The sequence below is a fragment of the Peromyscus leucopus genome, chromosome 3, assembly GCF_004664715.2.
Source record: "Peromyscus leucopus breed LL Stock chromosome 3, UCI_PerLeu_2.1, whole genome shotgun sequence".
NCBI lineage: Eukaryota > Metazoa > Chordata > Mammalia > Rodentia > Cricetidae > Peromyscus > Peromyscus leucopus.
This window is the reverse complement of record NC_051065.1, coordinates 143,947,843-144,019,931: the sequence shown is the minus strand read 5'-3', so window position 1 is coordinate 144,019,931 and position 72,089 is coordinate 143,947,843. Positions and strand designations below refer to the sequence as shown.

At 46.5% G+C, this 72,089-nt stretch overlaps 1 protein-coding gene across 1 annotated transcript; it reads right to left on the bottom strand.

The window, feature by feature from the left end:
* Positions 1-32,422: 32,422 nt before the first annotated feature.
* Positions 32,423-32,717, bottom strand: LOC114701406 (60S ribosomal protein L38-like). Its single transcript, XM_037203463.1, has one exon. The coding sequence runs from the start codon at positions 32,674-32,676 to the stop codon at positions 32,464-32,466; it is 213 nt and encodes a 70-aa protein (XP_037059358.1). The 5' UTR covers positions 32,677-32,717; the 3' UTR covers positions 32,423-32,463.
* Positions 32,718-72,089: the final 39,372 nt, after the last annotated feature.

Here is a 72,089-nt window from a genome sequence, read left to right as displayed (position 1 = left end):
AATACCAAGAAATGCGACTGAAATCTGGAATATAGATAGGGCAGCAGCATGCCATCATCATCATCATAGTCATCATCATCATCATCATCATCATCATCATCATTGATTAAGGCAGAGTCTCTCTATGTCACCCTGGCTGGCCTAGGACTTTCTATGTAGACCAGGCTGGCCTCAAACTCACAGAGATCTGACTGCCCCTGCCTCTTGAGTGCTGGGATTAAAGGACTAGCCTGGATGTAACAGTACATTAACACACTGCCAAACTCTTTCTCAAAACGACTATGTCGGCTTGCACCCAGACCAGTGGTGAGCAGACTTCCAGTTTCCCCACAGCTTCTCCAGCACTTGCTGCTGTTACCTTGACTTTTCATTGGGTGTGTGTTAGCATCTCTTACTTGAATTTGCGCTTCCCTAGGGCCTTGCTGTGGAGTATCTTTAACTGCCTCGAGTAGATTGTTGGCCAAGTGAAATTGAGTTGTTTTGTCTTATTTAATTAACTTCTTATTTTAGTTTTGGACAGTTTCATACACGTATACTTTTTTCTTTACAATAGCCCTTTGCAGTTACTATGAGGTAAAAATATCATTCTAATTTCATTCCTAGGTGGGAGGGGGCAGCAGAGCCTCGGGATGGCTGGCCTGAAGTCACACACAAGTAGACCAGGTGGCCAATAGCTCTTGCTTCCTGTTGCTGCTTCCGGGCTCTTTCCATGGATCCCCAGGTGGTCTGTCCCCCAACCCTCCCACTCTAGTTTTGCAGAACACAGCTGAGGATATGATACCACGTTTCTGATAATCCCAGCGAGGCTTCCTCGAATCAAGGTGGGGAGCCGAGGACAGCTCAGAATAGCCCAGGGGCCTGGCTCGAGACTCCACCCACAGGAAATCCCCTGGTCTGTGGCCCCTTGAGTGACAGTTTTGAAGGCTGCCCAGACAGGCAGACATGTAGTAGAACCTGCTCAGGACTTTTCTGGACCTTTCTCTTAGGTTGGTAGTAAGTTGGCCATGAGTGGAAGTGGGTTGTAAATTCTCTTGACGGCCATGGCTTTTGCTTCCGGGGAATTCCACTCTCATCTCAGGCCCCGACAACCATCAGAATGTGCTTTCTTTCTTTAAAACTGAGAAGTTCTTCACCACTGTCAGAGTACTGAGTGTCCTGTTTCCCTTATGACTCCATTTTCCCCCTTCGCTGCCCCCCTCAGCCCACTCCCTGTAAGCCGTAACGAGAGTTACCATTAAAGTGTTGTGAGTTTCAATTTCTGGAGGCGAACACCGACTTCTTTTTCATTGTTTTAATTAGTTGCTAAGCATGTGAACGATGCAAAAATAGGTCTTCCTGTAAAGGGGAATGAAGTAGGCGAAGTCCTGTGGTACTCACAGAATCACCTCTCTGTCAGGCAGGGCCCATCCTGCCTCTGTATTTTGTGGATCACTGAGCATTGCACTCTCTATCCTTCATTCCCACGCCTACTCACCCAACCTGCAAGTGTGCAAAATGGTTCACCTGCTGGGAGAATGGATCCAGAGAATTCCACCCCCACTCCCACAGGCAGGGAAGTGGACTCTGGGGTCTTCACCCAAGAACTCTGGCTCCCAACTTTCAGAGTATGATCTAGAATAGCCTAGAATGTGCCTTTAAGTGGAGGACTCTAGCTAAGGAAGGAGTCAAGTCAGAGGGCCAGAGCAGGTACCGTCTACCTAGATTTAAGGGTCACAGTGCTGGGGTCACCTCTCCTCCCCCACCTAGAGAGAACCAGTCATCAGGTTCCCTTGAACTTACAGACATATGGAATATATGAACCCCAGAGAACAAAGGTGTTGTTTTGAAGGTTATTTCCCCTCCCCCACTCAGTGAATAATATCATATTGTATGCATCGTTCTGCAACTGGCTGGTGTTCACTTAGACTGAGGTGGGGGTTTTTCCACACAGTTCTGTGTTTTTAACTGCCACCTGGTACCCTGTAGGTATGACTATACTGCAGTTTCACTAAAGACAAATGGCCTTGCTTTAGAATGGGGTTTACACTGTCATCTACATGTAGATACCTTTAAAAAAAAATGCTATGTGCTGTAAAATTGCCCACTAAAAATAGCAGCATAAAAAATCCTAGACTCAGGCCTGTAAAACCCACATGGCTTTGGTTATAGAGCTACAGGACCAGTAGTAATTGGTCCTTCAGGCAAGCAGCTCTGGATGGGAGGCTGCCTCGGGGGACATTAGAACCCGTATAGACTGGGCACTACTCAGCAGGTGTGGGGCTGCACAGGTGGCCTGAGCCAGGTGGGCACAGGAGGAAGCACAGGCTGCTTCCTAGGATGGGTCTCTCTGGGGAGCGTAGCCCAGGTGCAAGGCAGCCTTTGAGATGATCTTAAAATAGAGCAAAGGGGTTCTTCCTGAGCAGGGAGCCAAGCTGACGGCCTTTCCTTCTCTGCTGTTCCATCATGCCCCCACCCCACCCCAGTCCCCATGCCCGCCTCACTTTGTAAACACACCATCTCCTTCGAGGCCAAGATGGACAAGCTCTTTTTCCAGAAATACGTTACACAAGAGACAAGAGCGTAGTACACACCGGGAGAGTGTTTGAGAAATGGGAAAAGGGGAGAGAAATAAACAATAAGTAGGTAAGTAAGTAAGTAAATAAATAAATAAATATTTTGGGTGGGGTTTGCTGATGTACAATTTGCCAAAGTTTGGAAACGGCGGAACTCCAGGCTGCTCAGATCTTCAAGTAAAAGATGCTCTGAGCCACGTGGGAAGGTGATGCCTCAGCTGCCCTCGGATTCTGGGCTCCCGCATGGGTTCCGTAGGGGAGGGCTACCATCCTACCTTGTCCGAGCTGAAATTCATATCAGGTGTTTCCCCCATGTGGACTTCCCTCCCTTTAAGGAAGAAAGATTTTAAATCTTGTTTGAATGTTGTGCTGTGGAAATTCCCCTCCGTGTAACTTCTCACTTTGCACAATTTGAGAGGGTGTGTTTGGAAGACTGAGACTCAGAGCATAGAGTGGACCTCAGGATCCTTGAGGGCCCAGCTCATTCTTTGGGCTTCTCTTCCCGTCTCCTTGGGAAGACCTTCAGATTGCTTTAGCTATAGGAAAGTTATATAGGAAGCCATATATATATATGGGGGGGGCTGGGGGGGAAGGCTGTAGCCCTGGTACTGCTGCAGAGTTTGAGACCATCCTCCAACTTGAATCCACAAGCACCATTTCCTTCATTCAGTCTCTTCTACATCTGATCTCCGGAGGTTTCTCAGGGAGTTTGCTTGTTTATAACAAGCCCAGGCCCCTGAGCATGCCTGGCAAGTCTTTTGGAGCTCTATCTTCAGCCCCTAAAGTTGGCTCAGAGGTGGAAGGTGTCTTAGGAGGCTTGTGTCCTGCTGGGCTGCTGGGCAAGTGCCTATACCACTAAGTTCAAGTGAGATTTGAGCCCAGATCTTCTGCTCTAGGACAAGTGGAGAGAGGTTAGCAAGCGTTTCCACTTCAGAACAAAATGACGGTGTCTTCGGTGTCTTGCGTACTCAGAGGGAGTTGGGTAAATCAAGGCATGGTGTTAATAGTCCTCCAGGCAAGTTGCCAAATACAAGTCCTTCAAATCCCAGGGAGACTTGGATAGACCAACAACGCTGTCCCATTCTACAATCTAGAAAACAGGTTCAGTCGGAGAATTTGAGGAAACTGCTCAGTGTCACAGCTAGTAGGAGCTCATCTCAGGATTTGAACCTATGTCCATCCACTTGGAAATATCCCATGTTTTACATGGCATAAAGTGTAGAGTTAGAAGTGGATCATGAAGTTGTCCACTGATCCCTCCTCTCAGACTTTATAAATGAAGTCACCGTGTGTGGTGAGTCAAGTGAAACCAGTCCCTTTTTGGTCTGACCAAGACATCATGATTCTGTCTATGAAAACCTGGGGACTACCAGCAAAATTCCCCTTGAAAGCAGATGCATAGAGTCCCTGGACTGGTGGAAGGCAAAAGCAACAGCCAGTTCCCAGAACTGAATATAGGAACGTGTGGTCTTGGATGGTCTCAGAACTTGGCACAGCAGCCAATGGTCATGTCTGGTTGTCAAGACTTTTGTCATTCTTGTCCCAGAAACTTGGCATGGAATAATAAGTGCCCAACCCGGAGGTCTGGTTACTGAGGGGCAGCTTGGCCAAAGACTTTCCCAGAAGTGGTCTTCCCCATGTCATAATTATATGGTGATGCTACTAGATCCTTTCTCTTGAAAAGTGTGAATATAAGATGTGCGGTAAGGAGTCTACAACATTGGGCTATACGTCCTGAGTTACTAAACTACACAGGGCCTAGAACCACTCAGCACAGTCGTTGATTTCCTACAAGAAGTCATTATAAATCCTGCTGTGACCTAGGCTTCTGAGTCTCCATCCTTGAAGGAACACACTTTGCTTTTATGTTCCCAAGCTCCGAGAGGCAGCGGGGATGTTTGCACATTGCCATTGGGCTCCTGACACCTCTGCCACATGCCTTCTGCCTCCTAGCTCCTTCTCTCTTCCTTCACTAAAGCAAAAGAGGAGAAGGAACTAAGGATGTCTACAAGGGGGAGATCATGACCGACATGGAGTGAAAGGTGAGTAAGATAGGGAAAGGGTAGGTAAAACAGGATTTGGTGATATTGCTGGAATTGAGGATCTAGAGAGGAAGACTAGAAAGACAGAAGGTGAAGTTTGATCGTTGACAGGAAATTGAGACTATGCTGGGGGTAAATTTACTAGTAGCAAAAAAGTCTACTGTACAGCTGATCATGGGAACAGATAGCTAGGAAAGTCAGAAGACAGGGGCATTGGAAAGAGTTGTCCAAGCAACCATACTTACTGCATTTGAAAACCTTAAAGAATGAAGAGATACAGTAAGGACCAGAGCACACAAGTGAGCAAGGAACTGGAATTAGAAATAACAGAGTGTGCACCTGCCAGACAAGAAGGTAGAAAGAAAGATATGGTCACATGTGGGCAAGAACATGAGCTCTTTCTTGATTTGAGGGTAGCTAGAAAGGAAAGCCTTACACCTGCCTGCTGTGAGTTTTTTACCACATACCTGGCAAAAAGTAATGTGAAGGAGGAAGGGGTTGTTTTGGTTCACAGTTCAAAGGAGCACACTCCCTCCTGGTGGGGAAAGCATGGTGGTGGGGTGGTTTGGTCCACAGCTTCAACCAGGAAGCAGAGGAGGGGAATACCAGTGTTCAGATGGCTGTCTCTTTGTCTCCGTTATTAAAAAGGAGATCAGTGCTGGTCCCCAGTCCACTGGATGCTGCTGCCCACATTCAGTTAACACTTTGGTAAGGAGGGTAAGTTCACCGTTTGTGCCTCTCCAGCATTCCCAGTTTGTTGAAGACCCTGTATTACCCCTTCCCTCAATGTGGTTTTGACACCCTTGACAAAGACTAGGAGGCCATAGTGCTTAGTTCTGGGTCCTTCACATCACTCCACTGGGCTCCTTGTCTGTCTCTGTTCCAACGCCAAATTGCTGTTTTGTTCCAATGGCCTTGTTCTTTCTGTGGAAGACCACTTTGTTTATATGGAGTCTTCTCTGTTTCTGTGTGAACTTTAGGATTGTTTTCACTAGTCCTGCAAATAACGTCATTGGAATTCTGATGGGCATTGTTTTGAATCTGTGGTTTGCTTTTGGTAACATGGCCATTTCAATAATCTTAATGCTATTGATGAATGAGCACAAGTGACCTTTCCACTTTCTATTGTTTCCTTCAATATCTTCTTTTAACATTTTCAGTTTTCGGCATGGGGACCTTTGACTTCCTTTGTTAAGTTTGTTCCTAGATAGTTTTTTAAAAGTTCGTTTGAAGGGTTAGAGAGATGTTTAAATGCCAACTGACTGTTCTTTCCAGAGGGCCTGGGTTTTATTTCTGGCACCCATAGTGGAGCCTATAACCTAGTAACTCTAGTAGTAATACCTGTAACTCTAGTACCAAGGGACCCGATGATCTCTCCTGGTCTCCTTGGGCACTGTATGAACACGGTGCATAGACATGCATGTAGGCAAAACAGCCACATACATAGAAAATGGAATTTTTCTTCCCCCTTTCTCTTTTCTCTTTATTTCTTTTCTTATTGCTTTAGTTTTGAGACAAAGTCTCACTATGTAGACCAGGCTAGCCTCAAACTCACAGAGATCCACCTGCCTCTACCTCTCTACTGCTGGGATCAAAGGTGTGCACCACCACACCTGGTCATACCTGGTTTTTGGTTGACATATATTTCTCATGTGTGATGCTAGGTGCGAAATCTAGGGCTTCAAGCCTACTAGGCAAGTATGCTCCCACTGAGCCATCTCTCCTTAGTTCCCCCCCCCCCCCGTGTGTGTGTGTGTGTGTGTGTGTGTGTGTGTGTGTGTGTTCTGTTTCCATGTTTTTTTACTTGGAGGGTACTAACTCATTATAGAACTGAATAATATGCACTCAGATATTATTTAGTCATTATATATGTCTTGGATCAATTTTCCAAACAGAAGAATTGTTTCTTATTTAATCAGTCGAGTTAGCATAGTAAGAACAGTGAGTGTTGAGTAGCTAGCTGGAAGTCATCTTTTCCAAAAGGGAATATCTCCTTCAGGGACTTCAAGGCAGGGGTCTCAGCCCAGGCTTCAGAGGAGTTCTCAGATGGGCTGGGAAGGGTAATGCTCTGGCAGGAGCAGCCAAGCCTTGGGCTTATTGGGGGAGGAAGGTGTGGACGGAAGTGGGCTGGTGTTTCACTTTCAGTTTTCACTCTCAGTCATCTCAAGATGAAACCCAGGCAACAGTCAGATCTGCCCATCAACAGTGTTTCTCAGCCACAGCCCAGGCCTCCAGGAGGAGCATCAGGGTGGGGTGGTCAGCTGAGCACTGGGCAAGAGGATCTGTATGTCAACAGAACTATTCCAAACGGGCAAGGTGGATCTACTTTGACAGCAAACCTGGATAGCCTTGGGCCTGCCTCCAAGACCCTCTACTCCATATATGCCAGTCTGAAAAGGATCTGTACAACCATCATTTGGGTCTTAGACACTGGCTGACTGCACTGTATACCAGGCTGGTACTGGGTCTTTGGAGGTGAGTGAGGCCCAGCTTGGTCCTAAAGAAGTGAGGAGAGGGGGGAGGAAAGGACATCCTGTGGGATGAGAATGAGCAGGAATTCTGTGCCCAGCACTTGACCCACGAGATTCTGACGGGATTCACCATGATCCAAAGACAAGGTTGCCAGCTGCTTGATCTGTGGACCACTTGTCTGAATCTTCAGGGTGACTCACACAGATCACTGGTCCAGTGTCTCCAGGGCTTGGTGGGCTTCTTATTTTGAGCCACTGCCCTCAATCCCTCCCGTGTTCTTAGAAGCTAAGATCTTTTACATTCCAAGTGGAAATTTGATCTTGGTAGCCTTTTTATTTTTAATGAAAAAAAAAAAAAAGAATAGAAAAGAAATTTGAACTCAAAACAAAGAACTAAATTACTCTGGTTTGACCAAGGAAGAAGTTGTAGAAACCTGATTCAAACTCAGCGCCAGGGTGGTCAGTATGCCCCTTTGCCTGGGAAAATCCTGGTTTATGCCTGCTGTCTACATAATTAATGGCTGACCCTTTCACTCTAGAGAACCTTGGATGGGATAATAAATTACATGGCTTCCTATTCAGAGTCCCTAGCCATAGATCTGACCCAGTCTTCTGCCTTTCACAAAGGTCAGTGAGCTGCTGATGGGACAGACACACGGATGGCAGGGTCAGGGGAGAAGCCCAGAGAGGACCTTGAGCGAAGTCTCCCTTCGGCCTTTGGGACAGTGCTGGAGACCCCTGGTAGCCCAAGAAGGAGACAATAATGGTGGCAGTTACAGCACCGTTGAATGCCTGACACAGGGTTCCCTGTGTATCCAAGCACTTGCCACAGCCCACCCAGTTAGACCCCTACCCTAAGGCAGCCACCAGAGGCCTCAGGTAGAACAGGAAGAGCTCTCATGCCTGGGAGACTTGAGGTCATCAAACAACACACAGGGGCCCCAGGAATCCAGCCAGCAAGCCAGACTGGTCTGGTCACACAGCATTATCAAGGTAGCGTTTGAGACTCGAGATGTCTCTGAATGACCCTGGAAAAGCCAACACCAGGATGCCCAGCCTAATCTGCCGTGTCAAGGAACTTGCCTGTCTCCTCTGAGGACCTGTAGGGACAGAAAGGCCTGTATGTCTTGACTGGTTTGGATACAGCCCACGTGGAAGCAGGAGGCTGGAGGGATGGCCTCGGAGGTCCCTGGGAGCCTGAGGAATCTGATCATTGCAACCACATGTCAGGAGTTGGAGACAGCCTCATTTCCTCTTTCTCCTAGGGGGCCCTTTCTCTTGTGTGTTTAGTAGGTCATGACCTTTTCCTCGGCCTCCCGAGCTTCTCTCTGGGAGTCACTCCTTCCCACCCACTAGCAAAGCCTTTCTTTTCCTGGGCTAAGTGGAAGGAGCTGTGGGTGGGTGCAGTATACTGTTGTAGTAGGCTGTGGGTGGGTGCAGTAATAGAGCTGTGGGTGGGTGCAGTGTAGGGCTGTGGGTGGGTGCAGTATAGGGCTGTGGGTGGGTGCAGTGTAGGGCTGTGGGTGGGTGCAGTGTAGGGTGTGGTGGGTGCAAGTATAGAGTTAGGGCTGTGGGTGGGGGGGGGTGGGTTGCAGTATAGGTGCTGTGGGTGTGGTGGGTGCAGTATATTGTGGTGTTTGTGTGTTGCAGTATAAGGCTGTTGTGCAGTGTAGCTGTAGTGTCAGTATATAGAGCTGATGGGTGGATGTGCAATATAGGGCTGTGGGTGGGTGCAGTATAGGTGTTCTGAATGTGTACAATATAAGAGCTATGGGTGGATTCAATATAGGGCCCGTGGGTGGGTAGAGTAAGAGGCTCCTTTCTCTATATTCTGCATCCTCAACACAAATCTGGGCACTCCAAGCCAAGCTGGGACTGTTTGCTGAGTGCTTTTCTGAACAGGGAGCAGAGGACTGTTTCTAACTAGAGCTCAGATCCTTTCTAAAGCCCACCCCATGCGAACGTCCCTCCCCTCCCCGTAAGCCCGTGAGTGGAGGATGCAGTCACAGGCACGGCCACCAGGCACATGCAAATGTTTCTCCATAGCAGAAAACTGGACAAGGCTGGCCCTCGAAGACAGTCATCCAGACACACACTTCTTACGCAGAGTCATCAGAATCGTGAAGCCGGGGATTGTCTAGGGCCCAGCCAACCAAGGTTCCGAGAGTCTGCTGGAGCAAAGCCCATCGTTCAATGGATGGAAAGACAGCTCTGGTTAACAGAGAGGCGAAAAGGGGTGACAGGAGATACTGGGGAGTGGGAGGGAAGAAGAAAGCATAGCTGTGCCAAGGACAGGGGGAGAGAAGGGGGTGGCAGTGTGGGTGCCAGCCCAGGAGACTCTGGGAGAGCTCCTTGTTGGTCCCACAGTAGACTGAAGGGTGGGAGCCAGGAGAGGGTGGGGAGGAAGGGATGTAAAAAGTATGTTTCACTTAAAAAAACAAAACCTGCTAAATCTGGACAAGTGTCCTGCATGGTAAACACAGTCTCCACCCTTGGGCTGTATCCCCAGCTCACCATCAGCATTCTTGATTCTTGAAGGAATCTCAACTTCTCCACAGCCTAGCTTGTTGAGAGAGTCCAGACACAGCCCCCAGAAAGGCGATGGTCGGATAAATACAGAAAAGAGTGCTAAAATAGCCCACAAGGGTCTGGGGAGACCACTTGGTGAGTGAAGCAAGTACAAAGACCTGAGTTCAAATCCCCAGAACCCGTGTAAAGCTGGGCATGGTGGTGCACATTTATAATTTCTGTTCCCACCAGGAGCTGAGAGGTGGATATTGGTGAGGACCTTGAAGCTCGTAGTTCAGCTAGCCCCATGTACGTGGTGGTACACAACAAAGAGAGCCTAATTCAAACTTGGAAGGCAAAGGCAGACAGCTGAGCTTATCTTCTGACATGCCTGTACACACACACACACACACACACACACACACACACACACACACACACACACACACACACACACACACAGCATAGACATTCAGACAAGGAAGAATATATTTAAGAAATAACCCACAGGGTTGTGCATCCAGTTTAGCTCACACAGTCCACATTATCATCATCATCATCATCATCATACATTAATGCATTAAATTTGTGGTGCTGAGAGCAGAAACAGCCTCTTGTATGTTGAGCGCACACTGCTCTGATGATCTACATGCCAGCTCTTACCTACCATTGTATATGCTCTGGACGAAGCACCCAGTATAACTAGGGTGAATGAGGTGCAGGGTTAGGCAGCCCTTGGGGACATGTTGAGTGTGTTCAATAGGCGTGCATGAGTGTGTGTGTGTGTGTGTGTGTGTGTGTATGTATGTGTGTGTGTATGTGTGTGTGTATGTGTGTGTGTGTATGTGTGTGTATGTGTGTGTATGTGTGCGTGTGTGTGTGTGTGTGTGTGTGTGTGTGTGTGTGTGTGTGTGTGAAGAACTGGGAGTCCTGACATTCTTTCTAGAAAGAAATATAAAATTCATATTTAAAGATTTATTTTTATTATTTTAAATTATGTGTGTGTGTGTAATGCAAGTACAGATGCTGGTAGAAGCTGGAGGCATCAGTGGAGGCCAGAGGTGCTGATTTCCCTGGAACTGGAGTAACAGGAAGTTGTGAGCTGCTGATGTGGGTCCTGGGAAGTGAACTCAGGTCCTCTGCAAGGCTTGAGTACCCCTAATTGCTGAGCCATCTTTCCAGTTCAGTGGAGATTTGTTCTGAAATGTCACCTGGGAGGTCTAGAGAGCTGGAGGATCCTTGGCAAGTCAGCATGAGATGGTGCTTAGACCATCTCAGGCCAAAACATTCCCATCAGGCCACCCCTGGGGCGGGGGTGAGGGATTGGCTCCACTAGCAAAATATAAACTGGAATTATCAAGACGCCTCTGTCCCCATCCTCCGCACAGCCGCCCTCTGTCACTCAGCACCCAATCTGTGCTTGCCACAACAGTCTCAGCAGCAAAACCCTTGCTCTGCTGTTGGAAGACTTGAGGCTTTGTTTTCCAAAATATGCTCCCCAGAATACTTTGTTCCTGGTGCTTACATCACTCCTGGATCGCCCTTCCTCCCATTTTTGAGGAGAATTTTCCTACTTTGGGTGCTTTGGTTTTGGCTGCAGGACTTCTCAGAACCTTTAATATGTAAATTTCTGAGACTCGGAGAGGAAGGATGTAGGAAGCTGTGTACTTGCTTACCCTGGTGGGTCTTCTTACATTTTCTATTACCTCGGGTTATTTTGCTCCCATGTTGGAGTAGGAAAAGGCTAGGATGTGAGCACGGTTCTCCAGGACCCTCCTGGGAGGTCTGGTTCTCCAGACAGCCATCCCACCTGCTCCCCAAAGTTCTTTGAAAACCCTTCAACTGGATTAAGGATTTGATTAACTCGCCTTTGTCCTCTGGGATTTGACCTGGGGTGAATGGCTCCATTTCTTTTTGGTGCTTCCATTTTCTCCTCATTGAACTGGGATAATGGGCCCCGATGCATTCCTGTCTTGGGGGCTCTCTGACCTCAAGCATTTCAGGGCTGTGTTATAAGCACCCATTTCCTGAATGGCAGGACTAGCTGGAAAGCACTGTGGGCAGTGCCCTCCACGGGCACAGGCTCTAGGTCCCCTCAGCTTCTTGCAGAGATGGAAACACCATGGAGTCCCAAGTCAGGGGATGTAGCTCCTTTTCTCCCTCTCTCTCTGCCATTTTCTGGTGGCCTGACCAGTCACTGAAGCTCACGGAGCTATGTCCTTTTTATTTAAAACAATAGGGTTAACAGGCCGAAGGAAAGTAGCTTTAAAAGACGTTTTCATGGACTCTCAATTTTCTGCCTTGACCCCCCCTCCAACACACACACACACACACACACACACACACACACACACACACACACACACACTGGCTGAGCTCAACATGGCAGAGAGGACACAAGTCCCAGGCTTGGCTTTCCATCTAGTGGCATCAGTGTGAGTATAAGAGGTCCTGAATGCATACCTACACTGTGTAAGACAGCCTCGGCATTCGGAATACTGACATGGACCATTTGAAATGTTGAAAAAAAAGGGGGGGAGCATTTTATGAGCTAACAAACTCATATATCACACAGAGCAAGCTCATGGGACTGCCCCCTTTGGATTCTCAATGGATGGCTTAGAAACATTCATTTTTGATAAACTGGAAGGGTGGGGGAGGGGTGCATCTAGGCTGAAGGAAGCTGGTTGCCGCAGACAGACAGACCCTCAACACAGTGCTGGGCAGGAAGCAGGAATGCTGTTAAGTGAGGGTCCAGCCGGTGGCTGTCTCCATCCCAGCAGCAGGACCACCCTGAGAAGGTCTAGAGAGCCCCCATCCATCATGGACAATAGTTGGCTTTCTTTCCTCCTCCTTCATATCCATAGCACAAAAATGCGCTCTGCTAATGGAAACCTGGTGCAGGTCCTCAGATGGTCTTGGCAGTGAGCAGCAGGGGACTTTGCCGGTGTGTGAGAAAAAAAAACAGAGAGGGATGGGGGAGAGGGAGGGGGAAAAGACACGGAAAGCCTGATCCATCCATCTCGTGTCCAGGGACCTTTATTAATGAGAGCCGAAGTCCCGGCCTATGTGTGGTCCAGTGCCTGCTGAAGTCACCCAGGTCCCTTGCTCTCCCCTGGTCCTCATTGATTTCAGGATGCTGGTGTGTCTAGCTGATTTTTCAGTTGGTTCTTTGTTGGAGAGAGAAAATGACAGAATATCAGTCTCTTCAGCTGCCCTGGGCTGTGCAAGGAAGCTGCCAACTTTGGGGATACTTGGAGCAATCAGTGCGTTTTTCCTGTTGTAAAGGAGAGCTGTCCATCAAAGGTCCCCATCCTTGACTCTGGTGGCCAATTTAGACTGTCAGGCTGACTGAAGAGACAGCCAGCAGCACTCGTGTGTATCTGGATAAAAACCAAGTATGGGGTATGTGGCGAGCTCAGGCCCGAGGCTCAAGACATCTGCCAGGAGCTGGCTGTTTGACCTTAGGAAGGTCACTGTACTTCTCTGGTTCTCGACTTGGCTGGCCGAAGACAAATCTGGAGGCCTCCATCTCTGACCTGGGTGGCAATTTCATCCGTTGTCCTTAGCCTCATGAAGGGCTGAAGAGCAGGGCCACTGCATCTTAACTCTTTCTATTTTGTCTTTGTTGTTTGTCTTAGTACACCTTTAAACACTCACAACCTCCACTCTTTCCCAGACCTTTCTTTGCTCCTACCCCCTTTCTGGTCAGGAGTGAAGGCTGAAGAAATATGTGAGGGCAGGAGATGGGGGGGTGGGGAGGATGCAAGGAGAAGATGTCTTGGCTGGGGGTTGGGAGGGGAGGGGAAGGAGGGCTGTAGGTTTGATGCCTCTTACGTCTTTCCAACCCCTTCCTCCACCCTCAAAGGTAGATCTGAATAGCCGGCTTCTTACACCGGGTACCGTATTTGCTGGCATAGGCAAAGCCATTGGAGCAGCAGAGGTGTGTTGTTAAACAATGAGCCTCAGGGGAAGCGTCAGGGTGGCCCCTGCTCCCTCTTCTCATTAATGACACACTAGCCTTCTGTTCGAGTTAGCTGGGGGTCCTGGGATGGCTAGGTGGTCGTGCATGTGGGGTGGAAGGGACATGGGACTTTCTCTGTCACCAGTTTGACTCCAGCGCGGCTTGGAGAATGCGAATCTTATATGGCAGCATATACGGTAACTGAGGCATTCCAGAGGCCCTGCTTTCTGCTTTTTTTTCCCTTTAAGAGAAAGTCTGGGTTCTCCGGGGAACTGCAAATCAGCCACAGTCCCTCCAGCAGCCTTCCCCTTCCCCACCCTCCACCCGCGCGGCCTTGGGGGTAAGTTAGGTTGACCTGGGTCCTCATCCTGCCAGAGTCGCCCAAGGAGTTGGGTGCTGAGCAGCTCAGACCACTTCAGGATGAGAGTGGTTGAATGAGGGAGGGAGTGGAGAGGGGAGAGGGAGGAGAGGACTTGGACTAATGCAGTGGAGAGAGGAGAGGGAGAAACCTGTCTCAGTGTCTCCCTTTGAGGAGGACAGTGGGAGGGAAATGGAGTACAGGTCTTTGAGGTAAGAAGGGAGAAGCAGACAAAGAGGACCAGACCGGGTGTCCCCTCCTGCTCAGGCTTCCAGGGTCCCGCACAGCGTTCCCCAGTTTTTTTTTTCTTGCTTTGCTGTTACTTTTTAATGCATGTCTATGCAGTTGCATGAACGGAGTGGGGGTGCCATGTTCATGTGGAAGCCAGAGGACAGCCTTAGGTATCATCCTCAGGAACGGGTGTTCTCCTTTGAGATAGGGTCACTCACTGTCTAGAGAGCCAAGGATCCTCCTGTCTGTGCCTCCCCAGTGTCGGGATTACGGATAGACACTCCGCCTGGCATTTTCATGTGAGATCTGGAAAGGGAACTCAAGTCCTCACACAAGCAAGACAAACACCTTACTGTGACCAAAGTGCCCTGCGGCCCCATCTCCTGCTTTTGAGCCCTGGGTCTAACTTTCCACTCTTCCACCTCTGCCTCCTGGTATGGGCAAGGTTCTTTTCCCCTTAAAGACTTCCAGTGCTGGCAACTTGTGGTGATGTTTTATTTGTGTTCTAACAAATAAAACTTATCTGGGGACCAGAGAACAAAACAGCCACTAGATTAGACATAGAGGCCAGACAGTGGTGGCACTCACGCACTATATACCTTTCTGCTCCCTGCCATCACTTCCTGGGTGTCCTTCCCAAGCAAAGACCTGAGATCTCAAGTGCTAGAATTAAAGGTGTGTGCCACCATGCCTGGCTCTGTTCCCAGTGTGGCCTTGAACTCACAGAGATCCAGATGGATCTGTGCCTCCCAAGTGATAGGATTAAAGGTGTGTGTGCCACCATGGTCTTGCTTCTACATCTAATCTAGTGGCTGGATCTGTCCTCTGATTCCCAAATAAGTTTATTAGGGTACACAATATATTGGGGTACACAATATATCACTACAGCAACTCCCTGCTTCCTCTAGCTCCCTTGTTTCTTCCTTCTCTTTTTATTTAATGCTAGATTTTCCTAAAAGGCAGTGGGAGAATCAGGCAGGAGCCTGGAAGTAAGGTCTTCATCTTTGGAGGACATTTCTTGATTGGAGTCCTGGAAATATTCCCTGGCATCCCTTGGTGGTGGAGTCTAGTCTCGATGTGGACAGAGATGGGGAGAGGTAGAATAAAGTAGCTCCCAGCTCAAGCCCTTACAGGGTACTCACCAAGCACCCGGTGGAGGCAGGCAGGGATCAGGTGCTCTGAAGGTAAGCATGGCTGTTGAGCTGCATCTCCAATCCACAGCAGCATTACATAAGCACTTCTTAGAAAGGCAAGTTCTCAGGTCCTGCCTTAGGCTTGCTCAGTTAGGAAGGCTGGTGTGGAGCCCAGGGACTTGGGTCACCCCTGCTCCAGTTTCTGAGAAGCCATGGCAGACATGAGTGATGTTAACATTGGACAAAATTTACCCAATGTTAACATCAAGAAGAAAGTGTTATTAGACAAAGAATCATAAAGACACTGAGTAGTGGGCTGGAGAGACGACTCAGCAGTTCAGAGCAGTGGCTGCTCTTTCAGAGGACCTGGGTTCGGTTCCCAGCACCCACTTCAGGCAGCTCTCAACTGTCTATAACTGGTTCCAGGAGACCTAATGCCCTCTTCTGGTCTTTGTGAGCACTCCATTCACATACCTGTAGGTGGGCACTCACACACATAAAATAAAAGTAAATCTTTATAAACAAAAGATCCTGCACGAAGAACAACATTTAACTTACCAGGATTTAACAATATTAATCTTTCATGTAACCATTAACACAACTTCAAAAATATATAACAATAAAGTAAATGAAGAACCATGAAGAGACACTAAAAATTCTGTATTGTGGTGGGAAACCTTAATGCAGTCTTTCAATATTTGATAGAGCAAGCATCAGAAGAACGACAAGATGTGGACTGTTTGAACAGTTGCAGCTAATGAGCTTGAGCTAATGGAGGTGTACTGAATTCTGAGCCTAAGAAATGGAGACACGTCTGTTCAGGTACATTTGGCACTTAAGACATGCTGTCTACATGATCTACCTGAAAGCAAGTCTCTGCAGCTTTTAATTGGTCTCCAGCAAATGACATACTTTGACTATGAAGAAATTAAATAAGGGATCAGTAACACAAATGGCGTTTCCATCCTGGGAAATTTAAAGGCACTTTAAACAACGCCTGTAACTCCAACCGATGCAATGGGGAAGAGAAAATGAGTGTTGGTGACTGAAGAGGATAATGGTGAAGGCTAAATTTTAGGAAATGCAGGTACAACCAGGGTCAGAAGAACATGCACAGCTTCTGAAGACAAGCAAAGCATTTTATGAGCATTCTGAGTGAACAAAAGAAAAGCAGAAGGCCTAGATGACTGTAGGTCAGAATAAATGAAGTAAAGAAGAAATAGAATGGAGAAGACTAACGAAGCCCAAAGATGCTTCTGAATGATAAATGTGGGCTGGCGAGATGGTTCTCCAGGTTAAGGCGCTTGCCACCAAGCCTAATGACCTGAGTTCGATCCCTGAGACCCGCATGGGGGAAGGAGAGAGCAGATCCCTGGAAACTGCCCTCTGACCTCCTCCACATGTGCACTGTGACATACATGTACATGCACATACACACAAATGAAATAAATAAATGTAAAACAGTGTAAATGGTGAATATGGTTGGTAGTGGGCAGCAACTGTAACTATGAGATAAAGAAACAGGGCAAAAAATAACCACACAAGAAAGGAGGAAAAAGACGTCACTATTCATTTTGAGTTGAACTGTGTCACCCAGGCATATGTTGAGGTCTTGACCCGAGTTCCTGTGCAGGAACCTTCTAAGAGGTGAAGAGACCAGATGTAGACCCAGGAGGTCACCACATGGGGTTGCAGGGAGGGTTTAGGGGGATGCTTTTGTAAGTCACTGAACACCAAAGACTGCCAGATCTCCTCGGGACACAGAGCAGACAGAGCCCAAGGAAGGCCGGGACAACACTGGTCATTTGTTTTGAGATTTCTAGTCCCCAGGACTGTGACAGATGTGTGTTTCTTAAGTCATCTGCTTTTGTCCCTAGTTTGTAGCATGAATCTTAAAAGTTCTTATTAATAAAATCAAACCTGAGGCCAGTTTTTGGGGTGAATGCTGGAAGATCAGAGAGACAGAACAGGCCACCACTAACCTCACCTGGCCAACTTCTCGGCTGGTCTTGTTTCCTCAGACTGGAAGCCTCTGAGTTCTCATCCAGAATGGCTCTCAGCTGAACTGTGCTGCTAGAAAGCCTGAAGCTTAACCAGCCAAAAGCTTCTAGTCTCTGGTCTTTACGCCTTATATACCTTTCTGCTTTCTGCCATCACTCCTTGGGATTAAAGGCGTGTGTCACCATGCCTCGCTGTTTCCAGTGTGGCCTTGAACTCACAGAGATCCAGATGGATTTCTGCCTCTGAAATGCTAGGATTAAAGGCGTGTGTGGCACCATTTTCTAGCCTCTGTATCTAGTGGCTGTTCTGTTCTCTGACCCTAGATAAGTTTATTAGGGTGCACAATATTTTTGGGGACCACAATACCACCACACTAGTTACAGTAGCTTAAAGGACTTCATGTGAGAATAAAGCAGGTGGGATTGAAATATGATAGAGTGATGGGCCGTGTGCTACCAAAAACTTCCACACACTCAAAGAAACACATATGTACTATCCGCCTATGTGAGAGCGTGCGTGCGCAAACACACACACACACACATTCACACACACAAAGAGGAACAATGGCATGTAGTGTTCAGAATGTATGAAAAATGTCATCAGATCCCCAAAGAACATACAACTTAACAGGAAAGTGTGTAGAACACAAGCAGGCATTTCATAGGATGTGAAGACTGATTGGCAAAAGACCAATAAAAAGGATGCCTGGGTTACGGTGCTGATCAGTGGGAGAGTGCTTGCCTAGCATGCATAAGGGAGGCACGGCTTCCATTCCATCCTCCTCCTCAAAGTCTCACTCATCTTGACTATCTAAGACTTGATAGGCTCTTGACTGGAGGTGGAAATGGAAGAGAAATGATTTTCACGATGGAGGTACCATGACTTGGGAGAAAGGAAGGAGGCCCTGGCCCGGTTCTCTTGGCCTGGAGGGTGATTGATCACTTACGATGGCCTCTGGGGTTGAGGTGATCAAGGTATAGGAATTGTAAGCAGCGAAAGAAAGGCACAGACTCAGTTCATCATCTCTCAAGCACTGTTCTCACACCTCCCTTGCTGGGCAAGACAGGGGCAACCAGAGGCTAGCAGACATGGCTCTCATTTCCTCTCCATCTTGCCTCTGAAAGGAAGAGGGTAAGTGGTGTCACAGGCTCGAGTCTTCCGGAGAGGGGAACCCCAGGACGGCAGTTGGCTGTCCTGAGCCCCCTGCCCACTGGACCCATCACACATGGTATCTTGTCTTAGGTAAAAGCTACTGGAGAGAAAAGCCCTTGAAGTCAAGGATGCCCCAAAGTTGGGGAAAGAATATGGACTGTGGATACAGCAAGCTTGCAATCAAGACAGGGCTTTTCTGTTGTATGCCCTTCCAAAGTCCCTGATAGCTGGCTCCCTGGCCTGTACAAATGGCCACGCGCACTGGAGAAAGTGGCTGCACTGTGCTGTAAGTCAGAGTAGAAAGGTGCAGCCTGGAGGCTTGATGGAGGTGCTGGACTCCCTGGGAAGCAGCTCACCTCTTCCGTAGACTGACCTTCTGTCTTGCACGTGGGCCTTCATGTAAGTGTCAAGGAAGGCTGTAGCCCCAACAATTGCTTGCTATGTGGCTGCAAGTTCTGCTCACGTATGTCAAATGTTCATTTTGTAGTTTCCCTCTCTGAAAGGGAATGAAAATATTTTTTCATTTCTAAATTCTCAGGACTGGGTAGATGGGAAAGCATGAAGTTCAGTGTCCAGCGCATGGGCCCTTCATCCCTTGAATGTCCTTCATCAGTGTTCTCTTTCCAAAGACAGAAAGGCTCATTCATTCATCATGCAAGTTATGTTTACAGTTTATTGCATAGCAGTGTGTGTGCATACACATGTGTGTTCTCAGAACCATGTAGGGTGCTGGCACGATGCTGGAGGCTTAAATGCTCCTTACCCTTAGCACTTTTCACCTAGACTTGGGGACATGTCCCAGATGTCCTCTTAAGAATGGAGAGGGAGCCGGGCGGTGGTGGTGCACGCCTTTAATCCCAGCACTCGGGAGGCAGAGCCAGGCGGATCTCTGTGAGTTCAAGGCCAGCCTGGGCTACCAAGTGAGCTCCAGGAAAGGCGCAAAGCTACACAGAGAAACCCTGTCTCGAAAAACCAAAAAAAAAAAAAAAAAAAAAAAAAAAAAAAAAAAAAGAATGGAGAGGGAGCCTGTAATACCCAACACATTGACTGCTGAATATTTATTTTCATCTCTCAATCAGTTAGTAACCAGCGCAGTCACCGAGGCTCCAGGACAGCAGGACAAGCTGGGATCCAAGTGTTTGCTGGGGATGTCAAACTGGTTTTCTTTCCTCATTGACAAGGTATAGAGCCAGGGACTTGCACATGCTAAGCAGACATTCTACCACTGAGACCCCCACCCCAGCCCTTGCATTTTAGAGATAGGGTCTCACTGTAGCCTAGGCAAGCCTCCACCTTGCACTCTCTTACCTCTGCCTACCAAGTACTGCACCATCATGCTCCTGGAATGTGAACTCCTTGACGCATCCAATTCATCAAATTCTTACCATTACACTTCAGTTAAGCAATATGATTCCCATTTTACAGCAAGACTCAGAGGGGTTACAAAACAAAACAAACAGCTAAGGATCACAGCTCTGGTAACATCAAACCCTGGGAAATCAGGCTTGCCACTCTCCCTCGGTTGCTCTGTCTTCATCACCCTAGAAACAGTGGTACCAGCAGTCTCGGGAATGTGACCAGAAGAGGGCTGCTGAGCCCACCCACCTCTCTCTTAGCTCCTGATCTCCCGATGCGAGTGAACTGTGACCTCTCCCTGGCCTGTCTGACCAAGGCTAGTCCTTTGGGTCATCCAGAGCACTCCCTTAAAAGACCCCAATATCCCTTTGTAACCCCATCCCCAGCCACAACAGCTTCCCTGAAAATGGCCTGCTGTTGTATATTTTGTTTGTGTTCTGACAAATAAAGCTCGCCTGACAAATCAGAGGGCGGAGCTAGCCACTAGTTAACCATAGAGGTCAGGTGGTGGTGCCTCGCACCTTTAATCCCAGCACTTGGGAGGCTCGCACCTTTAATCTCAGCATACTCAGGAGGTGGAGACAGGAATATAAGGCAAGTGGAGACAGGATCTTGGCCCCATTTGGTCAGAGGATCCGGAGAGGTAAGAAGTCACTGGTGGCTGCTCCTTTGCTTCTCTGATCTTTCAGGTTATTTATTACCCTGACAGTTTGACTCCTGGTTTTTTATTGATAAGACTAAATAGATTCATGCTTGGTGTCTTGGATTTACTGTCTTTTCTGGCACTAAATGTCAAGTCCTTCCCATCTCTTGGCAGAAGACAGTCGCCAGCCGTCAATGAAGACCTGTTAGAGACCAGGCTTCACCACACAGCCCTCTCTGAGCTGCCAGCATATCCCCTTGGTACTTATCAGTTTTTAAAACCACCAAAAGATTTAGACTGCAGACGTCAGAAAAGGCCAGTTCAGTATCTAATATATTTTGTTTTCAGCCAGGCCAGGTAAAGTATGTGGAAGCAGGAGGCTGGAGAGTTCAAAGCCAGCCTGATATATATATAAGAGAGAGAGAGAGAGAGAGTTTCAAAACATCACCAAACACCAAACAAAATTATTTTAGTTTTCTCAGTGTATAGTATATGCTGACCATGCAGTAAATGGCTTTTTACTTAGTGCATGAATAAATGATTGAAATGAACAAATGAAGGGGAAGGGTGACTGTTATAGCAAGGTAAAGATGGCTGCCTGGGTCATGGTCTGGAGGGGAGCTAGGACTCAGGAGTGCTCAGAGAGTTTGTGGTTTGACCCACAAACTGAGTGGATGAACTTTGGAGTTGGGTGGGCTTGATTCTAACCTCTGCCATTCAGCAGTGTTGTTACCTTGGTCAAGGTGCTTAACCTCTCTGCCCCTGCATCTGTAAGAAATGGACGAACCCTGCTTCATGGCGGTGCCTATTATGAGGATTAAATAAGATGATTTGGGCCAGCATCTGCCAGCCACAGATAAAGATGATTGGGGCAGGCGGGGGAGGAGCATTTTTTCTAACAGTGCCATTCTACTCTGGCCTGTGACCATCAATATCATCATCGCCTTGGTAGAGACATCCTGGAACCCCACTTAAGTCAGGAACCCCCCAAGTTTCTGAAACAGATCTAACAGTTTGCTTGCTGGGCGGTGGCTGGGTGGGGCCGTTTCTATTGAATGTTAATGTGGGGCGGGGAAGACAGTAGCTGGACCGTTGGTTTATTTCAAGGTTGTAAGACCTGCAGCCATCCCTTCCCACAAGCTCCCCTGGCACTGGGGCGAGGGAGCTGAAGCCTGGCCAGATGTTTCCTCTTTCTCACTGTTGGTGGGCAGCTTGGGGCTGTGGGGGATGGGAGAGGGAGGAAGTGAAGGCTGAGGAGATTCCTCACTGGAAGCCCATCTCTCTCACCTGGGCTTAGCTGCCCTCCTGAGATCATAGGATGCTCTGATGGATATGTATTGCATGGCCAGGGTCAAGGAGAACCAGGGGCATTGAGGTGGGGTGGCCCATATCCTGGAGGAGCACCTCAGCAGGGAACTTGATGGGTGGCAAGACCTCCCACTTCCGTTCAACCCAGTGAAGGATAACTCTGGATGGGAGAAGATAAATATATCTTATTTTTTATTTCAGGAGATGAGTACTCATAAGATCCATTCCCACACTCCCTGCGAGGTCTTCATGAGTGACACCCATCAGGAAGGTGTAAGGTCAGCAAGAATGGGGTTTCCTGGGGCATCAAGAGCAGAGGATGTTGGCTCCAGAAGGGAAAGTACCACAGTACCTTTCCACCTGATGTGCTCACTGAGGGCACCACCTGCACCACCTCCAAGGTCGCTACGAAATCATTGTGGGTGCTCACTAAGCATTTCTTGGCCACAACCGAGAGACAACTGGGGTGTCTGGGAGTTTCACATCTCCATCTCCCTCCCATGAATCCTCTTGAGGACTTTGGGTTAATCATGGCTGCCAGGCTCCAGTAACTCAGGGAGTGGGTACAGCTGTGCTGGATGTTTGGCTGTTCATGGTGGGCCTCCGGGTTTCTAATTCTAACAAAGAGGTGTCTCTACCACCCCCGAGACTTGAACAGCCCTGCGTGGGAAGGCCTATGTTTAGCTTCAGAACGGCTCCATGGGGTCAGTCAGCCTTTACCTCCTTCACATCTGAGCATCTACTAGGGGCTAATGTTACCATCCAAGCCAGGGGGGGCTGGAGTAGAGGGCTGCAGGGAGGGAGAGAGAGAGAGAGAGAAGAGAGAGAGAGAGAGAGAGAGAGAGAGAGAGAGAAACATAGAGACAGAGACAGAGAAACAGAGAGACAGAGACAGAGAAGGGAGGGTGCTTTGCAGGCTTGGGGAAGGGGAGACGCTGCTTTTTTTTTTTTTTTTTTTTTTTTCTTGCATGAATCTCTCTCTTTTTTCTTTCGTTTTTTGGCAAACCACAGACCAGCTTCACAGTTTTTGGCAGTTTCCTGAGGATAAGCTTCGTATTTGAGACGAGGGTGGGAGGGTGGGGGATATGTGTGTGAAAAAAAGGGAAGAGTGGGAGTCTGGGGAAGAAATGAGACAGAAAGTAGTTGTTCACTCTCCCGTGAGCAGGCAACACACACACACACACACACACACACACACACACACACACACACACACACACACGACTCCTGGCAATAAGGAAGTGAGACTAGATCTTTTTCATGAATGGGCTCAGCTCAGCCTTGCCGAGCTTCCGCTCTCCCATTCACCAGCATTCAAATTTCACCTTCTGACCATCCAAGACAGCTGGCTGCTGGCCCAGGCGCTGGGAGCTGTTTGAGATCATCCTCCTGCCCACAGGAAACTGGGCGCTAACAAGAACCTTCCTTCCTGCGCTGCTGAATCTAAAGTGACCGGGATGTTTCCGGAATACCGACCTGAGGGGCACTGGCCCCTGGATGCCCCCTGGCCCTCTGCCACTGTCCCCAGGACCTTGCTCATCTCTGGGGAAGCTCAGAAATTCCAGCAGGCTCGTGGAGGAAATGCTTCTGCAGGCGACTGTGAAGGGTGCAGACTTTCTGGGTCCGTTAATGCCTGCTTTGAAATTAAGCCAGGGGAAATGACAGTCAGCATTCTGGAGGAGACACTCGTGGTCCTCCCCATGGCCGCGCTGGGGCAGTTCACGGTGCTGTGGCCTGCTGGTGTGCCGCTCTTTTCTTGTCAGGCGGGAGCTGCTTACAGAGTGCCTGGGTCCCTCGAAATCTCCCTGAGGATTCCAAGGGGTGCCTCTATCTATGTTCCTACAGTGGGAACCCCAGCTGGAGGGTCCTTGTCTTACTTTGCTGTGTCTCAGTCTTCTCCCATCTGAAGGAACAATCATAACCCACCCACCCCAGCAGTTACTACAGACACAAAATGACCCGAGCAAAAGATTTGGTTTCTAGGGTAGAGTGACATACCTCTGTGACATTCACCGTTAGGGATGACGTTCACCATTAGGGAAAGATTCCCCCGACTCCTGCCACTGAGAACTGGCAGATCAACTGCCACTATTAAGATGATAGCTTCCAGCCTCGCACGCCTTTAATCCCAGCACTCAGGAGGCAGAGGCAGGGGGATCTCTGTGAATTTGAGGCCAGCCTGGTCTACAGAGCAAGATCCAGGAAAGGCACAAAGCTACACAGAGAAACCCTGTCTCGAAAAACAAAAAACAAACAAAAAAAGATGATAGCTTCCAGCATGAGGGGTTGTTACACATGTGTGGCCAGAAGGGGGCGTCTTCATTACCTGTCTACTGCTTGGACAAAATACCCTGAGAAAAGCCATTTAAGGAAGGAAGGTCTCTGGCTCCCAGTGGCAGGGTACAGCCATCGGGGCAGGGAAATTGTGAGCTTGAGGCATTTGGTCCCATTGTACCCACAGTCAGATGAATGCTGTGTTTAGCGAGGACCCCAGCCCAGGGGATGGTGACACTAACGTTCAGGGTGGGTCTTCTCACCTCGATTAACCTGAAGGACATGCCTCACAGCCATAATCTAACCTAGGTAATCCCTCACAGGTGTGCCTAGGGGCTTGTCTCCTTGGGGATTCCAGAGCCTGTCAATCAACATTAATCATCACCCGAGGAAGACAGTGGGAGGCAGACAAGGATCCCTAACTCGGAAACAAAGGAGGAACAAGAGACTGAGGTAGGGAGAGAATTTCCTCCTTCCCCTGCCTTCTCTTCTGCAGCCCTTTGTAGTGGAAGAGGAAGGGGACACCAGTTTCTTGTCCCTTCCTGAAGGCTTAATTTCTTATGCAGACTCCTTGGCTCACATCAGATGCATTATAGAGATTCCTAAACACTCAGGTCTTATAACCTTGGACTAGGAGACAGGGGCATGGCTGAGAAGACCTTCAGAATGCTTCCCAAAGGTTAGACCCAAGGCAGAGATCTGGGGCTGCCTTCTACCCTGAACAGCTGCAGATCTGACTCTGGGCACTGTGAATGGACTTGGAAATACCAGGGCCTTTGTTTGACCACATTACTCATAGCAAAGGAACGGCGTCCGTGGCCCTGGCCTTCTAGGAATTTGTTGTTGCTGGAGTCATCCTTGTCCCTGGGCCCATCTCCAGGACAGAGAGGCTAGGAGCAGAGGCCCACTGCAGGGTGAGCTCAGGAGAGATTGGTGGAATTGTCCCCTCCCTCCTTTCCCCCTTCTCTCTCCCTCCTCCCTCTCTTCTCTCCTTCATTCCTTTCCCCCTCTTTCTACTTTTCCCCTCCCTCCCTCCCTCTGTCCCTCCCTCCCTCCGTCCTTCCCTCCCTCCTCCCTCCCTCCTCCCTCCCTCCTTCCTTTTCAGGCTCTCCCTATGTAGGGCAGGCTGGCCTTGAACTCACAATCTTTCTACCTCAACTTCCTGTCTACTAGAACTGTTGGTGTGAGACACCATGCCCAGCTGGGGTTCTCTTTTTCTCTAAGTTATACTCAGCTTGACACCCTACCCCAGGCCCACGATAACTGGGGACAGCTTAGGCCTCATGTCCCTGCTCTGCTCCCTCCACCTCTCACACAGTGAGAGGGCAGGACTGCTCTGCGAGACAGAATGACAGAGGAACAGGGGCTGAAAGGTTGTGAAGCAAATGCCGCATCGCTTTACAGCCTTCTAAAAGGGTGCCCCTCTCCTATGCGCGAATGCCAGGGGCTCTGGCGTCTCAGCGCTGTCCCATTCCACACTCCTAGCCCACAGGCTGCACAGGAGCTGTTACAGCACCCTTGGGGGAACCAACCCCTTAGAGATGGTGGAGTTATTCCAAGTGTCTACAGCTGCAGTTGGTAGAACTGGGAATTCAGCTTCATTGGCTCCATTTGGGTGAAGCCCTCCATATGGATAAAGACATGCTCTATGTTCTTATCTGTTGCCACTAGCTACCAAGAGCTCATTCTCAAAAGAAGCTACAAGGGAAGTCTAGGATGGGAGGACTCGCTGTATGCCTTTGGAGAGTCTAGAGGTCACAGCAGTAGAAGGGACTCTAGGGATGCTCTGGAACCTTCCATCCTACAGAAGCACCTCCCCCAGGTCGTCTCTTCTCCACTCACAGCTACAGAATTCTCCTAGCTGCACAGGGCCTATGGCTATGTGGAGGCTGCCTCCCAGGGCTTTTCTCGATGCGTGGACCACAGGACTGCTTCTCTCTGGGATGTCTCTGCACCTACTCCGTATCTCCAGCCCTTCTGCCAAAACAACTGCGTTTCTTTCTGCCCTTCTCGCTTCCTGACTCTTCCTCTTTTGCCCTTGCTTCTTTTTCTCTTTGAGCTCCTGGACCTCCTCACAGACAGCACTAGAGACTCAGACTGCCTGGTGGCCACCCGCTATTGGTGGGTCTTGTCTTGTTTTCAGCCTGTGGCTTTCTTGTTGAAGGGCCCATCACTGTTGCCAATGGTTAGGGCAATGTCCCAACTCTGTTTACTCACTTCTGATTTTCAGACGCGGGGACCTGAAGCTCTGAGCTGGGAGCCAGCTTGCCTGAGGCCACTCCTGGAAGAGGTGAACCCAGCTCTGAATGCAAGCTGCAAAGCCGGAGCATTGACTACTCCCTGCTACCTTTCCGTAAAGATTCATCTGTGTTTGTGGGTGGCTTTCTGTGCGTTAAAAGTAACCGATCACATTTTCAATCATAAGAAAACTAGAATTCCTGTCAGCCGGTCCCAACGGTAGCTGTCCTTCATCCTGAATAAACAAAAACATGCCCTCCCTCCTAAGATGTCAGCATTTGTGACTAGGCCCTGCAGCGGGCGTGAGAGTTATTGGACCAAGACATGTGATGCCCCACAGCTCCTATGTAGATGGAACTTCCTTTTAAATAAGAAACACAGAGCCGATTGCAGAGTTAAAAAGCCCAAGAGGTCAGAGCAATAGCTAAGAGATAAAAACCTTACCCTTCACTGCCGCTGCTGTCCTCCTCAGCCAGAGGCCTACTGTTTGTCCTTTTTATTGACTTTCTACTCTGCCTTCTCATTGGTTGTAAACACAACCACATGACCTCCTCGTCACTGCCCATCTATACAGACCTCCAGGTCTTCTATGGTTTTTATTGAGATTAAAGGCATGTATCTCCATGCTGGCTGTATCCTTGAACACAGAGATCTGCCTGTCATGTGATCAGGATTAAGGGCATGTGCTACTACTGCCAGACTTCTGCTATGGCTTGCTAGTAGCTCTGACCCCCAGGCAACTTTATTTATTAACAAATAAAATTACATTTCGGTACAAATAAAATATCACCATAGCGCCTAGGATAACTTTTGGATTCTTCCCCATGCCTCCGTACCTGGTTCCTCTAGAAGAGCAGCAGGTGCTCTTAGTTACCAACCATCTCCCCAGCCCCAGGAACACCTTCATACTGCGTGTCCACTAATCCCCCAGCCAGCAGGATGGCCGAGTGGGCGGTCCCACTGGATGCTCATCCCCTTGGCACACCTGTGAGGGAACCTTGGATGCCGTGTCTCAGCTCCTCTTCAGTCTGAGGAGGCCCCTGGCTCTCAGATTAGGTTCAAGCTCTTGAGACGGTTTCTCAAAACAGTCTTTCACTTCTGTAAGGCAACACCTGCCACAGACATGCCTTTTTCTGTTAAGCTGTTTTTAAAATGGTGTGCTTGTTGCTGCGCCCTCCCCCTCCCCTTCCTCTCCATTCTCTCCTTCCTATTCTCTCTCTCCCTTTGATTGGTCATCTTAGATCCTAGGATGTGGCATGGCTCCTGTGCACATTTGCTGAGTGACTGCAGGAACCAGGTTGCCCAGGGTTGATGGACTTTGTGAGGGTAGAATCCCATGACCCTCTCTGCTGCATTCCTCCAGGAAGTCCAGAGCCTGTCTCTTGAAGGCTCTGTGTTGGAGAATGCTCTGACTCTGCAGGGCAGCTTGTTAGTGTAAAGAAACAGCCTGATCACTGACTGGAGCGTTGCTCCAAAGGTGTTGCTGGACTCCTCTGAGCTGAAGTGTTCTTATCATCACAGTCTAGCAGTGAAGACACCCCAAGTCATGGAAGTGCTATCAGCTGTCATCGGGTGGTGGCACACAGCACCCAGCCCCAGGCATTAAGAGTCGCCATGCTGGTGTTACCATATTCAGTGGGTTTCATATGGCTCTGAAAGGAAGTAACATTTTCTAAGGTTTATTTATTTTATGTATAAGAGTGTTTGTCTAAATGTTTGTCTGTGTACCATGTGTATGCAGTACCCACAGAGCCCAGAAGAGGGCATCAGATTTCCTGGAGCTGGAGTTACAGGTGGTTGTGAGTCTCCATGTGGATGTTGGGAACTGAATCCTGGCCCTCTGCAAGAGTAGCAAGTGTTCTTAACCACTGAGTGAAGTCCCTAAGAGGTGACATTTTCCTTAGGTTGCTATGCTGGGGACACAAGCAGGAGTCGCATGAAGAAGGAACCTCAGTTGAGGAATTGCCTCCATCATATTGGTCTGGGGCATATTTGTAGGATATTTTCTCATGAGTGATTGATGCAGGAGGGCCCAGCCCACTGTGGGTTGTACCTCCCCTGGGCTGGTAGTACAGGGTAAGAAAGCAGATTAAGCAGCATTCCTCCATGGCTCTGCTTCTGTTCCTACCTCAAAGTTCCTGCCCTAAGTCCCTGCCTTGACTTCTCTCAGTGATCAATAGTGACCTGTGACACAGATAAATCCTTCCTCCCCAAATTGTTTTTGGTCAGTGTTATCACAGCAGCAGGAAGAAACTACAACAGCTGCCTCGTGATAAGTTTCTCTAAAATGTCTGATTCTACCGTGGGGTCCCACCCTCAGCACAGCCCTTTCCAAGGCTCGTATCCTGTTGAACACGACTTTTCCCCTAGTTTGCCACATGACAGCTACTGGACCAAGGCCATGTCTCCTCAGCCTCTTGGTCCTTCAGTCATTGTACCATCCGTTCTTCAGCATGACCCTTGGTCATCTGTGCTGAGGAGTCCTGTGGCCTCTGAGGGCTGAGGACTTTCTATGGGTCCAGAAAGCCTGTGAGGATCCTGTCCTCCTCATGGGTGAGCAGCTGGAAGCAGCAATGTAGTGATGGATACAGCTAGTCCATCCTGCTCTCCCACACCACCTGTTGCTTTCTAGAGGATGGTGGCACGCAGAGGCCCAGCGCTTTGTGAATTCTACCCACCAGCTGCCAAAGCTTTGCTCATCGTCATCTTGGAGCTCACAAGCCTCTTTCTACTTTTTCAAGCTCCCTTCTATCCTAAGTTAATAAGCCAAATTAGTTCCTGCTAAAGTGTTAATGACTAACCCCAGTTTTCTACCCCACCTGCCATTGGCTTTCTCCTCAAAAGGGAGAAATGTTAGACCTAGAAGGACAAATCCATGAGGGAGTTAGTTTTGAGCAGGTCGGGTCTCCTCCTGAGTTCTCTCATTTGCCCTATGCCTGTTGCATTCTTTCCAAGTGCATATACACCAGCCAACCCCACCAATATGATGCAGGAGAAAGAGCAGTTACTGTACAGACCCTGATCTACCCTGACTGGTCCTATCAGAGAGCTCCCTGAGTGAGTGCTGCTGCATGAGGCTCCTGATTGGACTGTCTAGGGAAGGGATGGAGACAAGCCCTCTCTATTCCTTCCTCCTGGTCCTCTTTCTGTCCTATTCCTTTGTATTTGATTATTTTGTGTACCTTTCACAGGCCCTTGGAACTGGAATGGACCTTTAGTAGGTATAACTAAGTGTAAGCCATTAATGCTGTAGTATAAATTAATCCACGTGACTTCTGTTGGTTCAGAAAGTAAGAATGTCAAGAAAAGAAGAAATCCCTCTTTATCTTTCTGTCCCTTTCTCTGTCATTGAACATGATGTTGGTTGTGGAGAGGAAAGAACGCAGGAAATTCTCATTTATCTGGAGACAAGTGTGGACATTTCCAGAAGGTATCAGTCCATGGATTTCACCCTACCATATTGTGTTTGTATCTCTCTCCATCTCTGAAACAAACCAAAACCATTGGAGCTCTCCCAGTCTTTATGGTCCCATGGTCCCCTCATTCCCTCAGGCTGCCTTGCCCCTTTCTGTCCTGGAGACCTAAACAGCTTTTCATTCACCTGGGATGTGCGCCTGAGGCTTCAGAGTGGCCCCTTTCTGAAGGGCACTTCCCCTAAAGTCGCTGCCTTCTCCTAAGACACCTCTACTGCACAATGGGTCCTGGCAGGGAGACCCACTGGCTGTGACACCAACTCCGGTTATGTGAAGACGGGAAGGCTTTGGGAAGATCAGAGGCATCCATCTTTCTTCACACAGATCTGTGCAGCAGAAAGGCCGGAACTCTAGAAGAGTGTTTTAGTGCCCAGAAGGTAAGGTAGGAAGGACATGGTGGTCTTGAAAACTGCTAAATTCTCAAGACACATACTTCACTAGAATTGATATCTGGATGCTTAGTTCCATCTCTGCCTTCAGCTGACCTTCTGCCCATGCCTGTCTCCAAGCAGCAGGCTGCCTCAGGGCCTGCTGTCCTCTCTTGGGTTCCAGAGAGTAAAGCCACATGCTCTCCTCTTTCTGACCCAGTGGTCTGCACAGTTTCTAGGTGCAGGCAAAGGCAAGGCCTCCTGGATCCCTTTCCTGCCTGAGACTCCAAGACTTCTGTCATCACAAAGCTGACAGAGGAGGAGACTATGATCCATTTGGGGGCAATTTTGAATTACAACCTGATGCCACTCTTTTTCTTTCAATGATTGCCAAAGTAAATACTGTCATCCTGTAGGGAGCCTTGCTGTAAGCAGGGTGTTCCATCAAAGCAATGATCACTGTCTACCTATTGTCTAGCCATCATCTGTCTCTTTACCGTCTGTCTTTCTCTACCTATCTTTCTATCTACTTATCCACATGTCTATCATCTATCATGTATGTATCATCTATCTATCTATCTATCTATCTATCTATCTATCTATCTATCTATCATCTATCTATCTCGTATCTATCTATCATGAGCCAATCATTCATTCTAAGTATCTTTCATCAATCAATCCATTTTTTCAACAATTAAGTTATTTTATTTATCTGCCCATCATCTAAAAATCAATCATCAATCAACCTATCATCATTCAAGCTATTGTCTATCCACCATCTGTCTCTTATCTTTCTCTATCTATCTTTCATCTCTTATCTATCATTAATCATGTATCTATCATCAATAAATCTATTTGCCATTTATCTGTCAACAATCAATGAATCAATCTATCATGTATAGATCATCTATTATCTGTTAGTGTTCAATCAATTTATTATTTATTATATATCTATTATCTAATAATGTAGCTATCGTTTATCAATCAGTCTAACAATCCATCTTTCCATCTATCCTCTATCATCTCTGAATTAAAACTCAGAATGTTTATCTACATATTATCTCCTGGACTGAAGAGTTTGGAAGGGACACAGCAAGCCACCTCTGGGAGACAAAGCCATGACAGCTCACACCTGCTGTGAGTGTTCTTTTGAAATGAGTGTGCTGAGCTTGCTGCTCTCAACGAAGCAGAAGATGTGTGTAGTCAGCACTTAAGGCTTGGTAACTGTGTATTGAAAGCAGCACCATGTCTATGTCTCTAACCTATTCAAATCACTGCCTGTTTCTATTGCTGAGATGAAACACCATGACCAAAAAGCAAGTTGAGGAAGAAAGGGTTTATTTGGCTTACATTTCCAGATCATAGTCCAGGAACTCAAGCAGCTGGAACCTGGGGTCAGGGGCTGATGCAGAGGCCATGGAGGAGCGCTGCTTACTGGCTTCCTTCCCATGGCATGCTCAGCCTGCTTTCTTATAGAACCTGCCCAGGGATGACACCACCCACAATGGTCTGGGCCCTCCCCCATTGATCAGTAATTGAGAAAATGCCTTACATCTGGAGCTCATGGAGGCATTTCTTCAGCTGAGACTCCTTCATCTCTGATGACTCTAGCTTGTGTCAAGTTGACACACAAAACCAATCAGTACAATCACCAAGTAGAAGGTGCCTGTGAGGGGAAGAGTAATAGTCAGGAGGCCTGATAAAGGATTTGGGGTGGATTCTCTCCAACAAGAGAAATGACCGCAAGGCCAAGCAACTGGTCTTTGCAGCTCAGATCTTCTGCACTCCATTGCCTTCAGCAGCATCAGAGGAGACTCCAAGGAATTGTCTGCTGATAGACTATTAAAAATAAGCCTTGATGACAGAGTCCCATGTTATTCTTGGCATGGAAGTTGGAAAGAGTTCAGAGAGTTCACAGTCATGTTTCTATAATAAACCCTCGGGCAAACCTCTTGTGTGAACGAGGTTTCCCAGCACGACTTCCACAAAATGTCACCCCCCACTAGTCCTAATATAAGTAGCAACACGCATGAAGATATTCATTAAAAATTAATGCACTGGTGCTGGAGAGATCAGTCAAGAGCACCAGCTGCTCTTCCAGAGGACCTGGGTCCCAGACCCAGCTCCCCCAGGGTGCCTCCCAACCCTCTGTAACTCTAGTCCCAGCGGATCCAATGCCCTCTTCTGGCTTCTACAGGCACTACATGCAAATGGTATGTATATAGACATACATACAGGCAAAACACCCACACACATAAAAATAAATAATAAAAAGATCAAAACTAATATAGCTACTTCTAACAAAGTTTTTTTTTGTTTTTGTTTTTTGTTTTTTTTTTTTTTTTTTTTTACTTTTCAGGGGTTTTAATGGTCAAAACAGAGAGGTCTGGTTCATTTCAGCTCCTTCACTGCCAAACCAGGGGGCAGGGACTGTTTCAGCTTCTCAGCCTTCTCCTTGTCTGTGATGACCAGGGTGTAAAGGTACCTGCTGCAGCGAACCTTGAACTTCACATTATCCTTGTTCTTCTTGATCTTGACAGATTTGGCATCCTTCCGCCGGGCTGTGAGCAGAAAGTCCTTGATTTCCTCAATTTTCCAAGGCATGTCAACGGACGCTCGGCGCTGGAGACCACACCCAAAATACTCACAGCCTAACAAAAAGTCTTAATTGAACCATTTGAGGAAAATGCAGAGCCTCACACAGTATAAGAAATAACAGTGGGAGCCAGACATAGGATATGCATGGAATTCCAACACTTCAGAGGCTGAAGCAAGAGGATGGTGAGGTTGAGGCTAGCCTGGGCAACACAGTGAAACCCCCTCCTAAAAATAAAAGTTACCTGGGAGATGTCTCAGTGCTGCACGAGCATTAAGAATTCAGACCCCCAGCACCTATTGAACAGCTGGGTTTGGTAGTGTGGATCTATAACCCCAGGCCTGTGCTAGACCGGCAAACAAGAGGGCCCCAGGAGTCCATTGTTCAGCTCGCTTAGACAATAGGTTCAATGAGAAACCCTGTCTCAAAAAGTGAGGTGGAGAGTGATGGGGGAGGAACCCAAGGTGGACATTTGTCTTCCACATGTACATACACACGTGCATGTCCTCCCACAGTGCACATGTGGTAGTTTGAGTGTAATTGCCCCCCATAATCTCATAGGGAGTGGCACTATTAGGAGGTGTGGCTTTGCTGGAATGGGTATGATCGTGCTGGAGGAAGTGTGTCACTGTGGGGGCAGGCTTTGAGGTTTCCTATGCTCAGGATACCACCCAGTGTCTCAGTCGACTTCCTGTTGCCTGCAAGATGAAGGACTCTCAGCTACTCCTCCAGCACCATGTCTGCCTGCATGCTGCCCATGCTCCCCACCATGATAATAGACTGACCCTCTGAAACTGTTAGCGGGCCACCCCAATTAAATGTTTCCTTTGTAAGAGTTGCCCTGGTGTCTCTTCACAGCAATCAAAACCCCAAGTCAGTACAAGTACACGCATTCATAGGAACATATATGGAGAGAGAGAGAGAGAGAGAGAGAGAGAGAGAGAGAGAGAGAGAGAGAGAGAGAATGTCTGCATATACTTTATCCATTTTATCATAAATACTAGGTATCACTACTGGTATGGTCAAGACATAGAACATTCCTGTGTCTTCTAGGGTGTCCAGACTGCCTATTTTCTGAACTGTTTTTCTCTGATATACCCTTTCCTCAATCTCTGGCATCTATTAATTTTTCTCCATTTCTGTGTTGTGGTTTTTTCTCCTGGCTGTGTAAATCTCCTGCAGGTTATTGTGGATATCACTAGATTCTCCCTTCTCACAACTGGGTTATAGCCCCTGGTGTGGATGTGTTGAACATTCATTCATGGAAGACACCTGAATTATTTCTTGTTTGAATCTATTGTTGTTATTATTATTATTTTGAACAATACTTCTAGACATATTCATGTGTTGGCTTTTGTGTGAACATCCGTTTTTATTCTTTTGATGTCAATAACTAGGAGTTTAGCTGCTGGCTCACAGGCTATTCCATCCTAAAGTTGCCGGAGAATTCCCCAGTCTTCCAGAGTGACAGACAGTACAGCCTCACACTGGCACCAGCAATGTACCACGAGCTCATGGCACTGCTCACATTTCCCCATGAGCTCTGCTGCTGCTGCACGCCTTTTCCTGCACTTACTTTTCTGAAAACGCTTTGGTTTTTGAGACAGAATCACACTGTGTAGACATGGCTGGCCTAGACCTTGCTGTGTAGACCAGGCTGACCTTGAACTCAGAGAGATCCTCCTGCCTTTGTGTCCTGAGTGCTAAGCAAGTACTCTACCAAGTGAGCTGCATCTGAACCCTGCAGCTATACATCTTAAAATCACGTAGGCAGGTTTTTTTCCCAACATATATTCCTTTTTTCAAAATGATTTGGGCTAATGTAATCCTCTTTGCATATAAGTTTTAGACTGGCCCTTTTGTACATGTACCACAGTGTTCCTAAGCATCGGATAAGAACTGTGCTGTTTATGTGTATCAAGGTAGGAAGAAGTGACATCTTTCATTTTTTATTTTATTTATTTAAAATTATTTTTAGAGTTATTTATTTCATATGTGTGTGCTCCACATGTGTGCCTGGTGCCGACAGTGGTCAGAAGAGGGTGTTGGGTCCCTTGGAAGTGGAGTTATGGATGGTCATGTGGGTACTGGGAACTGAACTCTCATCCTCGGCAAGAGCAATGTGTGTTCTTTACCGCTGAAACTATATTGAGTCTTTTGTATTTTATTTCATTTTGTGTGTGTGTGTGTGTGTGTGTGTGTGTGTGTGTGTGTGTAGGTGCTTGTGCACATGCATGGCATGTGTGCATGTAGAGGTCAGAGAACAACTGGAGTTAGTGAGTGAGGAGTGAGTGAGTGAATGAGTGAATGAGTGAGTGAGTCAATCAGTCAGTCAGTCAGTCAGTCTGTCTGTTCTCTCCTTCTACCATATGGTTGCTTGAGACCGAATTCAGCTCACTGGTTGGCAGCAAGCACATTTCCTCACCAAGCCATCCCACCAGCCCTGTGTTGAGTCTCCCAGTGTTTAACTGAAGTACATCTGTTTGTTCAGACTCTCTGGATGTATTTCACCAGCACTGTTAGTTTTCTTGTACAAATCTTACACATAGTGTGTTCAACCTGAGTGTTTCATTTCAATTGTACACGCCACTGTTATTTTTATTTTAATTTTGGTGTCCACATACGTTTTAAAAGATTTATTATTATTGTTTTTAAAATATGCATATGTATGTGTGTGCGCGCACGTGTGTGTGTGTGTGTGTGTGTGTGTGTATCTGTGTGTGTGCGTCTGTGTGTGTGTCTCTGTGTGTGTGCGTCTGTGTGTGGGTATGTGCACATGAGTACAGGTGCCCTTGGGAACCAGAGGCCTCAGATTCCCTGGAGCTGGAGTTGCAGGGTTTGTGAGCCACTTGACTCGGGTGCTGGGAACCAGAATCAGGTCCTTTGGAAGAGCAGCCCCTGCTTTTAAATCCCGAGCTATTGCTGCAGCCCACACAGTGTCCACAGATTTATTACCAGACTATAGGAACACAGCTGATATATTCCCAACCTTTCTGTTATCTTACAGGCTTGTTGTGATTTTCTTCCTTGGTGATCATGCCATCTGTAATACAGACTATTTCATTTATTTATATGCTCTTTTATTCCATTTTCTTGCCTTATTTCTTCTGCCAAAGTTTCTGGCATTTTCTTAATTAGGTGTCAAAAGCAGACACCTTTGCCTAGTTGTAAACTCCATGGGAAAGCATTTCTGTTGCTTTTACCTCTAAAAATACCTGTCCTTCATCAAGAAACCTTATTTTTAATTGTTAAAATGACAGGTGTATGTTGAATTTTTCAAGCGCTTAAAAAAACTTAATGTGGTTTTGTAATTTTTCCTCTTTTCCTTCTTAGTAGTGTTGTTACCTTGATAATTAAAAACAAACTGTACCAGCATTGCTTCCTAGGAATAAACCTCTTTGGTCAGGGCATGTAATTCCTTTTTACACGTTTCTGAGTTTTACTTGCCACTATTTTGCTGAGATTCTGTGTATTTATGTCCATTACTGACCTGTAGTTTTGTGTGTGTTATCTTTTGCTGGTTTGGGTACAGGAGTAACAAGTGCCACAAAATGAGCTGCAAGAACTAAAGAGATTTGGAGAATAAGTATTAATTCCTCTCTAAACATTTGGTAGTTGTCTTCAGGAAAATCTGTGTCTGGGAGTAAAAATTTGTCTTGTGAAGGTGTTAAAATTGTGAATTTGGGGCCAATGTTACTGCTCAGTGGATAAAGGCGCCCTCTGCAAAGACTGACAGCAGAGCTTAGCTCCTAAGCCTGCGTGGTGGAACAGAACACAAACAAACAAACAAACAAAAACAAATAAATAAATAATGCGATAATGAAAAATATTAGTTTAATTCTCTATTGAAAAAGATTTTATTTTTCTGTGTATGTGTGTGTGCCTACCTGAGTTTATGTGCACCACATGCATGCAGGAGCCCAAGGAGTCTAGAAGAGGGCACTGGGCTCCCTGGAGCTGGGGTCAGACAGTTGTAAGTTGCTATGCGGGTGCTGGGAACTGAATCCAGGTCTTCTTCAAGAGCAGCCAGTGCTCTTAACTGCTAAGCCATCTCCCCAGACCCTGAATTTAATTGTTTTATTGGTCACACTGCTGTTCCTATTATCTGCTGCATATTGGGTGAACTGTGGTCATTTGTGTTTTTTTGAGGAATTGGTCCATGTCACCTAGCTTGTGAAATGTATGAGAGTAGACTGGTTTGAGTCATTCTGGTGTCCTCAGAGTCTTGTAGGGACATTCCTGTGCATCCTGAGGTTGGTCACCTGTATCTTAACTCTTTTTTTTCTAGCAGTCCTCCTGGGTCTCTTTTCTGAGACTTCTTTCTTCCTTCCATCACCATGACTCCATGCTGCTGGCCAACTCTCTCTGTTCTCGAGGGGGAGGTTGGGACTGGTACCCAAGCCTTCTCCTCTTTCCAGTGTGAGCCTGTAAGCATCACAACATTCTCTTTCAATGTAGAGGCGCTGTCACTTAGCTTGGGATGTGTGGTATTTTCATCTTCCTTCAGTTCGATGTATTTTTTAACTTCCCCGGAGACGCCCTCTCTTCCCATGGACTGGATCACAGGGGTGTGCCGCTCCTGCTCTTTCTGTTCCTCACCCACTGTGCTTTAAGAACATCCTATTAATCCATTTCTTTAAAACATCATTAGATGGGTTTGGTGTCTCTTGCCTGAAAGCCTAGCACTTGGGAGGCTGAGGCAGGAAGATTGCTGACCTACAAGACCAATCTGGGCTACAGTGTGGGACTCTGTTATATCAAAATCAAAATGAAACAAAACTCGCAAACCAAATTTGTTAAGGTTTATTTTATGAACTAGGTGGTGCTCCCCCACTGACACGTTTACTTTAAAATCTTCTTACCAATGTGAAATATTTTATACTGACTAATTAGTTATGTACAATAATAGCCCAATACAGAGCAATTTTGACAATTACAATATAAAAGTTATAGAGACTACAAAAAAAAATACTGTTCTGAAAACATCTTTTTTGAAGAACATTGTGATGGATGCCCTGAAGGAGAATTTTCAAGGGAGAAGAAACTATGGGAGATTTCCAGCCAGAAAGAACATTGGTCATGAAATTTCAATGTGAGATGTTGTGTCAGTCAATACTTGTACACATTTCTATGGGCTGTTGCTGAAAGTGTGATGTAAGAACTTTATTTGACACGGAGTGTGGTGGCTCAGCACTTGGGGATGCTGAGGCAAGAGGATTGTGAGTTTGAGGCTAGCCTAGGCTACAAAGTGAGACAAATTTGATTTAAAAACATCAATATTCACGCTATTCTAGAAACTACATCTGTTTAAACTGTATATTTAAACCTTTGAAGCCAACTATTGGATTCTGACTTACAAAGTAATGAGGGGAACACATAATTTTTCAAATTTCACAGAGAGTGGGTTGGAGAAGCTGGTGAGACTTGAGGAGCATAGAGTCTAGTGGTGAGGCCAGTGAGGCAGGATGGGCCGCAGGGACTGTGAAGGGTCTGGATGGGGTACACATGGTCTCAGTTTCCATTCATTCACTCACGTGGACCTTCTACTCCGTGTCTGCATTAGGTACCACCCACCATTCTGTGCCCACCGCTTTCCTAATGCTAAGACCACACTGTCTGATGTTCTTCACAATACTGGGGTGGAACCAAGGACCTCAAAGCATGCTGGGAAAGTGCACTGCCACTGAACTACACTCCCAGCCTCTATGCTAGACATACATGGATGACTTGGCCACTAGAAGTCCTAAAACCAGCAGGGCAAACTCCAAGCTCTCCATGTCTGATGTCAAAGTACTCATCATATCACCAACTCCTCCCAGCTTTGTTGGCTGAGACACACTTCACTCTCTTGGCCTGGTTCCACTCCCTATTATCAGCTCTCCATGGCAGGTATCCCATGACTACGGCATCTCCAAAATCATAGGGAATCCAAGGCAATCCAGGCTTCGCCGTCACAGCTTCCTACAATGGGCTCTCTGGGTCTCTATGCATGGACACCCCTGACACAGCTGGCCTCAATGTCTTTCCTTAGCAGTAGAGGGAGATTCTGTAATCCCTTTTTTTTTTTTTTTTTTTTTTGTATCCTTGACTCTAAAGCCAGAACCAGGTAGCCAAAGCTGTCAAGTTCTGTTGCTTGTTGGGGCTGGAACATGGCCCCCTCATTCAATTACATCTTCACCACCTTTCTGTTTGTGATGGTTTCCTTTACTGCCTAAGCTTGGCTGTCCTGGAACATGGTTTGTAGACCATGCTGGCCTAGAACTCAGAGATCCACCTGCCTCTGCCTCCAGAGTGCTGGATTTAAAGGCATGTGCCACTACACTCAGCCCTCCACTTTTCTTTAATTCCTTAAAGAAGCTTAGCTCGGTAGGGTCTTGTCCTGAAATCACCAGTTTCTTTATTCCGTTTAATATCAGGTTTTTCTTTAATTTGTTTATTTCCTTGAACACAGGACTCATGCCCCTTTTCTCCTCAAACTGTATATTTTGTATTTTTCCTTGCTCAGCTTACTCCTTTTCATTACAGATCTAAATAAGGCTGGCCACTAATAACCACGTAACACAGTCAATACTAAGCTGTTTTGAAATCTCCTCTGCCAACACTGTTAATCCAAAAGTCTTCTACTTAGCCTCAAGCAGATTTTTCCCTTTTTTTGGCAAAGGTAGAAAATAGCCACATTCTTCACCAAAACATCACAAGAATGACCGCTAGGATGCTGACTAATATTCTCCTCCTGTGGAACCCTCTTGACCTATGCCATTGTAATCTATACTGCTGTCAGTGCCACTGTCTTCCACGTTACTACTCGTGTGGCCCATTAAGTGCCACTTAAACTATTACTGCTTTCCTTATCCAAAGTTTTAAAGTCCACATTCCACCAAGGAACATGGTCAGCCCTGTAACAGCAATACCCCAGCCCTAGGACCAACTCTGTCAATGCTTTTAACCAACTTCTGTCTTGGTTAGGGTTTCTTTTGCTGTGAAGAGACACCATGACCATGACAACCACCTTGCCATGCCTGCCTCTCCCTGCTGTCCTGATGCCAGAGTCAGCCACTACCCCTGGCTCTGGATCACCTTCGCCATGAGCTACTTCCATGGCTGTCTCCAAGGATAATATCAGGCTCTGCTGCCATGAGGCTGTCCCTCCTGAGTGCAGATGACTTTAGTGCTCCAAGGCAGAAGTTCCTCAAAGCTGAAAAAAAAATCTTTCCAGTGTCTCCAGTATAAGCCTTCAAGATTGAGTTCAGAGGACACAAATTTAAATCTCTATTTTGTCTCTAAGACAGCTGCTGTGGGATGGTCTGTATGTCAAATTGCTCTGATTGGTCAATAAATAAAACACTGATTGGCCAGTGGCCAGGCAGGAAGTATAGGCGGGACTAAGAGAGGAGAACAGAGAAAACAGGAAGGCAGAGGGAGTCACTGCCAGCTGCCACCATGACAAGCCACATGTGAAGATGCCAGTAAGACACAAGCCATGTGACAAGGTATAGATTTATGGGAATGGATTAATTTAAGCTATAAGAACAGTTAGCAAGAAGTCTGCCATGGCCATACAGTTTGTAAGCAATATAAGTCTCTGTGTTTACTTGGTTGGGTCTAAGCGGCTGTGGGACTGGCAGGTGACAAAGATTTGTCCTGACTGTGGGCAAGGCAGGAAAACTCTAGTTACAGACAGAATACCTGAGTCCAGTAACCTTTCCCAGTTCCCCAGGACCAAAACTGGGACAGTCAGGTCCTAGATAGCCTCAGAAGTAATGCAAGAGTCTGCTCTGGACACATCTCCACGACTCTTTGTCTACTGAGCCTCATCAAGTCTTCTGAACTTCACCTTGTAGGAAGCACAGGAGGAAAAGGATGTGAACTGCCAGACTTAGGTTTCTGTTGCTGTGATGAAGACTGTTTAAAACAACTTGGTGAAGAAAGGGTATATTTGGCTTGCAGTTTATATAGTATAGCATCAGGGGAAGCCAAGGCAGAGACCCAAGAGAGGTACTTGGAGGCAGGAATGTAAACAGAGGCTGTGGATGAATTCTGCCTACTTACTGGCTTGCTTTTTTATAGCATGGAGGACCACCTGCTCAGGGGAGGTACCATCCACAGTGGGCTGGATCCTCTCACATCAATCATTTATTATGAAAACGTCTTAGAGACTTACTTACAGAGGAAGCTGATGGAGGCCTTTTTCTATTGAAGTTCTCTCTTCCCAGAGGACTCTAGCTTGAGTCTAGTTGACAAAACAAAACAAAAACAAAAACTAGCCAGCAGGCTACCCTATCTCACCCTCAGGGAGCCTGTCTTAGTTATTTTTCTATTGCTGTAATAAAATACTTTTCTATTGTTGTTATAAAACACTATCACCAAAAGCAACTTGGAGAGGAAAGGGTTCATTTCCACTTATATGTCCATATCACAGCTCTTTGTGAGTGGAAATCAGGGCAGGAACTCAAGGTAGGAACCTGAAGGCAGGAACTGATGCAGAGGCCATGGAAGAGTACTGCTTATGCTCTTCAGGGTTCACTCATCCTGCTTCCTTATAGCATTCAGGACCACCAGCCCATAGCTCATGAGTGGCACCAGCCACAGTGAGCTGGGCCCTCCCACACCAATCATCAGTTTAAAAAAATGCATCACAGGCTTACCTAGTGGGCACATTTCTCAGTTAAGGTTCCCCCTTCTAAAGTGACTCTAGTTTGTGTCAAGTTGACATAAAAATAGCCAGGACAGAGGTCATCCCACAGATCTAGAATTTGAGACATTATCGTTTAATGGGACAACTTCTTTTAAAGATTTGTTTGCTTGTGTGTGTGTGTGTGTGTGTGTGTGTGTGTGTGTGTACATAAGCACACACATGTATGCTGTGTGACTAATGCTTACAGAGGCCAGAAGGGAGCAATGGAGCCCCTGGAGCTGGAATTATAGGTGGTTTGTTAGCCATCCTACCTGGGTGCTGGGACCCAAACTCAGGTCCTCTGCAAGCAGTGCTCTCTCATAACTGCTAAGCCATATCTCCAGCTCATTTGTCAGCTTGTTAACTAACCACCAGCCCTAGGGAAAAGGAAGACAAAATTCTCTCCACTCAAATACTCGTGGAGGAGGGGCATCATCAAAGGCAGTGTGTGTGTTTTTAGACCTTTTTATTGGAACCAATGAAATGTAGAAGTGCATTTTTATTTTTTGACACGAGGCAACATTTGAGTTGAACTGGCTGCTGTCAGGTGAGAAGAAAGTGTTTGCATTAGATATTTGGTTTCATAGTTAGGTTCCCCCCACCTCTCCTCTTCCCCTCCCTGTCCCCTTTTAGATCTACATATGGAAGTACTTAGGGGCAGAATGACACACAGCGTCAGGAATTTTTTTTTTAAGTTCTGTGGTGGTGGGGCAGCAGAAATGGACACATACATTGCAAAATGCTGGTAATGGTTAAACCTGGAAGGTGGGTTCGTTTCTGCTTCTTGTGATTTTTCTGAATGTTTGGAAAACTTTCATCATAAACAGCATTTTCACAGAAGGGTCGAGGCATGGTGGCAGGGGTTTTAGGGTCAGAATGATAAAGTGACTTCACAGAGTGCAGCGTTTAATCTGTGAGCCTGGTGTGATGGTCGTGACAGTGTGCTCCAGGAAGTCATGCAGCACTGGTTCTGGTGCCCTAGCTGGGTGACCTGGACTCTATCTGTCTGAAATGCTTGTTCTGAGGGGGTTGGTGGGAGATAATATACCATCACGTGTGAAAAGTAACCAGCAAAACAGGTGCCCAGAAAAAGGTTTCAAAGGAAGTTACCAGAATAATAAACTCCAGACCCAGAGGCATCAGAGATATTTGTTGCCAGTCCACACATCTGAGATTGAGTTTAGAAAACAGAAATCCTGATCTGGAGGTGAAACGTGTGGTAAAGCACTTGCCTAGCATTTGGGAACCTTGGATTCCATCCATGGCCCTGAAAGAAAAATCTCAGAGAAGGAAGAATCAGAGCTCTGTCCCGTGAATTCAACAGCTTCCTGCAGGCTGCCAGGTAGAGAGGTCCCTCGGACACCGAGCAGGGAAGTCAAACAAGCTGGGACTCTGGGGTGGTCAGGGACGAGGACGGGGAAGGGGGGGGAACAGGACGAAGACTCCTGGTCCCTGCCTCCTGTGCATATGCAGCTCTGAAGAGCACATGTTGCTAGACGAGTCTAACCATGTAATGTGTGTTAGGCTCTCTTCTCCAGTCTTCCCAATGTTTTTGTGTCATGGAGCTCAGATTCCCCAGGCTGGAGAGTGAAATCATTTTGATTCCCAAGGGAAGCTGGAGCCCTGGATTCATTTTTTCCCTAGAGAAAGCAAGCTTGCTGGAAATGAGAGAAGGTAACCGGAGAGGCAGAGGGCAGAGGGGGACTTGCAGGGGTCATTTAGTCCATCCTCCGGCCTCCAGGCTGGACTGAAACTAACCTGTTCCAGATGGCCACAGTCCCCCATGCACTGAGGACTGCTGGGAGACACCCCCCTTGGAACCTGGTTCAGCAGCAGTTCTGGAAGGGGTGAGGCTCACAGTGTGAAGGCTGTCTCACCCACCACAGGCTTGCTGCAGGTCTGCTTGCTGCTTGGGCTTAAATCATCACAAGACAGAAAAAACAGATGTCTGAGGTAGAAGAGTAATGCACCCTCTGCTCTTTGAAGAGGCTTGGAAACATTTCAGGGGCTGGAGTGATGGCTCCATGGACAAAGTCTCTGCTAGGAAAGTGTGAGGACCAGAGTTTGAATCCTCAGAATCCACATAAAAATTGGGCAGGTGTGACACCCCCTGTAACCCCTGTACTGGGGAAGGACAGACAGGATATTCTGCATAGATAAACTAATCGAAATGTGAACTCTGGGTTGAGTGAGAGACTCTGCTTCAATTTATAAAGTGGAGGGTGATCAAGGAAGGTACCTGGTCATCAACTTAAGGCCTCCAATGCATGTAGACATGTACCTGCACACACAGGTATGCCCATACACATGCAAACACACATGCACACCACACACATAAAAATACGTCTCATAGCTCACAGAATCCAGGGCCTATTTTCGGAAGGGGATGTGGAGACAAAGACTCGTGTAGCCCATGCTAGACTCAAATTCACTATGTAGTCCAGACTAGTCATGATCCTTCCAGCTCCACCTCCTGAGTGCTGGGATTACAGGTCTGCATCACTTTGCTTGACTTCAGCAGCCAATCATTCTCCTTTCTTCTCCCTTCCTTGGAGAACACAGTGGGAAGTGTGGGCACGGGAGGGAAATTCCCATGGGTTCTAACTCCCCAGTCCTGGAGTTGTCCACTGGGAGCTTCTCACAGGACTTCCAGCCCCAGCTATGAGCGCAGGCGTGTGCCTTCATTCAATTAGCATCGTGTTCCCAGGTCTTCGAGCAGATTGGAGCATGTGTCAATATTCATTCCCATTTACAACTGAATAACAATTGGTATTTTCACAAAGGATAATAAGGGAATGTTCCAGAAAAAAAAAAAAAAAGTACTTCACTGAGTAAGGAGAACTGGACTATACAAATGCCAGTAAATGGCCTTGGGTCTCAGCTTTCCTCTCTGTAAGTCAGTGATCACAGTGGTCCAGTTCATCTGTAGGATGCTTGGGAGGGAAAAGGAGATGGGGTTAAGCAATAACACGTTTTCAAATCTAACTCTTCAAAATTAACAACTATCAACAAATGTGTCACATGTGCATTGCTTCTTCCAACTCTTTCAGGTCCTTGGAGGTGGCCATTGGCTGTGCTGGTATCGTCCAGCTCAACAGTAACTACTGACCCAGTATCTCCTGTATAGACAGCTACTTGAATAAGTGAGTCAGGTGACGAAGGAAAGGATGGAGTGATGAAGGAGAACCACCATTTGTTGTTGGTTGTCCTCCCTCTCCCTACTTGCAGAACTAGCCTCAGCCCTGCAGGGAGCCCAAATGGACACCTTGTTTTATGTGTGTACATGTGTATGTGTGTGTAGTAGTATATGTGTACTTGTGTGTGTGCATGTGGATGTGTGTGCCTGTACACACACGGAGACCAGAGGCAGATGTCATGTGTCTTGTTCTATCGCTCTGCATCTGACTCCCTTGAGTCAGGGTCTCTCTCTAAGGTGAGTGGCCAGCTAGCTTCTGATGTCCTCTCATCTCCACTTTCCATAGTACTGGGGTTACAAGAGCACACAGGCCCACTCATGCCTTTTTATGTGAGTCCTAGGGATTTGAACTCAGGTCCTCATGCTTATAGAGCGCACACTTTTGTCCGCTGAGCCATCTCTCCAATCCCAAAGGGCAACTACCGAAAACAGTGATGACGCAGGGTGCACAGACTTTTCAGACAACGAGAGGGGTTCCGAGACAGTCTGCCCTGCACCAAGTCTTCTGCAGTTGTTCAGGCCTCAGAGAGGATCAAACTTGAGTGAGCCCTACAGGTAGGGGCTCGGGTGCCTTGTCTAAAAATAGTGTAAGCTGACTAGGGTTAGTGCTCAGTCCATAGAGAGCTTGCCTGGCATACACAAAGCCCTGGGGTTCCATCTCCAGCACTGAGTAACCAGAACACATAATCCCAGTAGGAGAAGCAGGTTCAATGTCATCCTCATTACAAAGTGAGTTCAAGGCCAATCTGAACCACATGAGAGCCTGTCTTAAAATGATGGTGGCGTTGGCGTTGGCATTGGCATTGGTGGTGGCGGTGGCGGTGTTGGTGGTGGTGGTAGTGGTGGTAACTCTGAACCTCCCTCAGGCTGGCTAGGCATCAAGAGGCAAGGGAAGAACAGCTCAGCCCTCTGTCACCTAAAAAGTCATTGTCCCAGGCCTTAACAGATGAATCAAGCTAAGGAGAAGTCATTCCAATGATCCAGATACTTGTGAGTGAACTGATCTTTTTCCAACATGAGGCAACCTTCCTGATGTTGGCACCTTTGCGAAGTTAGTGGCAAACCCTGCAAAAGAAGTTGTTTCTTATGTTGCCTAGGAATGTCTGTAATCACATGGATAGCCACCCCTGGGAAGGACCTGGAAGAGTTGGTGTTGAAAGGAACCATATTAATGGGAACTAAGAAAGAGGGTTTTAGAATTCAAAAATTTGAGATGTCTCAAAGCCAAAGAATAGAGAAAGGGCTCTTAGGATACCAGGTGAAGGGAAGATTAGATAACTTCCAAAGGCCAAATCTAACCATGTAAGCCTTTATAAAATTGTGCAGGAAAAATGACCTGTAGATGAGTCAATTCTTGATTATTTTATCCTAAAATTTTGCACATAGCAAAAACTAACCCACATGTTATTTTCTTCAGTGCATATTTGGACAATTTGTATGTAGTTTTTCCTTTTGCTCACTATTCACTAAAAACTCCCAGGATCTATTTTCAGTGGCCTCTTCCTGTTCTAATTATGCCCTGTGAGCAGGGGCTTCTGGGTTTTATTACAAGCTTGGATGTGGTAGTTCTGAGCTCACTGTAACTTACACATGTGGCCTGATGTCCTGATCTGCTTAGTCCATCCCAGTTTAGGGTGTGGTTTTAGCAAAGCTCATTATTGTTCCTGAGTCTCAGTTTGCAAGCCTGCCAAAATGAGGATGGCAATTCCAGCCTTCTTTTGGTACCTCAGGAGTTTTGGAAGAACACTATTGAATCCTTATGGAAGTAAGTATGGTGTTCAGATTATGCGGGATGCTCTTTGGGATATGCTTTATTTCCTGTGCCAGACCACAAACCCAAGCACAATTCCTATTTGTATGTACATACATGCTTGTGTGGTGTGGATGTATGCATGTGTGCATGTAGGTGCATGCATGTGTATGCACGAGCACATGGAAGCCAGAGGTCAACATCAGGTTCTTCCTCAGTCACATTCTACCTTATTTGTTTTCATTTTATTTTATGTGTATCAGTGTTGGTTGCATGTATGTCCATGCAGTACATGTATACAGTGCCCTCAGAGGCCAGAAGAGGATGTCAGATTCCTTGGGACCAGAGTTACAGATGGTTGTCAAATGCCATATGGGTGCTAGGAATTGAACCTGGGTCCTCTGGAAGAGCAGCCAGTGCTCCTAACCACTGAGCCATCTCACTGGCCTTCTTTTTTTATGGGGTCTCTCAGTGAACCAAGTGGACTATGCTGGCTGTCCAGTGAGCTCCAGGGATCCTCTTCTCTCTGCCTCTCCAGCATTTGGGGTACAGATATGTCCCACCCCATTCAGTTTTTGTATGTGGATACTAGGGATCTGAACTCAGGTCCTCATGCTTGGGTGGCAAGCACTTTACCAACTGGGTCATCTTCCCTAGCCCCCTACTTCATTTTGATAGCTTCATTGTAAACAAACCTTTAGATTCTTTTCAGGATAGAAATTCAACGGTGTGTATTGTTATAAACTTCTCTGAATCCTGTTTTATGCAGGGTGACTTTATAAATCAACTCCTGAGCATATCCTACTATATGGTGGCATTATGGTTTGGATCCTAAGTATCTTTAAAGTGCTGTGGAATAATCTCTCTGTATACTGTGAATATGTATTACTCCCATTGGTTAATAAAGAACTGATTGGCCAGTAACCAGGCAGGAAGTATAGTCAGGACAACCAAAGTAACCAAACTAAGGATGCTGAAATGAAGAAGGATGGAGTCAGAGAAGTTTCCAGCAGATGCAGAGAGAAGCAAGATGAGCATGCTGTGCTGAGAAAAGCTACCAAGCCACATGGCAAAGCATAGATAAGAAATATGGGTTAGTTTAAATGTAAGAGTTAGCCAGTAACAAGCCTGAGCTACTGGCAGAGCATTTATAATTAATAATAAGACTTTTTTGTGATTATTTGGGAAGCAGCTGCTGGAACAGGAAAACTCCACCTACACTAAACGGTCCCTGTGTTGAAGTCTTAGTCACTAGTGTGTTCCTGGAAGGTGGTAGAACCTTTAAAGGGAGAGGTGAAGGTTGGGTTATTGGGAGCGTAAGTAACCCTTGAAGGGAAACCCCCCAATCCCACCCTCCATGTAGTGAGAAACTTTGATCTGCTTCATGGTCCCTACTCAGATGTTTTACCTCCCCATAGGACAAAAGCGATAGAGCCAACCAACCATCATGTGTGGCCAGAAACTTAAGAAACCATGAGCCAAGATACATACCCTGCCTCTCCTCCCACAATTTTTATATTTTCTGCTGTGAGACAGGATCTCATTATGTAGCCCAGGAACTCACACTCACGTTCCTCCTGACTCAGGCTCAGGCTGCCAAAGCTGGTGTGGTGGTTTGAATGAGTATAGCCCCCAGGGACTCATGTGTTTGAGGAGTGGCACTCTTAGGAGGTATAGCCTTGTTGGAATAGGTGTGGCCTTGTTGGAGGAAGCGTGTCACCATGGGGGTGGGCTTTGGGGTCTCATATATGCTCAAGCTAGGCCTAGTGACTCAATTGCTGCCTGCAGATCAAGATGTAGAACTCTCAGCTCCTTCTCCAGCACCATGTCTGCCTGCATGCTGCCATGATGATAATGAATTAGGCCTCTGAACTGTAAGCCAGCCTCAATGAAATGTTTTCTTTTATAAGAGTTGCTGTGGTCATGGTGTCTCTTCACAACAACAGAAACCCTAACTAAGACACTGGGATTGCAAGCATGTACCACCATATCCAGATAGTTGTGATTGATATATTGTGCACCCCAATAAACTTATCTGGGGGTCAGAGAACAGAGCCACTATATTAAACATAGAGGTTAGACGGTGGTAGCACACACCTTTAATCCTAGCACTTAGGAGGCAGAGATCCATTTGGATCTCTGTGAGTTCAAGGCCACACTGAGAACACAGCCTCCATGGTGGCACACATCTTTAATCCTAGCACTTGAGATCTCATGTCTCACTTGGAAAGGACATGTGCCTTTAATCCCAGAAAGTGATGGCAAGAAGCAGAAAGGTATATAAGTGTGAGAACCAGGAACTAGAGGCTTTCAAGCTTTTAGGCTTTTAGCAGCAGTTCAGTTGAGATCCACTCAGATGAGGACCCAGGCTTCCAGTTTGAGGAAAGAGGATGGGCTGAGAAGTTGGTGAAGTGAGGCAGCTGTGGCTTGTTCTGTCTCTTTGATCTTCCAGCGTTCACCCCAATACCTGGCTCCAGGTTTGTTTTTATTAATAAGACCTTTTAAGATTCGTGCTACAGATAGTTAATTTTTCTTCCACTTAAGTTGTTTGTCACAGAGATGGGCAAGCCAACACAAATGGGGGAGAGGTGCCCAGAGGTGCAGGGTGAGTGCTTCTGGAAGGATCTCCACCATGACACTCATGGACATCAGTGTTACCTTGCCATTCACGTGCCTGATGTACTGCAAGCGTAGAGAAGCTGAGCCTTGCTGCCTTTTCTATAGCTGAAGACTGAGGCCCTCGCTGCACATCTGAAACCTGTTGTGCTCCTTGGGCTTAAAATTGTTCTTTTCACTACAGTTTCCCCAAGCGAAATCTGCCTCTTCCTTTACAAGCCTTAGGAAAGCAGCAGTCCAGAGGTTGGGGGCAGCCTCTGCCCCTCAGTGCTTGGTACAGCAGGGTGCAAGAGCAGGCCAACAGGACTTCAGGCAGTTCCTTCTAGGCCCTGTGTAGACTCCACTCCAACCTGGTTTGTGTCAAGCCTTCTTCTCTTGTAGCCTTGTGGGTATTGGGAAGAAATAACAGGCAGCTTGTCTGAATTGCTCAGTGCATACGGAATGCAGAAGGTTTGGAAAGTTCTCTGGCATGACCATTCTGAGTCTCTATGAGCAATAACAGCATCCTCATTAATTGGAGGGCGGTGCATTTTAACAGCTGTCCCAGCCCAGGAGGTAGAAGAGGTAGTGGACAAGAAGACAGAGGTGGCTGTGCCCTATTGCCCTGAAGGAAGGGGCTCCTCCCCTCCTTACCCCAGCACTTGGGAGGCAGAGGCTCAGCAACCAGTACTCTTCTTACAGCCCAGTCTGAAGACCTGTGGAGATGTATGCATCAGAAGGGCCAGCCTACTCTAGGGAAGCTAAGGGATGAGAAGGGAGCTGCTGGAGGCACGGAGAGTCCTCAGTCCTGCTACAAAGTGAGCATCGGCTGCGGGAGGATTAACTGCCCCGGGGTTGTTGCCCGCTTTAATCGGGCTCAACTGGCTTTTGGTCTTGGGCTCGGGGTGGCACTGGTAAATGCTTAATTTATCATGTAACTTATTCACTCACCCCGGAGCAAGGATAAGAATACAACCTGCAGGCCTGCAAGGTGGCTTAGCAGGAAAAGGTGCCTGCAGCCAAGCCCAGCAACCTGAGTTTGACCTCTGAAGGGAGAGAACTAACTCCTGCAAGATGTCCTGACTTCCACACATATGTCATGACATACCTGTGCATGCACACATGCACACACATACACACACCCACACCCACACCCACTAAACAAAAATGTCTTTTAAAAAGTATATCCCTTGCATGCCTGATGTGCTTATGCATGCCTTTTTACCCCAGCACTTGGGAGGCAGAGGCAAGCAAAGAGAGCTCTGTGAGTTCAAGGCCAGCCTGGTCTACCCAGTGAACTCCAGGCCAGCCAGGGATACATAGTAAGACTCTGTTGTAGCTGGAGTTTTTTCTGCCTGGCCCATAGTCAGGACAAATCTCTATCACCACACAAATCTCTGTCACCCACAAGTCCCACAGCCGCTCAGGCCCAACCAAGAAAACACAGAGACTTACATTGCTTACAAACTGTTTGGCCGTGGCAGGCTTCTTGCTATGAGTTCTTATATCTTAAATTAATCCATTTCTATAAATCTATACCTTGCCACGTGGCTCGTGGCTTACTGGCATCTTCACATGCTCTTGTCATGGTGGTGGCTGGCAATGACTCCTCCCACCTTCCTGTTCTCTCAATTCTCCTCTCTGTTAGTCCCGCCTATACTTCCTGCCTGGCCACTGGCCAATCAGTGTTTTATTTATTGACCAATCAGAGCATTTGACATACAGTCCATCCCACAGCACCCTGTCTCAAAAAAAATAAACAATTTAACAGAGGATACCTCTTCTTTGTATTGCTGGGACAATCAATGACACTGAAAGTATGCAGATACATGGCAGTTCATTGCATTGGGACACCAGGAAATCAACAAGCAAATGTCCCCAGCAGAGAGTGATAGAACTTATGCTTGGCACTGTGTCTGACCTCCAGAGGGAGAGGACGCATGAGGCACCCCTGAGGAACTTGTGCACTGGTTGTAGGGAGATAGTGGAGGGCAGTGGCAAGTGTGGGTTGAGATGACCAGCATGGCAGGCAGGAGTCTTCATCTCAGAACAAAGTAATTAAGTGATGCAGCAAACACATGCTTGGAAGGGAGGGCCTCTCACAGCGACCAGAAATGGATTCCCTTCTCCTGCTTGCTACACAGGACATGAGATGGTCTTGTGATGAGTGCCAATTGCACACATGGTGTACTCTTGTGGAGCCCAGCTGTGGATCTCTTGACATAAACATGCATCTTTGGGGTAGGTGGGAACAGAATGGATTGTATCTTTGATCAGACTTCCAGACACTCCCTGTGTCTCACTGGCATTACAGGGTAGGACAAGGTTGGGATGACCAAGTCTACTGCCATTGACCTTGATGGCAACTGGACCAGGCAGCTGGGTTGCTACTGCATTGTGGTTTGAATAGGAACTGTTCCTTTGACACATGTGTTAAAGTCTAGGTCACCACCTGATGGTACTATTTGAAGAGTCTGGAAAACTATGGGGTTTAGGGTGGACCTGCCTGGAGGAAGTAGACCCTGGGGATGGGGGCAGGCTCTCGGTAGGATCTTTGCTCTAGCCATTTCTGCCTCTTTCTATTCTTGGTCTACTGAGTGATGAAGACCCTCCTCTGTCACATGTCCCCACAAACATGATGCTCTTCCTGTATACAGGGTGCTGAGCAGCTCAGACCTCTAAGACTTTCAGTTAAATTTAGTAACCTGTCACTGTACTGGAGAGAGAGATCAACAACTAAGAACACTTGTTGCTCTCGCAGACGACCCAGGTTTGGTTCCCAGAAATGAAAATGGCAGCCCACAACCACCTGTAACTCTATTTCCAGGGGATCTGACACCCACTTTTGGCCTCCAAGGACACCAGCCATCCAGGTAGTGCTCATATATACCTGCTGGCAAAACATTCATACGCATAGAAAGTAAAAATAATAAATAATTTCTCCCCTCGGGTCATTTCTGTCAGGTGTGTGGTCACAGAAGATGGTAACAGTGAATGATAAAACATGCACTCTGGTTTCTGGGTCGGGCTCCAAAACAAACCTGCCTCAAGACTTGTCGTTTCTTGATGACACCCATACGCAGGCTGTGGGGCTTTGTGAACTTAGAATGCCAGTGGGGCCTGGGGTACCAGGTCTTCAAGGCTGCCAGACGATCACCCCTGGAGAAAACGCTTTGTGGAGAGAAACCTGTGTGGAAGGGAGATCATGGAAGGCATTGTGTGGAAGGGAGCACTGTGTCTTCCCACACATGAGTGGGGGAAGGGAGCGGGCAGGGAGAAAGGAGCAAGCACAAACACCCCGCCCAGCCTCGCAGAGTTTGTTTTCTGCCCCAGCCCTTTATCTTGTGTCAAATACATCCCCTGGGAAAAGAAAACACTTCTCAGGGCAGTCGTAGGGGAACACTATTCCTTCTCCTGTGATTTACGCTGAGGCTGCTGGGGGATGCCTGCACGCTCACCCAGGAGTGTGAGGGCCTTGTGGTCTTGCAGGAGAAGTGGGGCCCCCAGGCTGTGTGGGAGCCTGCCCTCATCTCCGCCCTGAATCTGCTCTCCAGCTCTCGGGAGCCCAAATAGGAGTACTTTGGTGAACTCATCACAACTTAAAGGGCCTTGTTATGAATTTTAAGTGCTGGGTTCAAGTCATAGCTCCACTACTAAATTGCTGCGATATCTCAGTCTTCCATGGCTACAGGATGAGGTGTTCTGCCTACCTCATAGGGTTATCAAGACAGTCCAGTGAGCAGGGAAAGAAAATGTGGCATTGGCTTTACAATACACATGGCTATAGATCATTACCACAGACGATGTAAAGGAAAGACTCAGGGCTGGAGTCAGATGCTGAACTGCAGCCTTATTACAGCATGAGAGTGACCTGTCACTTTGACCTGCCCTTGAAGTGGGGCTGATCCCATTTGCCCCATTTCATATGCATAAGAATCAATGAGGTCATGATGAAGAGGCTTTGTGTGGTAACCTGGGGCATAAAGTGATGCGTTAGTGCTGTTTCAAATTCTTCCTAGGGTTGATTTAGTTCAGGGGACAAATGGGAACTTGTGAAGAAGGACCCATGGTGTGTGACCATGTCAGTGGCCTGGCACTCTCAGACTACTCTCACTTTGAGAGGCATTCTGCTTGACACTGCTCCATCAACGGCGCCCCCTCTCTCTTGGAATATAGCTGGATTGGAAGTGACCATTCACATCCCAGCTTGTGAAAATGGAAACCCTCTGAAGCAGGAGAGCACAGACTGACGGACGGATAGCAGAGTCTCAAACTAGTCACCAAACACTCGTCTCTCCTTCAGTCCTAAATGGCAGAGCCCTGTTTGAAGATGGGGGTGGCGAAGTGCTCATACAGAAGGAATGCCCTTGACTGTTTCTAGCGGCAAACATGGTGGACCGTGTGGCCCCTTGAACCAGAGAGGCATGAGTAGAAGCTCCCCGTGGAACTTAAGGAGCATCCCCAATGCCTTTTGCTCCTCCACCTCACTTTGCTAATGTCTGGATGTAGAATGACGCAGCTACGACAACCACAAGGTTGTAAGGGTGATCTAGTGAGGGTGGTAAAACAAACTAAACTAACAAGGAGCCTAGTATATCAGGGATGTCACAGAATTGCCACCCTGACCTTAAACTACCTCCCTCGAACTCTCATATAAGAAACAATAACAATCTATTTAAGTTGATTTCTTCTCTCACAGTCTCTGTTTCAAGAGAATGCAAGCGCTAGATGGATCCTAGAACATCACATTTACTGATGGGAATGCTGAGGTCTAAGGCATAGTATTGGGCGAACAAAGTCATGAGGAAGCATGTGTTTTAGGCTTCTCACTTGCCAGGCAAGTGCTCTACCACTGAGCTGTGTCCCCAGCCTCATCTTTTATTCTGTCTGAAAATTCATTCACAATTATATTTATTTATTTAGTGTGGGAGTGCAGGTTTGCTGAGTGTTTGTTGTGTGGGTTCATTGAAGAGGTCAAAAGACAACTTGTGGGAGTTGTCTCTCCATCTACCTAAGTGGGTGGTGGTTGAGATTGAATTCGGGCGGTCAGACTTCACAGCAAGAGCCTTTACCCACTGAGCCATCTTTCTGGCCCCTCCTTTCACTATTTTTTACTTTGAGGCAAAGCCTCTCACTGATTTGGCCATGCAGACCTTGAACTTTTGATTCTCCTGCCTCAGTCTCTTGAATAGCAGCTATGGTAGGTACATCTCCCCAACCCAGCTTTGCTTTGTTGTTGTTGTTGTTTGGTTAGTTAGTTAGTTAGTTAGTTTGGAGTCAGTTGTATCTTCGTCAACCAAAAGGACAACCCTCTTAGGATTATTTCCGGGTGGGAAGGTAACAAGGCACCCAAGCGCCATTTTCCAGCTCAAAGCAACAACACTGAAAGACTCATTCTCAAGATGAGTAAGTGTACCTGAAGAGAGAGGTCCAGTGCTCTGCAGGCCCTCCAGCTCTACTTGAGAGAGGAAGAGAGCAGGAACCAGCAGAGGCAAGCAAGATGCCACCCTCAATGTGGAATGCCTCTGCCAGACACACTACCTTTCCCTTAAGGAAAGCCACACCCGTATCATACCAGCAGGGCATACAACTCTTATCTCTCAAAGCTCTGTGGGATGGAAGCTGTATTCTAAATAGCCCCCAGCATATCTGAATAGGCTGTGGATTCCTAGACCTCTATATGGCCAGAGGAAGCCAAACCTCATTTTGGAAACACTTGGAAGACTGGCAAATTTTTCATTCCTCCAACACGCATCTGTACCTGGCTAGAAGCTGGCATAGAGCCCTTATAGCCTGATCCACACGGGGATCCTGGGCTGAGTAAGGCACCATTTATGTGACATGACTCACTGTGATGCTAATCTCTGAGTAAACCCACTCTATGAATTGACAGAGCTGAGTACAGTGGTGATATCACGGAACAAGGCCTGCCTCTGCAGATAAAAAGGACTGAAGAGCTCATGTGATTACCAGCGAATCTGAAGCCCTCTGGTCCTCTTCAGAATGCTTGGAGATTAAGCAAGAGTACTCTTTCAGCTATTGAAACAAAGTGTCTAAGGATATATGCTGACGTTTGGCCTGCTTTTCTTCCACTCAAATCTGTGTATCTAGACTGTCTTGACGTCCTCCACTGCACAGAGCAGTCCCTTAGTTCTGTCTTGTGCTGATCTCTCACTGATGAGTCTTAACTGCATCCCTCATTTCCAGACAGTACTGTTTAAATATGAGGAATCCTAAAACAATCAATCCTGTTGGTGCTAAATAATCAGTTACTTTAAGTGAAGTCTTCCTTATGCTTCTAGAAAGATGAAGTATATGTTTCTTTATCTCACTGATAAAGTACAATAAAATCTCTGAACACTGTATGTAAGACAAATGTTTAAAGATTCTGAAAGGTGAAGACTGATGAGTTTGAAAGACGATGATGATGATGTTGGTGACTATGGTGATGATGATGATGACAACAGTCATGATGATGAGAATGATGACAGTGACAATGATGGTGATGGTGGAAAGAATGGTGATGATGATGACAACGGTTATGATGATGAGAATGATGACTGTGACAATGATGGTGATGTTGGAGAGGATGGTGATGATGATGACAACAGTCATGATGATGAGAATGATGACAGTGACAATGATGGTGATGTTGGAGAGAATGGTGATGATGATGACAATGGTCATGATGATGGGAATGATGACAGTGACAATGATGGTGATGTTGAAGAGAATGGTTATGATGATGATGACAATGGTCATGATGATGAGAATGATGACAGTGACAATGATGGTGATGATGCTGGAGAGGATGGTGATGATGATGATGACAATGGTCATGATGATGAGAATGATGTTGGTGACAATGATGGAGATGATGTTGGAGAGGATGGTGATGATGATGACAATGGTCATGATGAAGACAATGGCCATGATAACTAGTTTTACTTGTTTTCCAAACTTAGAAATATGACTAGGCTACTCAAATGATAATAAAAGAATATTATAGACAACTCTACACACATAAGTTTGAAAACTGAGGTGAAATGGATATTTACTTGAAAAACATAAATTTATCAAATATTAAATATGAAAGTTTTTTATATATATATCACATTAGAACAATTGAATTCATAGTATTGATATTCCCCAAAAAGGAAGTCTCAAAATACAGATGGTCTTACTTGAGAATTAAATGAAGCAATAGAGAATAATACGAATTCAATACAGTTTCATCTAAAAGATGAAAGAAGTATAAATGGTTCCAACACATTTATGAAGTTACCATCATTCGGAGAGCAGAGCCAGAGGACCAAGCAAACCTACCATGGTGGTCTGAATAGGAATGGCCCCAATAGGCTCATAGATTTGAATGCTTGGGCACTAGGGAATGGCACTATTAGGAGGTGTGGCCTTGTTGGAGTAGATGTGGACTTGTTGGAGGAACTGTGTCACTGGGGATGGGCTTTGAGGTTTCAAAGGCTCAAGCCAGGCCCAGTGGCTCTCTCTCTTCCTGTTGCCTGCTGATCCAGATGTAGAACTATCAGCTCCTTCTCCAACACCATGTCTGCCTGCATGCTACCATGGTTCCTGCCATGATGATAATGGACCAAACCTCTGAACCTGTAAGCCAGCCAAAATGAAATGTTTTCATTTATAAGGGTTGCCACGGTCATGATGTCTCTTCACAACAATAGAAACCCTGACTAAGACATCTACAGATCAACATCCCCACCATAATGATACACAATTCTTAATGTGATGTTAACTAAAAGAACACAGGGATGTGCTTAAATAATTGTCTACCACGACCAACAGGTGTTCATTCTAGGGATGTAATGTCAGTTCAATATTTGAAAATCAGCCAGTCTACCATATTAACAAGAAAAAATAAAATAGAAATCACAGGATCATATCAGCTAATGTATAATAATTATCTGGTAAAATGTAATATTCATGTTAAAAATCTCAGGAAAAAATAAGAGAACATAGTTAACTTGATTAAAAAAAGTAGCAGCTACAATCCAACATTATTTCACATGTACATTTACTGTATGTGCTGTTAACACCATTATTGTTTCTGTCAACGTTACAGTATAAAAAATGGATGCTTTTCTCCCAAGAGAACTAAAGAGGGACTAGAGAGATGGCTCAGCAGTCAGGAGTGCTTGCTAGGCCCTGATTCAGTTCCCAGAATCCACAGGGTGGATAAAGACCATCTGTGACTCTAGTTCCAGGGTATCCTGTGCCCTCTTCTAGCCTCCACAGGCACTAGACATGCATGTAGCACACAGACATGCATGCACGCAAAACATATATGCATGAAATCGAAATAAATAAATCCTTTAAAGAATGCTATAATGAAACCCTTTGTGTATAATTAATATATGTGGATAAAATTATTTTTTTAAATAAAATACATCAATACACCTAACCTGCATGGCAATCTAACCTCCTCTACTTTAATTGTGGTCAGTGCTCTTATGCTGGTAGCTGCAATGTGACATAAATTCTAGTTTGTAAAAAAAAAAAAAGTGAATAATTCATACAACTTACAGATAGTATTCTGAAAGGTGAAAAACAGATGGCATGGCTGTGACTCAAACCATCATAGAGGTGACAATTCATTAATTTTTTTGTAAAGCAGAGGCATCAGTTCTTAGGTTAGCACAGCCTGGGGTCAGCAGGAGACAAGGTCCATTGACATCTCTACCACTTGGTGACTGTGGATTTAGGCAAGAAACTCAGTCTTCACCAATGCCACTTTCGTAGTCTGTAGACTAGGGCCGATTATACCCATCACCAAGGATTTATGTAAAATTACCTAAGATTAAGGGCAGTAATGGACATAAACCATCAAGTTGAGCACTTGGCCTAAAGTAAGCCTTTATAAATACCTACTTTTAAAGGTGGTTGAAGAATACAAGTTGACTCTCTCATGAGATGCTTAAATGAAACCTGCAGGCCATCCAAAGAAGAGCTCACACATGGGCTGAGGTGCATCAATCAACCATTTCCAAACCTGCTGCCAGCCTCCAAAGCCCTGCAAAGAACAAGCCGTACATTGTTGGAGAAGCTTTGCGTGTCTATTACACAACGTACTTTGATGTCTTTACACCGTGTCCCTCAGCAATCACTCACTAAATGGAGCTTAGCGTCTCTGCCTTTGTTGGGGCAGAAAGGAATCACACATATTTACAAGATGACACTCAGCATTTGCCAAGAAAGAAAAAGAAAATTCTCAACTCAGTAGATGGACTCAATAGGTATTAGTTTTGACAGATACGTTTCTGACATATCTCACACAAAATGGCTCAAATATGTGTACTTTGAAAAGTTTGCCTCTTAAAATAGGGCATTTTATGATTGGAAGGAACAATCACCATTCTTAACTGAAGTCCTACCTCTGATATTGTATAGAAAACCTCACAAGTTCAGAGAAAATTATCTACAGTCCACAGAACTAACAAAGGAGCTACATCCATAATATGCAATGCAATAAGATGTAGGATGGCCCAGTCCACTGTGGGTAGTGCGAATCCTAGGCAGGTGGGGCTGCCCTGTATGAGAAAGCTAACTAAATGTGAGCCTGGAAGAGAACCAGTCAATAGCATTCTTCCACAGTCTCTGCTTTAGTTACTGCCCCCAGATTCCTGCCTTTAGCTCCTGCCCTAGCTTCCCCCAGGATGGACTGTTACCTGAGAGTGTAATATGATATAAACTCTTCCACCACCCCAATTGCCTTGAGTCATGCTGTTTATCATAGCAACAGAAAACTAACCAGAACATCGCAGCCCCACTAGAAGTGCATGGGAAAGCTAAGCAGAGAAGTCGATACCTCTCCCAGCTCTGAAGAGAGGCAAAGTCACAGAACAAATGCTGTCCCCAAACAAAGGGGTAACTGATGATTCCCAGAATCGACACAAACCTCTGCAGGAACCAGTACCAGGAGAGAAAGACTGGAACTGTGGAACGGAAGCCAGGGGCTCACACAGAGCGTCCCAGCCGGAAGAGGCGTACCCCTTCCAGTGCGCTTTAACTCTGGGCCGTGGATCTGGTTCTCACAGTGACATTAGAAAAACAACAACAGCAACCCTCTGCTCTGGTCAGAGGAAGGAAAAAGAAGCATTTTGAAACGTGTCAGGGCATTCACCTCCTGAGGAGGCCCGCCCTCGGGAGAAACTTTCTAGTCAGAGTCTCAGTGACTTGGAGCAGGGAAAATACTCAGCTGCAGGCTCCTCCAGACATTCTGTCCTACCTAGGAGGGAAAGAGAACTGAGAATCTCTGCTGAAGCTCCAAGTCTAGAGCATGAACTCATCAAGAGGGCAAGACCCAGCTGTGGGACTACAGAGAACCCGCTGCCCCATCACCATACTCGAAGACCATCGTACACCACCACCCAGCTCCTCACATCTGGATATCGAGAAGAAGCACAAGGCACACTATCAGACACCGAGGTCTGGGGAGACAGAGCAATTGCCCGATCAGAGTCAGATGTGTCAGACTGTCGTATGACTTAATTGATAGGCCAAGGGCTCCAACAGCTACAGCAGATACCATGCGAGAAGAGATGGAGAGTAGGCAGAGAGAGAAATTAAGATGTGGCTGGTAAGGGGGCTCACCACTAAGCCTGACAACCTGAGTTTGGTCCCTGGAACCTGCATGGTAGAAGGAGAGAACTCACCTTGTGTTGTCCTCTGACTTCCACCACAGCACACCTCCACACACAGATAGAGAAATCTAAGAAAAAAAACAAAACCAAAAACATTACAGCAGGATGTCATGAATGAGCTGCTTGGACATGGCTGAGAAAAGACAGTGAGCTGGGGATAACTCGACATCCCAAAAAACAAAGCAGAAAGGACACACAACACAACAAAAAAAAAAAAAAAAAAAAAAAACTCACAACTTCGGAGTCCCTGCAAATGCTAAGGGCAGCAGAGGAATGATGTGTGCTGCGGGAAGGAAATCTAGTTCAGCATGACTCAGTAGCTGGTGTTGGTTCAAACTGCTGCAGCTGACCCCTAGCAGTTTATTTTTGACAGATTTAAGTTCAGTACAACTTTGGGAAAGGTTTTCTAGTGACAAGTACCGAAATAAAGCGTGAGGCTGGACTACATCGACTCTCCTCTGCAAAGTGCACGTCTTTGGCAGAGCACCTGCGACCTCTTCCGTATGAACGGATTCTATTGACTGACAAACAGTGCTCAGGGTTCTGGGATAAACAAAATTGTCTGGAGGATCTGGATGATGCCTGGCCCTACGGATAGCCAGATCACCAGGCTATTAACAACACCCACCCCAGCCTTCTGGGTGGAAAACAGGTATTCACATCCCTTCTGTGGAAGAGACAGGCCAGGGTGCTTAACATTCCTAGTGAACCTACTGCTTGTCGGTGAGCTTGAGGACCTTGAACCCTCCACACCAGAATATCCAAGATCTCTTCGGGACAACTACAAAAAGTTTCACGCACAGATATTAGAATACAAGGAAAGAAGAAACATTAACAACTGGGAATTTCTCCAAAATAATGTCAGAGTCCAGAGAACTGGAGCAAATGTGAGAAACACCACTAACAACAAGGTAACCAAGTCAGGTTGTGTAAAATGCGGGGGGCAGGAGAAGCCAGAAGGGAAAATGAGTTAGTGGCATAGAGAAAAGCAACAGAAACCAATCGCTTCCTTAGACACAAGAGACAAGTAGAATTTGAAATTAAAAGCATCTGATTTATAGTCACATCTGAAAGCAAATGATCATATGCCTAACATAAATGATTATATGCCTTATATATTTATATATAAGCTCTCTATAAGAAAATCTACAATACTCTGATGAAGCACGTCAGAGAGGAATCAAGGAAGTGGAGACAGAGCCCCTGTTGATGGATGGGTGGGCGGTGGTCAATAATGAATGTCACATGTCAGTTCTTCCTAATGACAGCTTGATGCAGTCCTAGTACCTGACCAAGCTCTTTTGTCCCTATCTGAAAATGGATATGGACTTCATATGAAAGGGCAAAGGATGGCAAGGGGTGCTACTGAAGGAGGAAGATAAAGTCCTATGTGCACATGGCCTGTCTTCAAGGGGAGCTCTAAAACTACTGCAAGCAAGACAATGTGGATAAACAAATCGCTAGAGCAGATTAGAGAGTGCAAGGTCAGACCATGTCAATATTGTCAAATGGTCTTTGGCAAAGAGGAAAAGACAATATAATGAGGAAATGCTCTTTTATCAAATATTGAAGATCCATAGACTATTTATGTACAAATTAATTAATCATTCAAATTAAGCAAATAAATCTGAACACAGACTTTGTAGTTCTTACACAAATTTCTATCTAAGATTTATTATAGATCTCTAAAAGTCAAAACTATAAAATTTGGAGCTGTATAGACGTCTCAGCATTTAAGAGCAATGCTGCTCTTCCAGAGACCTGGGTTTAATTCCCAGCACCCATATACTCACAATGGTTTGTAACTTCAGTCCTAGAGCACCCGGAGCCCTCTTCTGGCCTCTGAGGGCACTACATACAAGTGGTACAGAGACGAAGATGCAGGTAACATACTCATGCACACAAAATAAAAATAAAAGTATCAAAAAATGTTAAACTAGCCGGGCGTTGGTGGCGCACGCCTTTAATCCCAGCACTCGGGAGGCAGAGCCAGGTGGATCTCTGTGAGTTCGAGCCAGCCTAAAAGTAGAAAAGCGCAAAGCTACACAGAGAAACCCTGTCTCGAAAAAACAAAAAAAAAAAAAAATGTTAAACTATAAAATTCCCAGACAATAACATAGGAAGACATTCTAAACTGATCTTGGATTTGAAGCTAAAAGCATAATCCATGACAAGAGGGACTTCATTAAAATTAAAAAAATGAATTGCTTTAAGCTGGGGCAGTGGTAGCACATGCCTTTAACCCCAGCACTCAAAAGGCAGAGACAGGCGGATCTCTGTGAGTTCGAGGTCAGCCTTGTCTACCCAGCGAGATCCAGAACAGGCACCAAAATTACACAGAGAAACCCTGTCCCGAAAACAAAACAAAACAAAAATAATTGCTTTAAATGGCACTGCTGAGAAACTGAAGAGACAAACTACAGCTGGGAGGAAATAGTTATAAAAAGTATTTGACAGGAGAATGATTCACCAATATTTAAAGACCCATGATACTGTTACATGAACATTAAATTTATTTTAAAACTAGAATATGTAAAGAACTTTTAGACTAAACAATGAGATAATAACTTGAATAAGGCTGGACAGAAGACCTTTTAAAAAGGATGTGCATATGACAAACACAGAAAAATGTACCAGGTATGGTGTTTTTAGGGAGAAGCATATTAGAACAAAAATAAGATATGGCTTTACACCAATTAGAATGGTAAAAATTTGGAAACATGATATCACCAAATGCTGGGAGGGGTGTGGAGCAACTGGAATGCTCTCATTCATTGCTGATGGGAATTCAGACTGTAATGGCTGCTGTGGAAGACCATTTGACCATATCTTACAGAGCGAGCAAAATGCTCATATGTTGCATCTCAGCAATCACACTCTTTATGTCCATACAAAGTCTTGCTTCTAAATATTTATAATGGCTTTGTTATTAGTTACTGAAATGTACAAACAGAGAAGATGCCCTTTAAGAGGTGAATGGGCCAATAAGTTGTGGTGCACAGTGATAATGCAATATTATCACAATGATAATGGATTATCCAAAGCACAAAAGAAATGAACTCCTTTCTTCATGAAAAGACATGGACAATCCCTCAAGACATATTTCTAAGTGCAGGAGACCCATCTGGAATGCTTATGTGCTGCACAATTTAAACTGCATAACATCCTAGTGGTGCTAAAACTGTGGAAGCAGTAAAAAAAAAGATCAGTGGTTTCCAGAGACTGGGGCAGGAAGAAAGATCAGAAAGCCACAGAGGTGTCTTAGAGAAGATTCGGGAATTCTCTGTACAAGGCTTGAATGGTGAATTCAGGTCATTGTTCACTTGTACAAACCCTTAGGATGCACACCAAGAGTGAGTCCTGATGTCAATGATGTGAGTCCTAAGTGACAAAGGTGTGTCAGTGTGCTTAGCTGCAGGAAATGTCCCACTCCAATGTGGGTATTGACAGTGGGAGAGGCGCTGCCCATGGGGGGGGACCTCTGCTCTTTCCTCTCAGTTTACTGGGAACTTAAAATGTTCTTTTTAAAAATAGTGTATTCCTAAACAGAAAATATTTACAATGATACTTTACAAGAAAAGTGGTATGACTGGCTGATGAGCCCAGAAAAGGATGCTCACAATTTCACGAGTCAGCAGGAGGTACAAATTCAAACCACAGCAGAGGTACCATTTCACACCTCTGAGATGATACTGTGGAAAGGGGGTACGGAAGAACGGGGACTCAAAGGCGTTGCTGATGAGAACGAAAACTCAGAACCACTTTGAAAAGCTTGACAAGTTTGCATAAAGATATTACCATACAACTCAAAAAGTCTATTTTTAGGTAATTATCCAAAATAAATAAAAACATTTATTTGCACAAATATTCACATAGATTTATTTGTAATAGTCCCAATTTAAAAGCATCTATCAATAATAATTAGGTAAATAAATTGCGACATATTTATAAAATGGACTACTACTTAATCAGTGATAAAAATATTAGTATTTGTAACAATATGGTAAATCTCAAAGATACATTATATAAAAAGTCACAGAGAGTATAAATAAAAAACTATTTATATGAAAGTATAGCTCAGACAAATTAATCTATAATGAGAGGAAGGAGCAGAGCCTGGCGTTCAAGCTTAGGATGACAGGTGTTTGTGAAACTGAGGCAGGAAGACTGCAAGTTCAAAGCCTGTGTGGCCCACTGCATAAGGTCAAGGCCAGCCTGGGCAACTTAGCAAAACCCTGTCACAAAATAAAAAATTACAACAAGTGTTGAGGATGTCGTTCAGTGGTATAATAATTGCCCGGCTTATGCAAGGTACTGAGTTCCACAAAACAGACAGGTAGACAGATTAAACAAAAAGAAAGCAAGAGATTCATGGCTGCCTGGGTACAGAAAAGGAGAGCTGGGTATCTATATGGGTGATATTTAGCCTAATGAAAGTCCTTCGAGTGATCCACGGTAAGCTGTACAGATCATTTTATGTAAATATGTCTCATTAAAGTTGCTTTAAGAACCTGAGCCCTGGGAGGTGAGATACCCCAGTGGGTAGAGACATCTGTTGCCAAGACTGAAGACCTGAGTTCAATCTCTGGGACCCACATGATGGAAGGAGAGAACTGATTCCCACAAGCTGTCATCTGATCTCCGCTTGTACACTCACACTTGTATGTGACACACGTACAATCATACATGGCAGGTGTGTGGGTGCACACACACAATAAATAGATTAAAATGTAATAATAATTTTTTAAAAACCCACAAGTCTGTACTTATTCCAAAAACAAGGCAACAGGCCTGTGTGGACTCCTTTGGAAACTACCAGGCCAGGTAGGCCATATTCTGAAAATGTTTAAGGAGAAGGTACTCTGTGTGTGTGTGTGTGTGTGTGTGTGTGTGTGTGTGTGTGTGTGTGTGTGTTAGCCACTTTTCTGTTGCTGTGATAAAACACCATGACTAAAGAAAGCTATGGAAGAGAGAGCCATTGGGACTTACGTTACTAAAGACGAGAGTCCACCACAGTGGCAGGCGTAGGGCGGTGGCAGAAAGTTGAAAGCTCACATCATTTCTGAGTGTAAACATGAAGCAGAGAGAGAACCAGAAGTAGGGGGAGGCTATTGTCTCTCAAAGTCTGTGTCCAGTGATGAACTTCCCTTAGCAAGGTGGTACCACCTCCCCTAACAGTGCTCCCCCCCACCACCACCCCCGTTGGGAAGCAAGTGTGCAAATGCCTGACCCCATGGTGAATGTTGTTCAAGTTACCACATGGCTGCATGCCAATCTGATCAAGACGATTCTTCAGTTGAGGTTCCCACTTCCCAGGTGACTAGGTGTGGTTGACAGATGAAGCTATGATACAGGGTGCATCTTTTTATTGCATTCTGTCCTGGTGGTGGAGTCTGGAAAGGGGATGGACAGATACTGTGTTCAACCTACCGCACTTAACTGACAAGTCTCCCTGACCTTACCCTTCCACTCTTGTGTGTTTCCTGTCTTTGCCAGATTGCCTAGCATCGGATGAGTGTGCAGGGGATAAATCAGTAATATTTGTTTGTAGTTGTATTAATAAATCATTGGAGTTTCTTTTTAAAGATTTTTTGTCTCTATTTTATGAGTATGAGAGCCCACTTGTATGCATGTACAGTATGTGCATGTAGTGCCTGTGGAGACCAGAAGAAGGCGTCATATCCCCTGGAACCGGAGTTACAGATGGTTGTTAACCACCATGTAGTTTCTGGGAACCAAACCCAGGTCCTCTGTAAGAGCATCATGTGCTCTTAACTGAGCCGTTTCTCCAGCCCCCTAATTATTTGAGTTGTAATTGCCCTTTAAAAATTCTATCTTACCGGGCGGTAGTGGTCCACGCCTTTAGTCCCAGCACTCGGGAGGCAGAGCCAGGCAGATCTCTGTGAGTTCGAGGCCAGCCTGGTCTCCAAAGCGAGTTCCAGGGACGGTGCAAAACTGCACAGAGAAACCCTGTCTCGGAAAAAAAAAAAAAAAAAAAAATCTATCTTGCCATTAAGCATTTTTCAACCTCAGAAGAGTTTTTCCATTTCTGCATTCCCTTTAAGTCTCCTGGGTTCCACCCCTACCACGTCTTCTGTTAGTGTAAGCTCTGCTCCTAAGACTGTCCTCGGCAGCGGCTGAGAATCGGTTCGTTGTGAAGGTTACCTGTGAAGAATCTGATCCTGCTAGAGACACTGAGTGTAATCGCTGGTTAGAATGGCCCAGCAGAGGCCCGTGGAACTCTTCTACAGTATTGGGGAGGTGGTGATCTGACTCTGCATTTCCGAAACCCTAAGAACTGCACACCATGAAGAGCTGGTTTTGCTGTATGCAAATTCTTAAGAAATGAGTGAGGATGTGGGGTGACTGCAGAAAGGGGTGCACACTTTGAGTAACGAACCCAAATGCATCAAAGACTGTGGCATAACCTCACCCAAGGGAACCAGGGAGTGAAGGACGGTGCCGCTGTAGCTTTGAGGGGCAATAGTCTGGCTGGAAATTGTAAGTCTAACGAACTATACGAAAAAGAAAAGCCGTGTGCTCTGTTGGTAAAGTTGGTTCTCACAGGGGTATACTTAGAGACTTTCTACCTGTGCTAGGCTGAGCAAACAGGTGAATCAACTGGACAAGGAGGGTCTGGCTTCTCTCTGCCAGAGAAAGAAGGGAGAAAGTGGAAGGAGTCCAGAAAGTAAAAGGCAAGGTGCTGAATTCAAGAGGGCATAGCATAGGAATGGCTGCTTGTGTTGTGTCTAACAGATGTGGAGACGTAGAAATAAAAGATATGTGGTTAAGTGAAATGTACACACACACACACACACACACACACACACACACACACCACATCACACACATTCATACACTTACACACACCCCACACACACACACACTCTGTCTGGAAGCTGAGTTGCTTCAATGGCAAACAAATACAACTAGTGTGTGGATCCTTGTTTTTAATATGAGTCTCAACAAGGGAATTGGGTCTCTGTGGGCAAATGACTGGGAAATAGGGAAGGGAAGGGAAGGGAAGGGAAGGGAAGGGAAGGGAAGGGAAGGGAAAGGGAAGGGAAGGGAAGGGAAGGGAAGGGAAACAGGACAGGTCAAAAGGATACAGATGCTGACCTGAAAGAGCTCCTATTAGCCCAAACTAGAACAATTTAAGGAAATAAATGAATAAAGAAAAAAATGTGATTCTGATCCAAAGAATAAAGTAAATATCTATGCGTCCACCCTGATGGAATGAGTTGAAATCTGTGCCATGGAAACACATGCCTACCAGAAGCTGAAAAGGTGACCCTCTTAGAATCGCATCTTCGTGGACACAGCCACTTCAAGGTCTTGGGATGGAGTAGTCCTGTGTGTGGACAGTGACTGGGGCTTGGCACAAAGAAGAGGAGAGGGCAAGTGGGGGGAGACTGCGAGATGCCCCCACAAGCCAGAGGGTGACAGTAGCATTGTGCCGACACCAAATCCTTAGTATCCACAAACGTGCTACAGTTGTGCAAGAGCCACACAGTGGAAGGCTGAGTGTGAGCTCCATGGGAATGTCTTTTACTACCATTGCAACATCTTGGCAAATCTAAAATGATTTGAGAATACAAAGCTACACTGGGGAAACAAAGAAACAGAAAGCAGTGTGTGGAAGATCTAGAAGCCAGTCAGCATTTTCTGTGCCTCTGCTTTCCACCCTGTGGTTTTATTTCCTTTCTCTGAAATGGAAGAGACTCTTGACTCAAACAGTGTACCTCTTCCCCTCCTCTCAAGCTCCTTCCCAAGCTACTAAATGTAGTTTAAAGACCAGGAAGTAAATAAACAACCGAATGGATGAACAAATGACTTGGGGTTCCACGGGGCATCAGCAGTCTGCTGGAGACCCAGTGCAAAGTGTGGAGATTAGAAAGCATGAATATTTGCCCCTAGCATGCTGCCGGCCTTGTGAAATAGAGGCACCAATCAAACAGGTCAGATGGTTCACCAAACCCAACTGCCCATCCAGCTACATGTAAATATGCAAGTGTCTTTGAGTGGTAAAACTTTCTTAGCATGGTGTAGTAGGACAGGCCCATAGGGTCGAAGAAATTGGCTCAAACCAGTTGCCAAGGCATGCACATAACATACTTCCTTATGAGTCAACCTGGAGTATGCCTGAGGGCCTAGCAACAGTCACTGTCAGATTTCCTGATTGTGCCCAGCCAATGAGGGACGGCCACATAATGCAACCAGATTGGGACACAGCCTGGGTGCTGGGAGGAGGGTATATAAGGACTTCCCCATTATTGCATAAACAAGTCTGCTGTTTGCTCCCCCCAGGGAGCCATTAGGATCCAGCAACAGCAGGGGACAACTGGGACGGGCCAAACCACCAGCTGCACCTCCTCACCATGGAGCTTTCCATGAGAAACAGGAGGCTTCGGCTAGGGATGCGGCTCTGTTAGTAGAGTACTTGTCTAGCATGCATGAGACCCTGGGTGTGATCCCCAGGGCCATATGAACTTCACATGATGGAGTAGACCTGTAATCCTAGCACTCTGGAGATGGAAGAAAGAGGTTGAAAAGTTCAAGGTTATAAATCAATCCTTGCCATTTAAGGCCAGTCTGGGCTATGAGAGATCTTGTCTCTAAAACAATCAACCAACCGAATAAGACTCAGCCGTCTACACTGAAGCAGGTCTCACTGAGGTTTCCTGGGTTGCTGTCAATGACTCCACCCCAACCTGGATGAGGTCTAAATAACAATGTATTTAAAGACATGTCTCTGGCCAATTCTTACAGCCAAGGCTGAGCATTTTGTTGCACACTCATTTCAAAAATTTCATATGCTTCTTCACATTCCAGCACCATCTCCCATGTAGTCCAGTTCCCCTACGTTGATGTCTAACCAATGTTTTCTACCCTCTCTCTCTCTCCTGTGGCTTGTTGACCAAGCATTTAGGCAGTACACCATGTGCCAGGCAGAAGCAAGGAAAGACACCAGGCTTGGCCAGCACTAAACTGGGCCGTGAGAGATAATTTTATGGAAATCATAAAAGTACAAATAAACCTTGCTGTCTAAACTCAAGAACTTAATAGGGTCAGGCAGGTTTTTGGATAAAGCCTTACTGCCTGGATTCTCACCATTTGCTACTGCAATGCAGAGACCTAATAGAATAAGCAGGAGGCATCTCTTCTCTGTGCAAATTTACATCCATGTCACAGTGCCAGGGAAGTGATGAATGGAGACCAAACAGGAAGAGGGAGGTAGATGAGGCTCTGTCAAATCTTCCAGCCCTCCAGAACCTGGCCTGCTAGAGAGCGAGCTTTCTGGACTCTGGGTGTGGTCAGATTCCAGGGTTCAGTCTCTTCCCATTTTGAAGGAACTTGACTCCTGTAATGGCTGATACTAAGAACTTACTTGTCTGGTTCCACTGAGGTATGGAGGGCCTGGGAAGAGAGGAGCCCATGTAGGTGATCTCTCCTCAGGTCAGAAGCATTGAAGGCAGTAGTTCTCTACCTTCCTAATGCTGTGACCTTTTACTACAGTTCCTCATGTTGTGGTGAGCCCTAACCATGGGATTATTTTTGTTGTTACTTCATAACTGTAATTTTGCTACTGTTATGAATCCTTATGTAAACATTCCAATATGGGATATGCGACCCCTCACCAAGGAGTCATGACCCACAGATTGGGAACCTCTGGTCTAAGGTGTAAGAAGAAGATAGAGAGGAGCGTGCAGCCAAGAGATGGTGCTTAACACCTTCTAGAAATCCCCAGGGGGAAGCAGAGGCTCCCACAGTGGGGTGTCTGCAGTCTGGAGCCCAGTACTCCTGGCTCTGTGCTCTGTGCTGGACACCCCAGCGCTCCTCTGCATCGCCATCTCCCCAGGCTTGTCTTCATCTCTTTCCTCCTCCCGGGTCTGTCTGGGTACATTAACTACTTTTCTCATTGTTATGAGAAAAATCCCGACAAAGCATCTAAGGAAGAAAGGGCGTCTTTTGTCTCCCAGTTAAGCATATTGTGATGGGAAGGCATGGCCATAGGAGTGTGATGTGACCGACCACATTGCGCCTGCAGCTGGGAAGCACAGAACAGTGGGCACTGGTGGCTCACTTTCTTCTTTGGTCCAGCCTGAGACCTCAGCCGGTGGGATGATGCCACCCACATTTGGGTTTTTTCCTGCTCAGTGAAACCTTTCTAGACACGTGCTCCTAGATGCACCCAAAAGTGTGTCTCCGTGGTGATTCTAAATTTAGTCAAGTTGACAAGATTAACAATCCCACCGGGCTTCCCGATAACCCGAATTCGGCCATTACCCGCTCACTTCTATCCCTCATGGCCTTATGACAAGCACACGTAGGAAGTGGCTACAGGAGTCATTGGCGCTGAACCTTCATTTGATACCCAAGAGCAAGGAACAGGAGGATAAATCCTTCTGTGGGGTCGCTGTGTGGAGATTGCCCCACACGCAGTCATGGAAACAACAGATCCTTCACACCTGCTCTTTTTAATTCTGCTTCCCGAAGCTATGGGTGACTGTCTATGCCCACTCTTAGAGTCTCTCCCCTCTGGCCTCCCTGCAAGTGTCTGGGAATCTGATTACTCTAAACTATTTCCCAGGCCCTTCATCTGGTGGCCCACAAAGCAGGATGGATAAGAGAGTTCAAGGAAGCCGAAAGCCAGAAGCTTTCCCGGAGCCGGACTGTGGAAATCTTGAAGCACACCAGGCACAGGCCCTTCAACTCCATGTCATCAGCCTTTGATCCGCGTGGCAGCTAACACGAAAGTTGGATTCGGCCCTCTAACTGTACAGGACAAGACCTGTCAAGGAAATCAGTTTCCCTGACAATTTCAAAGGCCCCGACACTTTCGTCACTTGGCACTTGGCCACAGGGAATGGAGCTGTGGACACACACACCCCGCTCCCCCACAGAAGCCATTTTCCCAGGAAGGCCTGACAGCTCAAGTGTGGGCAAGCCCACAAGGAATGAAGGGCAAGCTCTTCCCTGCCCTTCTCTGAGGACAAGTGTTGCTGGTGCAAGAGGACTTGACTGGGCTGCCGAGGAAGATTCCTACTGGGCTGAAAGACACCAGGAGGGTTGGTTGGGAACCTAAAGAATCCGGGAGCCTCCGGGAGTCAAAAGAATGAGACTGTTCATGGTTAGGCAGCATTTAACCCCAAAACGCAGGAACCACCTTGGGAGGATTTTCCATACTCATCAGGCTGCCTCCGACTTGGAGGTCTGCTGTTTGGCTTCCCAAGCTTGCTCTTAAATAAGCAAGCCAAAATAAATTCAACTTCCCCCTTTGGGAGTCTCTTATCAGCTGACTTAACCTGTCTAGGTTTAGTTGCTTTGTGCGTGGCTGGCACAGGTAACTAGGATGCTGGACCTGTGAGTGATTCAGGACCAGAACGTGGCAATGACAGTGGGTGGCATCGAGATGGTTCTTCATTAGCTTGTGTGGGGCTGGAGGGAAGGCTCAGCCGTCAAAGGCTAGGCTCACAAGCAAAAATATGAGATGTGTGACCACCTTTTTGGTATGCCAGGAGCATTCCTGTCAGCATGAGAAGCTGTGGTAAATGACCCCAGAGTCCTCTACTGACAGCCACAATCTATGACGTTCTTCTTTGGTGATAGGCTCAGAGGATCATTCAGTCTAAGAGGGTTCGGGAAAGGCAGCATTAGTTACTGTTCCCAAGAGGGCTGAGTCTGAAGCTGAGTTATGTTGGGAGGATAAGAAAATGAGACCCGTTCCTCTCCCTCAGCAAGACCTCATCTGGGAAGGGAGTGAGGGGCACTGGGGATGCACACAATGCACACATGTCCACCAAGATGCTGCATCAACGTGCAGCACTGTAGAGACTTCAGCAGAATGGCCGTGAACAGCAGGAAGGATGAAGTCTCTGGAGGTGTGGGCCGGGACTGCAGCCCTCTCACAGCACGCATGAGGTCCTGAGTTCCATCCCAGCATGGAGGGCGGAGGCAGTGACAGGAAGAAAGTGGATCCTGGATTCTGAAAGCCATGGGCCCAGCGGATCTGCAGTCAAGTGATGGGGTTCAATCCAGAGGCACGCTGGGTTCCCAAGAGGGATTGCTAGTCAGCTTTTCCAGGGTGCAGACTTAGGAAGCGAGAATTTAGTGAGCAGCCGTGTTAGGAAGTCTTCTTGTACCTGCACCGGCTGGGTTAAGGGAAGGAAGCAGGACTGAACAGGGGGCAGGGGTAGGGGAACAGACTGCACTGTGGTCAGAAGTCGCCAGCTAACCCCACTTATCACTGCTATTGTCCCATTATGAGTCTTCATATCCCTGTATCCGCCATCATTGGGTGCAGGCTGTCTCTAAATCCATGGGTTTAGATAGCAATTCTAAAAAGTGCACATCTGCACACTTAGCAGGTAACTTCCAAAGGGATCTTGGTGGGGCAGCACCTCAGAGCAGGTACTTTTGAGCCCAGCTGGATCCTGCACTCAGAACTCTGGGAAAGCTAGCTGTTTTCCCATGGTGCTCACCACTTGTCCAGCATCTTGTGTATTCTGTCTCCCTTCCAGAAGCTTACCTGC

What these genes read in the sequence shown, in the direction of transcription:
- LOC114701406 (XM_037203463.1), bottom strand. Translation starts at nt 32,676, where the DNA reads ATGCCTTGGAAAATTGAGGAAATCAAGGACTTTCTGCTCACAGCCCGG.